Source organism: Lolium perenne, unplaced genomic scaffold (genome assembly GCF_019359855.2).
Source record: "Lolium perenne isolate Kyuss_39 unplaced genomic scaffold, Kyuss_2.0 unplaced10, whole genome shotgun sequence".
NCBI lineage: Eukaryota > Viridiplantae > Streptophyta > Magnoliopsida > Poales > Poaceae > Lolium > Lolium perenne.
Window position 1 is genome coordinate 168,610 of NW_027248968.1, and position 60,948 is coordinate 229,557.

The window sequence follows — 60,948 nt, forward strand, 5'->3', positions numbered from 1 at the left end:
CATGAGGAACTGCGATGTTCAACTACCTAGTCCTCTTCTGGTATATTTCTGTTCTTCTATATCGAATGTGCATCTCACTGTTTTTGATATGAACTGGTTAGCTACATTCCAGCTTTCTATATTCCCCGGTAAAATCCTGGCATCGTCAAGTTCTCGTGAACTTTCTAAATGATTGGATAAATGATTCTTTTTTGCTTCACAATTGAAACCATGCCTTTTCCGTTCAGCCTAAATTTTCCTTTATTGTTTCTTGTGTAATGACATCGAATCTTGTCCACATGTAACCAGATCATTTCGAAGGAACGCGCCTTAGCCACAGCTGCACACTTTCCGGATGAAAATGGGACTGTCACACTTCAGGTGCTGGGCAAGAGTGAGAAGTGGCGGCCGAGATTCTTCATAGAAAAAGGCACGTGCATGCTTGCAGGCAACTGGTTGGACTTCGTGTGTGACAACCAAGTGCAGGTGGGCGACATCTGCATCTTCGTACCGGCAAAGGGCGGGGAAAGTTCCGCATTCATGGTCCATATAATTCGTGCTGAAGTTACTCATCCTAGGGCTGTTAAAAGGGTTCGCTCAAGCCATGATTCTTCGGTTGATGGGGAGGAATGACAAACCCAGATGTCGACTCGGAATGGCAAGAGACTGATGGCTGTTAAAGGTTATAGCGACTTTGTAGAGAGCAACGCAGGGACATGTGTCTGTTTGAATTGATGGGGAGGAATCAGGAGCAAACCTACCACAGTCCAATGTTGTTTTCGTAGACCAGTTCTAGTTTGTGAAACAGAATGATGAGAATTAGGCAAGTAGCGTGTAGAAGCTATTCCTGTTGGTGCCCTGTGCGTCTTTGGCATGTTTTCTACTCTCTAATCAAGGTATGCATAAGGCTGACATATTTTGGGCTTCTAGCTCAGCTTCTAGACTTGTTAAATTCAAGTTTTTTTTCCAGTATTTTTTGCATGCATCAACGAGTATTGCCAGTTCAGGTTTGTAGTTCAACAGGGTATCAGTAACAATGTAACTTCATTTATGAAGTCAATGAACTCAGCATAAATAAGTAACAAGGCCTGGTGGCAACTATACATAAATATGTACTAATGGACAAAATACTTCACCATACATTGTCAGCAAATACACATGCTCAAGTTGTATCGCATGCAAAGGAAGAAGTGTGCATTGGCTCTAAGGTGTGTAAAGACCAGTTCGGTGCTCTACTATTACCTTGGTAATACTATGAGCTCCTCCTTAGCCTTACTAATCAGTACAGTGAGCAGGGTTGCAGATTTGTATGTACCTCCTATTTGGCCATTTATATATCTTATTACTGGAGCACAAAATCTTCAGGGACTTGCTGTACTCATCTTCAGCAATTCTGAAGGGTGGCGACAGTGCACCTTATGATACTCAGAATTTCTGGTAGCAAGAGATAGCGAACTAATTTTTCGAGAAAATAACCAGCAGACACCACTGTATTTTCTTCAGATTCCAAATAGATGAATTCCTCTAAGGTAAGCATATGTTACTGTACATCTTTTTTTTTTTTGAGGTAAGCATATCTCTTTTGTTAAAGCTGATTTAAGTTCATCTCTTGGAGCGCTGCAGCAAGTATACAAACGAAATCAACAAAGTCCTCTAAATAGTTGTTTTCGATGTGTATGACCAGTACTCCTTGACCAGCTCGTGAAAGAGAGATCCTTCAGTTTCCATGAGCTTTGCAGGTCTGTCATACTCCACTACTCTCCCTGGAAGTGTTCACATATAGCTCATTAGTATGGAAAGATCCACAATACATTTGGTTTCAACTATAATCCACATATTCCATATTAACTGATGCTGGTCAATAGTAAGGTGCCGGTAAGAGAAACATACCGTCACTCATTGCAAGTACCATATCACAGTCCATAACTGTTGGTATACGGTGAGCAACTGTAATAACAGTGCAATTTTTGAATTCTCTCCGGATCGTTTTCTGAAGGACGGCATCTGTTGCATTGTCTATAGAAGCTGTGGCCTCATCAAGAACTAAGATACGGCACCTTCTCAAAAGTACACGTCCCAGAGAGAAGAGCTGCCTTTGGCCCATGCTCCAGTTTGATCCGTCTTCCATAACTAGTATGATAAGCTCTTAATCAGTACTATGAAGGAGATAGGTACAAACACCATGCTATCGCGATGATGTAGCTAATAGGCATATGCTAAGACTACTAACTGGTTGACATATATAGGGCAAACGCATTTTGAGTTTTTGACACCTATTTTGAATTTTCGAGATAACTAGAGCATAGCTTTCTGTTCAGATCTGAAGTCTCCTACCATGTGAATCCAATCCCTGTTCTTTCTCCTGGACAACTTCAAGAAGTTGGCATTTGTCAAGAACCTGCAGCACATTGAAATCCACTTTAGTGATTCCTTTTGAAATGCAACATTATGTCTAGGTCTTTTGTTATGAAAAAACAAACATGTCATACAGGATTTGCCTAATTCAGTTTATTCACCCCATTTGATAATGTGCTGAACTTTCTGAAATCGTTAGGTCTATTATCACAGCAACTGACATGAATTACCACGGTCCTAAAGAGAAATGCCTCATGACTAACAAATACATTGGGTTCTTTTGGTGTAACGCCTTTTCATGTTAATGTTATCTGATTATTGGGTTGGGTAAGACGAGAAAAAGCAACATAGATAGCTGTGCACATTTTACCTCCCATATTTGTTGATCTGAGAATTGCCCAAGAGGATCTAGATTGTATCTTACTGTACCCTGAAAAAGTGTTGGATCTTGTGGAATGATACCCAAACGCGAACGCAGGTCATGTAAGCCTACTGTACTGATGTCCACGGAGTCTATAATTATTTTCCCTCCAGCAGGTTCAACAAATCGAAAAAGCGCACCGATTAGTGTTGTCTTGCCACTTCCTGTCCGACCAACTATACCAATCTTATCTCCAGCTTCAAACTTGCAAGTGATTCCATGCAGTACAAAGGGAGCATCTTTCCTATACCTAATCTGTTGAATGAAAGTCAATTGCATAAGTTTGTTAATAGGATGGTACCTTGTACATGTAAATATTTACCTTCAAATCTGTAAGCTCCACACTACCATCTTTGGGCCAATCTGGTGCTGGTCGATTTTCTTTGACAACTTCTGCTGCTTCACTTTTTATGTCCATGTACTGTCTCACTCGTTCCACCGAAATTATTTGATTTGCGAGCTTGCATTGGTTTTGAATAGAGAAAACAAACGACGTGTTCAGGGAAAGACCATAAGACAGTGCCATTCCCACAAAACCTGTGCAAAAGGAATTTATCATACCATTTGTAATGTTAATTTACTGAATAGTGTCAAATCATATAGTTAGTTGACTCTGGCACATACACATCAGGATTAAAACTGCATTTCATAATGTTAATTTACCAGGGCTAAAAGTTCCTTGAGGGAGAAGAACCATGAGAAAAGCAGAAAAAGAAAGAACCACGGCGCTCATTAGTTCCAGACGTTGAATCAACCATTCAGTTGCTGCAAAATTATGGAAACATGGACTGGCATTCTTGTCAACAAGATCCAAATTTTCAGTAAAGAAGCGATCTTCTTCCCCAAAGGCCCTTACTGTTATAGCCCCTGAAATTGATTCACTCAAGTGATTTGCTAGAGTAGACTTGGTAGTGCCACTGATCCGCATCAATTCCTTAGCCGTGGCTAGATAGTACCTCTGCATGAATTGGAATATGAAATCATATAACCCAAGAAACGGGGATGATCCATAGAGAAAAGAAGTCACACCAATTACCTGCAACCTAGTTGCCAAAACAACCATTGGCACGGATACAAGTAGAACTTCCCATTTAACAACAGCCAGTACCCCTAGATTGCTATATGCATTTAAGCTGGCAGCAAGGCTGAACATGAAAGCAAACGGAATATCAAGGTCAAGGATGTTCAAATCCAAAGAGACCTGCATTAGAAGAGAAAGGGAGCGAGTTAACCCCTCATGATAAACTCTCCAGGTGTAGAACAAAAGTATAATTGCTTTTACTATCTATGTCCATGTATACATGATCACTTAATCTTGTCTTAAGTCAAATGGTTTAAGTTTGACCAAGTTTTACAGAAATAAATGTCAATATGTACACAACAAAATCAGGATCTTCAGATCTATCATCAAATCAGTATGCTTTCAAACTATATTCATTGGGCATTGTAGATGTTAATATTTTTATATAAATCTGTTCAAACTTAAACATGTTTGATTAAGATAAGACTAAGTGGCCTTGTATACATGACCGAGGGAGGGAGTATATCTTCTTTAAGAATTCTTACCCGGCTAAGAACTCTTCCTATAGGAGTAGTATCAAAAAATGACATGGGTGCACGAAACAAGGAACTGAGTAACTGGGAAAATAAGAATCTTGATGTCTGAATCCCAAGAATAACGACTGATAAAGATCTTGATAGCAAGAAGAACATTGTGCAAACTCCGATAACAATGTACACATTAATTAACTTCAGTGTACTAATATGAGGATTTTGGACATTGGCGGCCATCCATGAACTCTGGGCTATCTGCCCAGCAATGAAAATCATGTGAGAAATCACAGCAAAAGAGGCATACACCAAGCCTTTATTCTGCCGCAAGTAATACATATAAGGCTTAACACCAGCATCTCCAGTTTCCTTTTCCTCTTTCTTGATCAGTTGATCTGCTGGTGATGGCTTCACATAATCTCTATATCTGCTTCCATGACTACCATCTTTTTCATTTATCGATATTTCCTTAGCTCTGCTAGGGGGTATGTTGTTATTAAGATCTGAAACACCACTAGTATCTTTATGGCCATTTCCAAGGTCCTTAAATTCTTTACAATCTGCCAACAGAGTTTGGTAAGATCCAGAACGGATAACCTCTCCATTGGACATTAACTGCCCAAAATACATCAGTAGTATCAGATGCAGATGACATTGACAAATAACCAAAATACTGCAGATAAATATAATACATAGAGGCAAAAATATCCTCATATGGTTACGTTTTTCGAGGTAGAGAGAAATACCAAAATGGAGTCAAATACGGGCAGAAAATCAACTTGGTGGGTCACCAAAAGGACAGTCTTGTCTGATAGAGCACCCATAACATATTTCTGTCAGAAAGCAAAGAGATTCATAAAACAATGAGTAAGTAAACAGAAGCACACCATTTGGGACTGATGTAACAAACAAAATTACAACTCTAGTTATTTTTCACATGACTAGAACCGTATCCCTAAGAAATAACAAGTTATTTTTTCTTTCACATAACTACCATCACCTTGGCTGCTATGATGTTGCCTGTGCCAGTAGTGTTGGGGAAGAGAAGGCGAGAATGTCAACTAAAGGTAACATTACTTGGAGTTGTGGTTTTATGTTGCATCAGCCCCAAAAGGTGTGTGTCTGTGTAATTTACTCTAACCCAGTTTCACAATAAAATGACAAAACAATTTGCACACTTCTGACATAACCTTACATTGAAGAGTCTTGTTGCTGTATGGGCATCAACAGCACTGAAAGGGTCATCTAGAAGATATATATCTGCATTTTGGTATAGTGCACGAGCAAGCTGGACGCGCTGCTTCTGACCACCACTAAGGTTTACTCCTCTCTCCCCAATTTCAGTACAATCTCCATATGGCAACATTTCAAGGTCTTTGACCAACAAGCACCGTTCAAGTGTGTCTTGGTATCTTTGCCTGTCCATCGAAGATCCAAACAGAATATTGTCTTGCACAGTTCCTGTTTGGATCCATGCATTCTGAGAAACGTATGCTATTTTCCCACATACTTGGATCTGAAATGTTTGTCCAAAGATTAGTAATTTGATATTAAGCACTTACAAAGAAAGAATTAATAAACATACTTCAAGTTGACAACTATAGTCAAGTAAGTTTAAAGTGATGGCTAGGGATCGGACTACTGATCCTAGCATCCCGTCAGACCACCCCAGCATTGTTGGATCAGACTGTCTTCGGGCTCGTTGGATTTAGTCCTCAGAACGTGCACCCTCACAGCTACAGACTAGCTATTACTTGCTCCGTTCCAAAATAATTGAAATTTCAATGTTTGTTCTAAGTTAATTGCTCTAAGTTTGACTGGTTTTGTAGGAAAAAAAATCTGCACATTTGGTTCCTTGAAGTCACCATAATACAATGGTTCATATGTGTTCATGAAAAGTCGAACCAACTCACAAATTGATACCCATGTGTTTCATGGAAAGGTGAAGATAACATACCGTGCCTTCAGTCCTGGGGACTTCTCCGAGTACAGCAGCCAAAAGTGTCGACTTTCCTGACCCTACCTCTCCACAAATTGCAACTTTTTCTCCAGCTTTGACTACCAAATTCACATTCTTTAGAGTTGGTTTTGGTGCATTCTCATCCCATGAGAGACTGCATGAATTCATCGCTATATGGTAATAATCAATGCCAGCATGGTATCTCTTCCTCACTTGCCCGTTCAGCTCGGGTGCATCAAGGAACTTTACTATCCGAGTGAAAGCAACCTTAGCTCGTATCACAACTGCAATAAGATCCGGTATTGACCTAACTGGGTCATGCACAAGACGCAGAGTTGCCACGAAGGTGAAGACATTGCTAGCATCAAGAGGGATTTCCAAAATATAGCATGTGAGGAAGGTAGCTGCTGAAGCCAAAACAGGCGACGCCCAGAAGAGGAAATTGTTGTACACCCTCCTAAGCTGGAATGCCCATAACCACTTGTACTCGACCTCCCTCAGCCCCTCGATGAACTTCTTGAAGTGGCCTTCCCATGCATATAGTTTCAAGACCTTCATATGAAGTAGTGACTGGGACATGGCCTTCAATCTCACATCCTGTGCTTCCATAAGCTTACTCTGGAATCTGTGTTGCAGCTTGGCCAACGGAGCGCTGCAGAGCACATTGATGACAATGACGACCAGCGATGAAATCATCGCGGCGCCAACCGCGCTGTACAGAATCGCCAGACCGATGCAGAGCTGAACGCTTGTTGTCCATGTCTGATGGAACCAGTACGGGAATTCCCCGATCCGGTAGGCGTCGACGGTCACATAATTGATGATTTGTCCAGAAGAGTGCTCCAGTTTCCCTTCATTTGACAGCCTCTGTTGTTTCTTATAAATAGCGGCGGACAGGAACGACCTCACCTGCAGTCCTAATCTCCGAGTGCGGAAATACCACTGCCTCTGCGACAACGATTCACAGCATTTGCACACGAACATTACCGCAGCAAGCACACATCCTTGGTATTCAAAGGTCCCTTTCCCAAGTGATACATTGATGAATGCCTTGAGAAGTATCGGTCCTGTAGTTAAGGTGAGAATCTTGAGCAATGCAAAGAAACCCGAGACCAGGATCGCATGCCTGTGGCAAGAAACAATTGTCCAGAAGATTGATGGCATGGAGTCTGACCCCAACGACTGCTTCAGCTTCTCCCTGAACATCAGGTACTGGTTGTGTGCTCGATCTGTGGCGCCTAAAAGTGGCATGTCTTTGTCCTCAATGGGCTTCTCATAGCCCATCTTCATCAAAGGATTCAACCACCAAAATGACATCTCACTGAGAAAACCAGATCGAGCAAAAGGAGTTACCACGCCATCTGTCTCCGTGTTCAGGGGCTTGAATGAACAATCTCCAATTCCTCCATAACCCTCCTCATCATGGCTTGGTCGAATGGCATAAATAAGGAGGAGAGCTGCACCTGGTAGGGACAGAAGATCTAAACAAGCCTTGACGGTGATGTTCTTGTGTGCCACAATATCAGCAACTGAAGAATAAGAGATGAACGCTGCGAAGATGCTCTGCAAGACCGACCAAGACCGAACAAATGCCGCTCCAAGGAACCGAGGCTTGATGCTTAGAGCAAAGTTGGTAAGGATCAAATTCAGTCCTTGAGATAATGCTACAAGACACCAATAAACAGAAGCGTCCCGATTGAACACAAGCATCCAGAGCCCTAGCTCAAGATAAACCAAACCCAGGCAGCCATTGAACAGCAGAGCAGCCCAATGTAGTCGTGACCTGAGCGCGGACATTCTACTCTTTAGAGTTTTGACAATCAACTGGAGAGCGAGCACGGATACAAGCAGGGCGGCGATGCCGATCGAAACCAGACGATTCATGCTGGTAGAGGAGTTGAACATTTCCTTTGAAGCACATGAGGCCACACCTAAAATGTAGTTATGGAGTATATGCATAGTGCTGGTCAACAGGTAGCTATGTATGTAACATGAGCGGAAGGGTGAGGAGAGCACTGACTTGTGAGGGAACCCAGATGTTCAGCCTCTGTTGCACACGGGGGTGAATCAGCTCCTGTTACAGGCCTGCAGAAACCATGAACGAGAAACTAGTCAGGACAAATAAAATCGAGGAGCCCCGAAGCTGGCAGTGTACGTCGTTGCACGTACAGCTAGATCAAAAGAACAAACCGCGAAAGAATGGGATCAGAAACCAAGACAATGCGCAGAAGAGAACGTGGCTATATCACCCACATATGTGAGAATATGCGAGTGATAACAGGGTCGGGCACGAGGAAATCACCTTGTGGTCACGACCGCCAGGCGCGAGCACGGTGCAGCTCCGGATCTGAGTTCCACAGCGCTGGTGTCATCGACGACACGGCCGGCGGCAGGCTTGAACCTAGCTTGGAGTCGACGGCGAAAACCCAGACTAGGCCACCTGATATGGACGCTACCGGTGCCGGGGAAGACGCCGCGTGGCTGGCTGGTATCGCTGTCACCGGCGCCGGGCAAGACAGCCACGAATGCACTGGATCTCTTGGTCACCGATGATGGCGACGACCGCCGCGGAGTTGGGAAAGAAGGCTGGCCGCGAATCATGGCTCCTCCTGGCTGCCGCCGGTTTGCCTCAGCGCTCCAAGAGGGAAAGAGAGAGACTGTGAGGTTGGAGTGACAGCGCGCGCGGGTGTACAATTTTTAAATTATTCCTCGGCTTATAAACATAGTACTCCATTTGGAGTGACAGCGCGCGAGAGAATACTGCATTTGTCAACTTCTCACGTCCATCTCTTGGCATATTTGTACTCCTGCGATGATTAGATACGGCATTTCTTAAGAGCAATTTATATTCTCTACAATTCCCTTGCACGCTATTATTATTGATAAACTTACGAGTCAACTTGGCAGTACTACTAATTTTGTTTGTTCATACAACGTCCTTAGCCTTTCACTACTATTAGTATTAAGGAATCAATCATCTAGTACCAATTTTCGAAGTTTGCGCCAAGAACCTTCAGCACATGTTGTTCCGTAAACTCCACATGATGCTCATTTCTTTTTGACTCTTACCATATGCATCAAGTTGACAATCTTAATTAATCGCGTATGTTAATATGGAGCTTAGCCACCATTCGTCACAAGGGAACCAATCATCTATCCTTTTTTTTTTTTGCATTATTCATTGACTGACTAGACCTAGTTTGTCTGCCCAGGAACACAAACGCAGGAAGTCAAGCTATTTGGGCCGGGGATGGGAAAACCAACGTGTGGTTGGATGGTTAGGAGAGCAATGATACCCTCAATCCACCAAAGTTCAAACTTCAGGTTTGACACTTTGGTATCTCATTAAAAGCTAGAATATTCTTCAGTGGAAGGCGACGTTCCCATCGATAACGAGACGGCATCTTAAGACCTGTTGTATCAGTTTCTTGGACGGTAGATATCATATTCAGTGACAAATATCCTCATTACAAATGTTTGATCTATCATGTATTAAGGTAAGTAGGTGACATATTGGCTTTTTTGTCACGTATGATCATACATGCATCACGGTATCAACTCGCGTCATGGTTAACCATCACGGATAATCCTGTTGACGAAATTGAATTCGTGATACATTAGTCCGTCATTAATGGTGGGACCCGATTGTCAATGTTAATGTACAAAACCATAAACTAGTTTAAGAAATAGGCAAAAAAAAGAGGCACATCAGAGTTTCGAACTAGGGTTGTTTGAAGTGGCTACCGTTATGCTACCATCCGTTTGCGTTGATATTTTCTTACGTGATAACTTTTATCTTTTTATTTACGGCAATATCAGGCAATGATATAATAAATGTTAAGCGAAAACCCCTTTCAGAGCCCGAGCTACACATAGGACTTTATCCAGGACGTCCATGTGCAAGAAGATCCCGGTAGCACATTTTCCCCCCTTTCTCCTCTCACGCGTGAACAATTCTCTGCGTGCTTCTCTCTGCCGACCGGGCCTCCCCGACGCCCTCTCCGCCGGAATAGCCGGCCGGAGATGGGCTAGGAGGGGCGCCGTAGTAGTTAGGTTTAGGATTAGGTTAGTTTTGGGCTGTTTGCCTGGTAGTAGGAGCTCAGCTTGGGGTCTAGATGACCAGATCCAGGGCTTCTTAGGGTTTCTCTCCCCGCGGCTAGTTCTCCGGTGGTCGGAGCTGGAGGCGGCGGAGGGGAGCAAGGTCTCCTTCAATAAAGTAGTGGTCATCTTCCGCATCCAGAGGCTCGAGATCCTTGGCGCGGAGCTCCTCTTGGCCGGCCGTGGCGGCGAGGAAGAGGAGCGGTCGGTTGAGGATCGCAGTGGGTGAAGCTTCTCCCGGACGGCCGTGGAGGCGAGGGGAGAAGCTCCGCTGGACTTCGTCTTCGGCTTCGACGATGTGGAGGTTAGCTTCCTGGTTCTTTCGCTCGCGAGCTGCGCCATTCTCTATCCTTCTGCTCGGCCATGGAGGCAAGGGGAGAAGGAAGGGCGATGTCTTGCTTCCGGCTAGGCGGCCTTCACCAGCCAAGACGGCTGTTTCTCTACCTCCATGAAGGAGGTATTTCCTGTCCCCGTTGGAGCTCGACGCTTCAGTGCGGCCAAGTGATTCGTTCCCCGGCGGTGCGGAGGTAGCCAACGGGGTTGGTTCTCGCCACAGGAAGAGTGCGAGCACCTTCTCTCCATTCCTTGGCGGCGACGCGTTGAGGAAGCCGGCGAGCGGCGACGGTGAAGCTCCAGGACCTGATTGCTTTTTTAACTTTTGTTCGGGGTGTGTTCTCAGAATTTACAGGTCTTATCTTCAAATATTAGGTTCTTTAGGGCGAGTGTTGTAAAAGGCCTGTTTGCAATTTGTACCCGTCACCTGTTACTGTAATGGAATACCACCTTCTTTGTGCAAAAAAAAAAGTGCAAGAAGATTGGTCAAACTAGTGTATTCAAGTGACGTATTTCACACGAAGGAGATCATTCTGTCTCTAGTAAATCCAACCGTGGCACATGACATACTCACTCTGATCATGCATCAATGCATCCAACAGGACACTGTGGCTCTACCCATATTTAAATTTCAGAGTTTAGACCGCACCTACAATACACCATGCACATAATAATATAAACAATGCTCAAATTAGCACTAGTTCTTATGGTTCATGATTTTTACAAGGACCAATACTGATTTGATTCCATAAGTAATAAACATTCACTAAAGTTAGCACAATAATTCCAGATTTTGATTATTAACATGTATAGATGGTGAACACATGATCTTGATGTTCATAGACTTAACTTAGCACACAATTCCTGATTTTGATCTCAGTACACATCATTGGCACAAACTGTAAACTAGATACAAGGTCTTAAAAAAATGATCACATGTTGACAATAGAAAATAAGCATATGATCATTTCATTAGCCATGTTAATACATGAGTTTGTTCTTCATCAAAAAAGATGGACACATTCACGCAACCGCACGTCAAGAATTGAGAGTCACAGCGAAAATTAGATACATCACAAGTTGCAGATGTCAAAATCAAAGAAAATGAATCGGACAATGTTGGACACGCACGGAGCCACATGAGCCCAGGCACATAGCCATCCTCCGTGCATCGCAGGAAATGGCGTCGCCGGCCACCAACAAATGGGTGCATGAATGGTCAGCAGCTGACTGTAGGGTAATCACGGTGCATTTCTCCTCTAACGACGGCGATGACAAAGTCAGATACGGTGATGACATCGACCGGAGCGGCTTCGACAACATGCAATAGATCTGGGTTTACGTTTAAATAAATTCCATTGAAATTTGAAATATATCATAAAATTTAATGAAACTCATTAAAAAAATAAACCATGTTATGCTTTTAAGGAGCTTTAAGAAGAATTCATGACAATAATAAATAAATATATATGATAATGGTAATTAATATTATCTATTAATTAAAAGGAGTGAAAAATCATTTCCATACACTTCCCTTTTCCTAGTATAGTACCTCATTTACATAATTAAAATGCTTTCCATGGTATACATATCCTTGATATATGAGGAGGAGCGTATTCTGAGTCTAATTTAGGTGCATGTTAAACACGCCATTAAGAATAAATATAACTTTTTTCCATGCATTCCTCTATAAATAAAATATATACCACCTATCTTAAGCATCTAAAACGACACAATTGCAGGGGCCGGAGAGCTGCATCCTACACTTACTGGATCCGAGGAATCCTGATTTCCCCGGAGATGATAGAAGGTAATGAGGGGGAGTGTGTGTGTCTGCTTTAACGAGCGGACAAGTGTCCGTGTCGACGCGAGGGGTATTTTTTTTAAAAAGATTTATAACATGACATAAGTTGTACTAGAAAGCTTAACCATCCTCTATTTCGCCAGGGAGGGACTATGTATCTATGGTGCACTTTTAAGGAGCTTTACAAAAAATTAATGAAAATAAAAAGTAAACATATGATAACAGTAATTAATATTATCTATCTATTAAAAGAAGGTGAAACGAATCCTTTTCAATCACTTCTCTCTTACTAGTAGTTCTCCCTCCCTCTCGAAAAGGATGTCACAAATTTATTTAGATTTAGATGCATCTATACACTATATCGTGCATAGATACGTCCAAATCTAAATACATCTGCGAAGGATGGATGAGATTTGGATGATTAAAATGCTTCCATGGTAAAAATTTATCCTTGATATAATACAACCCGAAAAAGTATTGTGACTATTAATTTGGTAAGTGTCAAACACGCCCTTATGAATGCAATTTTTTTGCATCATGTTCTCCTATAAAATGCACCACCTAGCCTAAGCATTCAACTCCCATCGATCACTTGTACCATTGAGAATTCACTTGGTGTTCCACCAAATAACGAGATGGGCAAGAAAGTTTTGTTCATGTTGGTCATCCTTCTCATCGCCTCCGGTAAGCATTGAGATTTCGTTCAAAGTTTCTATGAAGATTTTAAAATTGCCACATGGATTTAGTTCAAATCTTGTTTGGTGCATACATACAGTCGAGACAACGCATATGATGGTAAGGGGCGTGGTGCTGTGCGACGTGCCAGAGCTGAATTGCATGTTCAAGTGCTATAAAGGGTCTGGCAAGTGCCTGCGGTGTTGCCAGGACCTCGGCCTCGTCCATGGTTATTGCAGCCTCTTCCGTTGGGACCTCTGCTACTGCTGCAAAAACTACACGGACATCGCAGGTTCCACCCACCACCGACAGCAGCTGCAGACAGACGCCCCGACACCTACTCCTCACTTTCTTTATGCCTGATCATGTTCAGTTCGCATCTTCTACAAATTTACATGTTATACAGAATACTTGTTGAGTTCGATTAAGAGAATAACGAAATTGAAACCCGAAAGCATCAAATGTAGCCTGATTTTGTTTTTTCCTTTTTCAAACTTCAAAATTTCTAATTTTAAAGTTTCAAAAAAATTCGAAAAAATATGTAGACATAGAGAATGTTGAAACCTATCGGCGTGTAAAATTTTAGATTAAAATACATCATATATTGTCCTTAGTAAAAATAACAAAGTCTTACAAAATTTGACATACTCCCGAGCGCATGGTTCCACGTGCGATAAGCGCGGCTGGGCGAGGGCGGAGGTAGCGGCCTAGCGCACGGGAGCAGGCCAGCGAGGCGCTACCGTGGTCAACCGGGCAGTGGGGCCACGCGGTCAACCGGGCAGCTGCCTCGCGCGCGGAAATCGCCAACAATCCATCACACATGGAGGCATGCTATTAATTATCCGTCGCGTCACATGCCCTCTAATCCGGGCCGGCCCTCCTTCTAACCGCGCGAGTCTCGCTCGCTTAATAATCTGCGACATCTCCGCTCCACGTCACCGATCCGTGGCCTAAACCATCTCCGCCCTTCATCCCGGGCGCCGGTGCTCATCCAGCATAGATTCCATCCATCCTTTCCGTTTCCTGCTCCAAAACAGGGTCCTTCATTCATCTATAAAAGAAGCCCATGGTCGTCGCCGCGGGCGGCAGCGCGTGCCGTGACTTATGACTTTGGACTTTGGACTTTGGCGACGGGACGGAGGCGCCACCATGCCGCGCGCCGGAGTGTGTGGCCGGACGCCGGCGTACGTGATCCTTCACCGGCACCCCCTTTCCATTCCTCTCCCCATCCGTGTCTCCCTAAAGCCGTTCTTTCTCTGGCTCGTGCTCCGCATAGCGCTGACCGACGCGCTGGTAGTTCCTGCGGTGCTATCCTGCAAATGAGATAGGAAATTTCAAGATTAATTAAGCCAATTTATGATTCTCTCCGAAACTAACAACAATTCAGGCCTTGAACATCATGGCTGGCCTGTAGGTGCAAGGATAGTAATATCGTCAAACAGATGTATAGCCGTCTTATAATTCCACAAAAATTGTTCTGAATGTTGTACAATCCCAGATTTGACCCATGGAGCACCATGTGTTGCTCAAAATGCATCCTAAAACAGGCACTACTTCCACAAAAGTTTACTAGCTCCTTAAGCGCACTAAGAAAAAAAACCTTGACCGCTGATATTATATGGCACCCCCCCCCCCCCCCCCCCCCCCACACACACACACACACGAATTAAATTATGTAAATATCCCCCCTGATATGGCACTCCCCCACACCAATTATGTGTACATTCCAGATTTGGCCCATTGAGCACCCAGATTAGATTCTGAATATTCCCCTGATATGGCACTCCCCCATGAATTATGTGTGTTGCCTCTACCCCTCCTCATAATTATAGACTTTAGGAGGCTAAGATTGAGGAGTTTTCGTTCGAATTCTAAAAAAAAATTGGCACCAACTTTGCCGCCACTTTTTTCGTCTCTCTACGCTGTTGCTTATTAGATAGGAGATATGAAGAGGGAGATCATGGCTCGGATGGACATTGCCGCAGATCGCTGACCTGGTCAGTGAAAACCAAACTCTAGGCCTAGGAAAAAAAACAAATTAATGTAGGTGCGCATGCAATCCGGAGCTAATTTCTATCCATATTAACATGCTCCCGATGGACCGATTTTCCTCCACCCTCATAACTGCTTTGCACTAATTACTCCATATTTCCAGGAGCAATCTCTCCCATGTTCATGCCCAATGAAAATAGGATAACAATTGTACATATTTCACGGAAACTACCAACAAAATGATCGATTTCTATTCCATGCATGTTTCCAATGGAAATAACTACATAGCAATGCCCCCAAATCCGGGCTCATGCATGGAACCAGGCAATCACAAGAATCGCCGTTGTTCGCTGTCATGTTGTCCCGATGTTTCGGAGTGAGCAGAGCTGCCTTATGCGCCGGTTTTGGCTTTGGACGCGAGCAGCTCCCGGACGCCTATACAATATGGTATTAGTGTGTTGTGTTAGTTATCACAATTGGGCAAAAAAGGGGAGGAAGCCTTATGCGCGTTGAACAGTTACATAAGGTGATCCTTATAGTAACAAACACACGCTCCCCACAGTAGACAAAGTAGACATTATTCTTTCTTTGTTTACTTACAATAGCCATGATCTTATTTGTTTTTTGCTTCCAGAGAGGTAAATTAAAAAACTTCCCATCGGAGTAGAGAATATATGTTTAGAAAAAATTCCAATATATATTACTACATCTTCAGACAAACATAAATCAACGACATGAGGAAGATATATGCCACATACAAGGGGACTCCATTTAGTATTAAGCTACCAAAAGCTGGATCATAGATCAACAGGCAGCCAAATCATATTGGGCAACAGAGACCAGCCTATATGTTCTGGAGTCTTTTTTGTTGGAGATATGCCCAAGAGGCAATAATAAATGGTTATTATATATCTTTGTGTTTATGATAATGTTTACATACCATGTTATAATTGTATTAACCGAAACATTGATACATGTGTGTTATGTAAACAACAAAGAGTCCCTAGTATGCCTCTTAACTAGCTTGTTGATTAATGGATGATTAGTTTCATAATCATGAACATTGGATGTTATTAATAACAAGGTTATGTCATTGTATGAATGATGTAATGGACACACCCAATTAAGCGTAGCATAAGATCACGTCATTAAGTTATTTGCAATAAGCTTTCGATACATAGTTACCTAGTCCTTATGACCATGAGATCATGTAAATCACTTATACCGGAAAGGTACTTTGATTACATCAAACGCCACTGCGTAAATGGGTGGTTATAAAGGTGGGATTAAGTATCCGGAAAGTATGAGTTGAGGCATATGGATCAACAAAGGATTTGTCCATCCCGATGACGGATAGATATACTCTGGGCCCTCTCGGTGGAATGTCGTCTAATGTCTTGCAAGCATATGAATAAGTTCATAAGAGACCACATACCACGGTACGAGTAAAGAGTACTTGTCAAGAGACGAGGTTGAACAAGGTATAGAGTGATACCGATGATCAAACCACGGACAAGTAAAATATCGCGTGACAAAGGGAATTGGTATCGTATGTGAATGGTTCATTCGATCACTAAAGTCATCGTTGAATATGTGGGAGCCATTATGGATCTCCAGATCCCGCTATTGGTTATTGGTCGGAGAGAAGTCTCAACCATGTCTATTATGCAGTTCCGTAAAAGAACACCGTACACTGATAATCCAAAAACCGAGACAGAAGTAGCAGAAGATGATCTTCATATTTTCTCCAACTCAAAGGATCAAGTCTTACCAGGGCAATGTGATCTTAAAGTAGATGAGGAAAAAATAGATGAACTTGCACAGGAAATCCAACCTGAAATCCTTCGGTTTACAGAAGCAAGCATCCATCATTCCCCTTTTGCTCAAATCAAGGTAATACTGAGGAAAGTCGTATAAATTATTTTAATACTTCAAGGAGCACCATGATGATACCACAAGATTAACAGGAACTAAAAAATCCTCTAGCTGTGGAAGGGGCAGTTCTAGCCAGAATACTACAAAGGCGGCTCTGACACCCTCTTCATCTGAGAAATCAGGTTACCTTGTCAGCGTGCATGCACATATGCATCAAATCTTAATTGCTTGCGGATTTATTTATCTGTGAACTTCTGTACAGAAGAAGACAATGTTCGAGAATACAAATCTTTTGAGTCACATGCTCATCCAACACCTCCAGAAGCTGATTATGGGGTAATATTTAGGAGCTGTCTATCTGGAGCACAGATGGAGAAAGTAAACCCTCTTATCCAGAAGATTCAACCAGAAGCTATTGTATTCGTAGCTACCATGAGGAACTGCGATGTTCAACTACCTTGTCCTCTTCTGGTATATTTCTGTTCTTCTATATCGAATGTGCATTTCACTGTTTTTGATATGAACTGGTTGTAGTAGCTACATTCCAGCTTTCTATATTCCCTGGTAAAATCCTGGCATCGTTAAGTTCTCGTGAACTTTCTAAATGATTGGATAAATGATTCTTTCTTGCTTCACAATTGAAACCACGCCTTTTCCGTTCAGCCTAAATTTTCCTTTATTATTTCTTGTGCAATGACATCGAATCTTGTCCACATGTAACCAGATCATTTCGAAGGAACGCGCCTTAGCCACAGCTGCACACTTTCCGGATGAAAATGGGACTGTCACACTTCAGGTGCTGGGCAAGAGTGAGAAGTGGCGGCCGAGATTCTTCATAGAAAAAGGCACGTGCATGTTAATGTACAAAAGCATAAACTAGTTTAAGAAATAGGCAAAAAAGAGGCCCATCAGAGTTTCGAACTAGGGTTGTTTGAAGTGGCTACCGTTATGCTACCATCTGTTTGCGTTGATATTTTCTTACGTGATAACTTTTATCTATTTATTTATGGAAATATCAGGCAATGATATAATAAATGTTAAGCGAAAAACCCTTTCAGAGCCCGAGCTACACATAGGACTTTATCCAGGACGTTCATGTGCAAGAAGATTGGTCAAACTAGTGTATTCAAGTGACGTATTTCACATGAAGGAGATCATTCTGTCTCTCTAGTAAATCCAACCGTGACACATGACAGACTCACTCTGTGGCACACGGGAGTCCCAGCCGACGACTTGGCGACCAGGGCGCGCGGAGTAGAGAGGACCGTATCTGCACACGGGAAGGGCCGGGAGCAGCACCTGTCGCTCGCTCGCTCGATCCATTTCCTTGTGCACGGTCGCGGAGAAGCCAACGACTTGGTTGGTCAACGGACCCGAACGAAACACGCGCGCTACCAATCCTACTCCAGCTTGCTGCCTCGCGACCAATCCGGCCGGCCGGCCGGCAAAAATACGTACATTGCGCGCGGAAATCGTGCCGCGGCCATCACATGTAGGCAGGCCATTGATTATCCGTAGGGTCGCATGCCCTCTAATCCGTCTCACTTAATAATCCGCGACATCTCCGAGGCTCCATGTCACCGATCCGTGCCCCAAACCATCTCCGCCCTTCATCCCGGCCGGCCGGTGTCTCCTGCAGCAGAGATCCATCCATCTGTTCTGTTTCCCACTCCAAAACAGGGGCCTTATCCCTCCATCTCCATCTATAAAAGAAACCCATGGTCGCCGCCGCGGGCGGCAGCGCGTGCCGTGACTTATGACTTTGGACTTTGGCGACGGGACGGGACGGGGAGGCCACCATGCCGCACGCCGGAGAGCAAACTATACATGTGTGGCCGGACGCCGGCGTCATCCTTCCACATCATCCTCTTTCCATTTCGATCTCTCCCCCGTCCGTCTCCCTAAAGCCGTTCTTCATCTGGCTCAGCGCTCCGCATACCTGCTGCAGATAGCCGTCGGTCGGCGCTGACCGACGCATGCGGTGGTAGTTCCTACCGTGTTAGTGGGTAAATGAGATAGGTCTGTGTCGGATCTCGGTAGTTTCAAGATTAATTAAACCAATTGATTCTCGTCGAAACTAACGCAGTTCAGGGTCCGGAGTTTTCATTGCAACTTAAACATCATGGCCGGCATATAGTTGCTGGTATCGTCAAACATATATATAACCAGTTTTCTAGTTCCACTAAAAATGTTCTGAGTATTGTACAACCCAAATTTAACCCATTGAGCGCCATTTGTTGCTTCCTAAAATAGGCGCTACTTCCATACAAGTTTATTGGCTCTTTTTTCGTCTCTCTACGATGTTGCTTGTTAGATAGGAGATACGAAGAGGCAGATCGATGGCTCCGATGGACATTGCCGCGGATCGCTTACCTGGACAGTGAAAACCAAGCTCTAGGCCTAGGAAAAAAACAAATTAATGTAGGCCTGTATGCAATCCGGGGCTAATTTCTATCCATAATAACATGGTACCGATGGACCAATTCTCCTCCCACCCTCATAACTGCTTTGCACTAATTACTCCATATTTCCAGGAGCAATCTCTCACATGTTCGTGCCCACTGGAAATAGGATAACAATTGTACATATTTCACGAAAGCTACCAACAAAATGATCGAGTCTCTCCCATGCATGTTTCCAATGGAAATAACTACATAATGATGCCGCCATATCTGGGCTCATGCATGGAACCAGACAATCACAAGAAACGCTACTATTCGCTGTCATGTGGTCCCGACGTTTCCAAGCAAGCAGAGGAGCCGCCTTAGAGCATCTCCTGCCGCGTCCCCAAAGGGATTTGGGGCACGTCGGACACTTAACCTCTTCTAGTCGTACGCTCCAAAGGCCGCTTCGGTTCGGATGTGCCCCAAATATTGTCCGGCGTCCCCAGTCCATCCCCTGTGTATAGAGGCCCTATCAGGGACGCCGGATACGACTTTTACACTTGCTTTTCGTTTGGAGGGGCGCGGCTAGGAACGGGAGCCCTCCCAAATGTGGCTTCGGTCCGGACGTCCCCAAACGACCAATCCGACGTTTTTGCCAGACGTCGTTTGGGGATGCAACTGGAGATGCTCTTATGCGCCGGTATTGGCTTTGGACGCGAGTAGCTCCCGGACGCATGTACGATATGGTACTAGTGTGTTGCTTTAGTTAATTATTACAATCGGTAAAAAGGGAATCACGCCTGTATGATATGGTACTAGTGTGTTGCTTAGTTAATCACAATCGGCAAAAAGGGAATCACGCCTGTATGATATGGTACTAGTGTGTTGCTTAGTTAATCACAATCGGCAAAAAACGGAATCACGCATGTATGATATGGTATTAGTGAATCGGAAAAAAAGGGAATCACGCCTGTATGGTATGGTATTAGTGTGTTGCGTTAGTGAATCACAATCGGAAAAAAGGGGAGGAAGCCTTTATGTTGAACAGTTACATAAGGTGACCCTAACACACGCTCTTCGCACTAGACAAAGCAGACATTATTCCTTCTTTGTGTTCTTACAATAGCCATGATCTTATTTGTTTTTTTTGCTTCCAGGGAGGTAAATTAAAAACCTTTTCACATGTGTTTCCATCAGGGTAGAGAAAGTTCCAATATATATTATTACATCTTCAGACAAACACAAAGCAACGACATGAGAAGAATATATGTCACATAATTTGCTTGATCATAGATCAACGGACAGCTGAATCATATTAAATTGCTGTAAAATGAGTAACAACAGCCAATGTTGCCCATAATGTAACAACATACTCGATTTTCTCCATAGCTAAAAAATTTGCTTGGATCACACTAGATCGAGGACCTCAACTTGCATTTGGCTAAAATATTTACAAACATATGGTCGCTTTGACACACACAAATTTAAGTGCTACTGCTAGTGGCAGACCCATGATGTCCATGCCAGCGCTTAGCACCTGGTTATCCCCTCACCGCTGGCATATGGTGACGTAGGCAACACTGCCTCACGGAACAGTGACAGATCCTCACTATATATTGTGGCAGCCACCCAACAATGGATGAACCATTCGTAGTTTCCTTGAAGAGCACCTGCAGTACAACATGGAGCGGAATGCCTTGAGAGCTTCGCGCGCCTTCCAACATGACGGAACATGGTTAAACAACATCAACAATGGTTATTTTTTTATGTTTTTATTCAAGTGGCTATCAGTTTGTCTACTAGCATGCATGTGTTTATGAAAGCAAGTGCAAATTTATCTCCAGCTGGGGTGGTCGTCTCACCGACGCGTGCTTCATGTTGGGCTTTCAATCCATGTACATAGATCCTCCATGTTGTCTAGGCCCTTGAGCTGTCCTACCACCAACCTGCAAAAAAATTCAACAACAATTTGTTAGAAAATAATCACAATAACTACAAGATTGTTTTTCCTTTGTATTTTGATACCATTTTGTTGCTCAAAACTTGCAGAACAACAACTCAGAAATTTGGAGCTTGCACTGAATACCTACTATATGCTACCGCATACCATGACAAGGAAAATAAGATAAGAAACTGGTTTTCTAAGTACCATGAAGATGTAACAAGATCCTCGTTGACCACAATATGAATCAATAGTAGATTTATTTTGAAATAAATTTCGCATCCTAAGTAGAACTTACAACATGCTAACTAGTCTTAGCCACCCTGGCTCGTGGGAACGGACCAAAGACAACTTGCTAGTAGTCTGTGCATGCATACATACGATTAAAAACTAAACCGCTCCTTGCAACGCCTCGAGAACACAATAGCATTTGCAGTAGCTTATTTCTTGCATTCATCTATCGAAGAAGGCCTAAAGTACAAAGGTACCATGTATTTGATATTTTGGTTTACAAACTGTAATTCTGGTAAACCTGCAATCATTTGAGTATTTGTATCCACGAAAATATCAACCTGATCAAAATAGAGCACGCAACAACTAAACATAAAATGATAACAAGAGTTCAATGTTCGGTAAAGCTCTTCCACATGGATGGGCGCACCTGCTATGCTTGGTCCTTGCAAAAACAGTACAGACTTAAAGTGGACAAAATGATAACAAGAATTCAAGTACACCAAATGGTAGCAAATTTGTAAGCACGAAAACAGAGCACGCAACTGAAAACCAAGAAGAGTACTTCACCATTTGCTTATCAGGATAGCAAAATAGGTTCATAATAATATTAAAAAGGACCAATTCTGCAGATGCATCAATTCATGCACACCAGATGACATAAAAAACAATTCATGACTGTCTTTTTGGTCTCTCAAATCCAGTTCAGGTAATTGCTAAAAAGGCCAGTGTAATCAAGAAAAATCATGAACCACTTTATTATTTGTAATTACAAACTAGGGACGGAACCCTAACCTATTCCTCGCATTTGGCAAGAACATATAATGCACACAGATCACTATCTTCATTAGGCAAACATACCAATCAAACCACTAGGATTGGAGAGAGTACCTCGACAATGTACTTGTTGGCGATGCCAGCCGACCGTGTCCATCCTAGACACCTCGTGCTCGTGGAAGTGCAGGACAACAACGTCCTCTCCGGCCAGCAACAAGAGCAGCACACCACCACTGCGGAACTTACTGCAAATATTTAGGCTCCGGAGTGAAACATGGGTGCTCTACGAAGAAAACATAGAAAAAGTGTCGTCAAAATAACTACAGTCAACCTTTTTTGTTATAAACTAACACAAGCTAAGAAAAGGTAGCAACAATGGTGGTGACATGTATCATTTTACAGGTCATTTCAAAATAGTGGAAGTTCTAGAATTGTTCAAGAATTGAGATCCCAACAGAGCTAACTATGGTGATATCTCGCAAAGCAAAAACCTGGTAGTAAACCATGGAATGTAAGCAGACTCAAGGTGGAGTAATCTCGAATACACATTAAACCAAGTGGGGACGTGCCAAAGCCTTTATCACTTCCGCTTCTACACCTCCATTTCACGAGCCCATTAAGCCCGCTTTGTGCAACACCCGTCCGCAAGCATGCGTAAATGTGTGTGTGTGTATGCCGCTTTGGGATTTACTACTAAGAGAAACAGAACCAAGAAACAACGAAACATATCCAACAGCCAAAGCAGGCTTCAACGGGGAAGTGGGTTCAGATTTCCGTTCTCCATGCTAATCATCAGGCTAGCAGTTCAGTGCATCCCCCTCACTCAAACGTAAATGTGCCCCAGACTAGAAAAAAAGCTCAAATCAGATTGAACACAGCCCTAGCACCTAAACCAAAATACTAGCGCAAGAGCAGAGACAATGAAATGCAAGAATGTTAAAAAATGAAACCAGCATCAAATATTCCTCTAGACAAACACGTCATTCGCACCAAAGGAATATAAGAAATTCATGAATACTTCAGTAGAGAAGCCTCAACATGACCAAAAGACAGAGCTAGCACGTATGGACACCTGGTACAATTTTTAATACTTATTTGAGCCTTGGCTTCCACCATCATTGCAGGAATCTTGTTTTTCAGATTGCCAATTATGCATGGACCTTTGCACCTCTAGCACACTTGACAAACTCATTGACCTACACATGGAAATGGTGGCATTCATATTGAAACTCTGAACTTGGTAATAAGAGAATCCAGACATATGATACATGATAACTTCCAAATTTGATGCAACATTGAAATAGTGAAATCATGCTTGATGGGGCAAGTGAAATCCTTCGACTATGTTGAAACGAGCAACAAGTGAGAAAAACATGCATCGGATTTTGGGCTAACATGGGTTACCTCAACAAAATACTCCAAAGAGACACACACAAGAAGCACATATTCTTTAATTTGGAATATCTATCCCCTAGAATGGGAATTATGTGATGACTAGATCAGCACCTCATCAAAAATTGAAGAAACTTACAATATCAAAGCAAGCCATCGCTACCGCAGCATACAAAGTAGTGTAATAATTTACATGATAGATTTACGACAGTACTAGTTCATAAAGCTCAATTACTGAATTGGAAGATGGTATTACTTCTCGACATGTTTCCACAAGATTTCGAACATATTAGAGTGAGCGGAAATTAGGAGAAGAATGGAAACAATTTGAATCCAGATCCGCAGACATGAAAACATTGTATCAGGAATTAATTTGATTCCGGTACGACATAGAACACCCTGACCAGTGGGTCTTGAAGAGTACCTTTTCAAATTCATCTTATATGTTGTCGATGAGGCACCGTTGAGCCTTGGTTTTCCGCATCATTGCATGCATCTACTTTTTCAGATGGTCAATCATGTAAGCATGGATCTTTGCAGATCGTCACACATGGAAAACTCATATTTGTTGATTCATTCACTCGCTTGTCACTGATTGCAAGCATTGGTTCCGAAGTGAGTTTTGTGTTACAATAAAGAACAAGACCATCTAGTGCTAGATTCAAATCATGATCTCCTTCTGATAGAAAAAAATGAACGTTTAAGGAAGCAAAGATGCGGCTGGAAGCTAAATATTGAAAAATTGCACCTGCTACCATCATACCTAATTATTTAATTGAAATACAAAATCACATGACACGCTCAACAATAGCACAAAAAGAAAGCTAGGATCCACAAACAAAGGACCAAAAAATGCACCCAAGAATTATATCAGTTGCAATATCAACACAATCTCGCTTGATAGACAATAATAGAACCAGCATCAGATAATTTGTAAAAGGTTCTACACATACTACATTTGAACTGTATACATCTACTACCTTAAATCATCAAACACCAGAATCACTCACAAAAGTCAGCATATCAAATTAAGATCTCTGAAACTGTACATCGAGCTGGATCAATTTAAACACTTCCAGTTATAAGCACAATAGCATGATAGATAACCGGTGCATATATACCACAACCGGTGCATTGTAGAACAAGGAGATGATGGCCTATATCCATGAACATACAAATATTCATGCAACATTTTCTTTTTCACGCTCAAAGCTAATTTTAATTACAGAACACCAAACATCTTTCCGTCTCTCAAATTAAGTTGCAACTGCTAGACAGATTTGTTCATCCAAAATTAAACACAGTTGAACTGAATACACCTAACGCTGACAAACAAAGCAGCATATTCATCGAACATCAATCTATTCGAGCTTGCCTAGCTACAGCCAGTACCTTGAGATGCAGATTTCGACGACCTCCTGAACCGCAAAGGCGCCCACGGTCGAACATAATCACCCGAAGAGGCTGGTGAGCTGCGGCTGCTGGACTTGGCAGCTCAGGGTAGAGACCACAAAACAACACTGTCCCATCAACTGAGGAGATGCTCCTCGCAGGGAGCAGGCAATGGCCCTCCGTGGCTCGCGTTGCCGCCGCCGGCGCGTCCTGGTGGCCTAAACCACCCTCGCCGGCGTGGACCGAACCGCATCGGCGATGCCCGCAGCGCGTCCAGGAGAGTTAGGCAGCACGCGCGCGCCGGCGAAGAAATCGGCCGTGACGCCATTGCTCCTGGGCAGGGGTGAGAGTGGGGTACAAACTGGGGGCACATGGTAGATGGTTCCGGCAAGGTGAGGAAGTGCCGGAGATTGACGAGAATAGGCGGCCACGGAGGATATGCCGACCGGCGAGGTGAGGAGCTGCGCAGAAGTGTTGCTCGAGCATTGGAGTTGGTGGCGGCAGCAACAATTTAGGGTCGTGACTGGGCTGATGGATCTCCAGTGGACATTGGCCCAACATGCTCACAGTCTACTCTTCACGAAGAATTGTTTTTTACCAAGGTGGCAGCATTGGGAGTCTGGGACAGCCAGGTTCAGATAAAAGTTCAGTTACCTGTACATCTCACCCAGGTTACAGTCATATTTAAAATTGATGGAGCTGACATGGAGAAAAAAACTGAAATTGTGTACATATAAAAGTTGGATCATAAACGACATGCACAAATTTTGTACCGGAAGACCATGTCACAATGAGATCTAAATATGTACTGCTAATTTACATGGAGATCCCAAAAATACTTACTGCTGTACCATGTAAATTTATTCTGAAACCGAATATGATATAATTTTCATCTTATTCCTATTTATTTATTGATGCATGCATGCCTCATGAGGCTCAATTTAGGATAGAAATGGCATCTCATCTCCTATCGTACCTAGACCTCAAGATTCAATCTAGTTAACCGAAAAAAATAAGAGAGGGAAACCCAATTATAGGACATAAAAGAAATATCAGAGACCAGATCTCTCTCTAAGAAAACATAATTACTAATAAGAATTTTTTACAAGATTAGTCTTGGGATTGGAAAGAATAATAGTGCATTACTATTTACTAGTACACAAACCTGCAAGTGGTTGGTGGTGAGGACGAATCTCCAACAGCACTAAATCTCCCACTGATGCAAACTGCAAAGACTAGTACACGAACTATCAGCACCACTTTACCTACATCAGCTGCAACACCGGGCTTTAGTTACCACTACTACAATTGTACTGAAGTTAGATCAAGAAGAAATGAGTTTGAGATGTTAGCACCCACGGTTGCCACCGCCGCCCCGTCCGCATGTGTCTTGAACAGGTAGCCTCCAGATATGTACTTCCGACTTCCAAGAACAGATCCAACAATGTACCGCGGCCGACTGTACGAACACACCGACATGCCTCGCTGGCAACGTGCATGGAAGATACAAAGAAGTGCTGAGATAAAGTTCAGATATCAAAGTCTTGTTCAGTTTGCTGTACATCTCACCTAGCTGGTTACAGAGTTGCAGGGTTAAAAAAACTAGTCCATAGCATGACTGTATTTGATGAGCTTTTAAATTGATGGAGACACAGATTCTGAACGGAAGAGACATAAGTGCACAAGTGAACATATACTAATAACTACTTTATACATTTTTTTTGCGGAGAACTACTTTATACATTTACAAAGAGAGACAACCAGCAGGTTTCAGAGTTTGAAAATTCAGAGATCAAGGTTCAGTTTTCGGCTAGTTATACAATTTTCCAATTATTCCTATTTATTTACTGATGCCTCAATGCAATCTTAGCTGAACCTCAAAGTCCAATCAAGTGAGCTGTGGAAAATAAAGAGTTATGACGGAGAAACAGACATGATTGATTGTTAATACAGAAATTTTGGGAGATGATGAATGCAGGGATTGGAATCAATAAGAAGGCAAAGACATCAAACTCGTGCATCTTGCTTGGCAAGAGATCTTACCGGCACATAAATGCATCGGCTTCGATTCCACATCCAGCAGCTAGCACCATATCTCCCAGCACTACAACACAAGTATAGTGGTTTTATTACCCAAACGGAATTGTGCCGAGTTAGATTAAGAAAAGACAGTTCTTAGGGAGACCGAGATATCTCCTCACCATGCGTCATGTCCGCCGGAGACGAGCATCTCCTGACCATGCGCCATGTCCGCCGGCATGGCCGTCCTCACCATGCCTAGCAGCCACTATACATGTCCAACCCACACCAGTATGTCTTGCCGGCATCATGCACCGTGGACTAGATGGGATTTATAAACTGGTAAGATCGACACAATATTGGCTGAGGAAGAGGAGTTTGGGGATGAAGTATGAGAAGACATTAGAGGATGATGAGCACGACAATCCCCGTGGAGAATTTATAGGGAGCGAGCGCGGGCAGGTGCGAGCAGTGGGGTTGAGCGGCGAACGCGGAGAGACCATGGATGGGGGCACGATCCGCGTGAGGAGCGAGGTGAGCCGGCAGCCATCGGATGGAGAGGGAGGGATCATATAGGGGACTCTCGCCATGCATGTCGCCGCTGGGTTTCCAGATAAGGAGTTGAGAAGATAGCGGCAACAGATTTGCATTGTTTTAATTGATTTGCCTTGCTGGACTTGCTTTAATCGCGGAGGAGACACATAGTAATTAACTCACGTGGATTTCTTGCCTTTTTTCCATGACGTTCAAACCATGGCGTACGTCCTGCGTGAGAGCTTGCTACTAGGACGTGATTGACTCACAGATTTGCATTGCTTTAAAGTACGTGCATTTTATTGAGGTTGATGATGAGCGTTTTTCATTCGTTGAGAAGATTTTATTGAGCCTCTACTTTTGTGGCATGTCGGTGGCCAAGGAAATGGCTCATTCATCTTGGACAAATATGCATGGCTATTGGCTAACTATATATATATTCGGCTCATGACATTACACCGTACAAAAAAATTAATAACCATATGACTGTGTTCTTATTTTTTTTTGTTTTTGAAGGTATAGCGGTGGAGAGCTTTTCCCTGCAATCTTCACCGTGCTGACAATCGTCCAAACGATCAAAACCCCATAGCCTCCAGGTCTCCCGCCATTGGATCAAACCACTCTGAGCAATTAGATCAACTTATATGTCCAATTTTGCCGCAAATCCCACTTTTGCTTTATTGAAGCAAAAATAACCCTTTTTTTTACTTCATTGAAGCCAAAAAAGTGTTCACCTAAAACCAAAAGAAAACACTCATTGACACGGAGTTTGCCGGAGACTTCGTGGAGACTCACTTGAGACCTTGTTGCAAAAAGTATGTACTAATACCAAACCCGGCCTCGTCTGAGGAACCTTATAGCACAACAACACAACAATCATACGAAACCAATTATTCTATTGTAGTACCGGAAAGCAAATTTACGAGATCTCCAGCAAGGTCCTTGCGCCACTGTTGGTTCCTCCTTGTAGCACCCTCCCTCGCGGTGGTAGCATTGTTGTCGCATGTCGCAACATCAGCCCAAGCTGATGGTAGCAGCACCCGACGCCCTAGGAAGCACTAATCGACGCCACTCGCAACATCGTCGTGGCTTGTGGAAGCTCCATCGTATGCCACTAGTAGCATCGCCGCCCGACCCTTGTAGCATCGACTGCCTCCGTTCGAAGCAGCGTCAAATTGCTATCGCACCACATGTTGCCTAACTTAGAAGCAACAGTGCAACGTTGCATCCTTTGCGTCCATGGCCACACCAGAAGTGGGGACGGAGCACTACGGCGGCGGGGCGCCTTGATGAGTAGCGCCATCGTCCATCCGGATTTCGGAGGAGGTGCGCAGATGAGCCCTTCGATGACGAGGAAGCGGAGGTGCGGTGTGGCGGCTCCATGCAGAAGCGAGTGGGGAACCGGAGTTGTCGGATGATCCATGAGCGGCGTAGCACAGTACGACGACCTGGGAGTCTGCGTTTTGGGGGACGACGCGATGCCGTAGAACCAACACAGAGGCGCACGATGCAGGTGTAGGTGCTGGCAGGGGGCGACAATTCAGGATGTAGGGGATGAGGCAGTGTAGAGGGACCACCAGAGGGTGAGACGAGGGAGGAGGAGCAGGGGCGCCAAGGATGCTGGTAGCCGGCGAGGTGCGGGGCTAGGTCACCAGCGTGGTGGCGGCGCGACCGCGCGACGACGGGATATAAGGTAGAGGCGTCATGTTCACACCTGGAAGATGGGTGGGTTTCCCAACCTTTTCCCCCGTGATTTCATGTGAAACCCTATTCCATGGGCCCACGACATCTACCCACTAGATTCGTGTCGAAACTAGGGATTCCATGAGAATTTTCTATATGCATTATTTGAAAAGGTTATAAGAACATAAAAATGAAAAAAAGATCAAGTTCTTACAATAGTAGGGTCAATGGCCTCGAAGTGAGGTTATGCACCATTAGCCCATAACTTGTATGTATAATAGTCCTATTTGTCAATCGGGTGCTACATCAAAGTTATGTTTGTCTTCTCCGCTTTAGAAAACCCATATATACTCATACTAGGACTCCTTATAACAAGGGAAGAGTTTTCGATGGTTTTTGGTGTGATTTCATGTGTTCATCTATTTTGCAGGCCCCGTGATGTTTCCCCCTAGCTTTCCGTCTAGAGTGGTGATTCCACGTGAATTTACTCTTTTTGAGTTATAATGGGTCGCAATACCATGAAACCCGCAAAAGAGGCCAAGTTCTTACAAAAGTTGTCCTTGTGGCTTCGAAGTGAGCGTTTTGCACTATAAGTCTAGAATTTTTGTTTTGGGTAGTTATTTGTGTAAACTAGGTACCACTTTGCAAGAGTTGGGTCGGTCGCTTCGGAGCGTAGTTTTTTGCACCACAAGTCTAAAAGTGTCGTGACTTATAGTGTTTTAAGTGTGAAGGAAGTGTCACTTTAGAGTTGTGCATTGTCTTTTTACATCACCTTTCTATACCCATATCATGACCTCAATCAGAAGGGGAAGATTTTTTACCCTTCCTCGCGTATTTTAGGAGAAACCTTGTTCCTTGGGTCCCGCGAACTACCTTGTAGGTGTCCATCGAAAGTGTTGATTCCATTTGAGTTTCATATTACCCATTAGCTTCCCGTGGAAAGTGGTGATTCAATGTGGCTTTCCTCTTTTATTGTGTCATGATGGGTATAGGAACATGAAATATCCAAAAGAGGCCAAGTACTTACAAGAGATTGGCCATTGGACTCGAAGTGGGTGCTATGCACTATGAGTCCGTAAACTTCACACGAGATAGTCATGTTTGCGAAGGAAGTGCCACTTCATAGTTATGTATTGGTCTTTCTTATTTACACCACATTTAAATACCCATATCACCCCCATGAACGAGAGTAAGAGTTTTGACCATCCCACATGCTATTTTAGGGAAAACCTTGTTCCTTGGGACCCGCGATGTCTACCTTGTAATTGTCCATCGAAAGTGGTGATTCCATGTGAATTTCATATTACCTAGTATCTTTTCATCGAATGTGGTGATTCAATGTGGCTTTCCTCTTTCGTTCTGTCATAATGGGTCATAGCAACATGAAATCCCCAAAAGAGGCAAAGCGCTTACAAGAGATCGGCCGCTGGCCTCGAAAGTGCACTATGAGTCCGGAATCTTCACGTGAGATAGTCAACGAGAATAAGAGTTTTGACCATTCCTCGTGCAATTTGAATCGAAACCCTGTCCCATGGAACCCACGACGTCTAACTCCCATCTCTTCGTTGAAAGTGGTGATTTCATGTGACCTTCCTTTTTATTTGTGTTATAATAGGTCACAGGAACATGCAAGATGGGTGGGTTTCACAACCTTGCTCTCTCGATTTCATCTCGAAACCCTATTCCATGGCCCCCACAACATCTACCCATTGGATTCCCGTCGAACTTGAGATTCCATGTGAATTTTCTATATGCATTATTTCAAAATGTCATAAGAACATAAAAATGAAAAAAGATCAAGTTCTTACAATAGTAGTGTCAATGGCCTCGAATTGAGGTTATGCACCATTAGCCCATAACTTGTATGTATAATAGTCCTATTTGTGAATCGGTTGCTACATCAAAGTTATGTTTGTCTTGTTCGCTTTAGAAAACCCATATATACTCATATTAGGGCCCCATACCACAAGGGAAGAGTTTTCAATGGGTTTTGGCATGATTTCATGTGTTCCTCTGTTTTGCAGTGCCCCGTGATGTTTCCCCCTAGCTTTCCATCGAGAGTGCTAATTCCACGTAACTTTACATTTTTTGAGTTATAATGGGTCGCAATACCATGAAACCCCGCAAAAGAGGCCAAGTTCTTACAAAAGTTGTGCGAGTGGCTTCGAAGTGAGCGTTTTGCACTATCGCCTAGAATTTCCTTTCTAGGGTAGTTATTTTTGTGAACTAGGTACCCCTTTATAGGAGTTGGGTTTGTGGTCTCGGAGCGTAGTTTTTTGCACCACAAATCTAAAAGCTCCGTGACTTATAGTGTCTTTAAGTGTGAAATAAGTGTCACTTTAGAGTTGTGTATTGTCTTTTTACACCACCCTTCTATACCCATATCATGACCTCAATCAAAAGGGGAAGATTTTTTACCCTTCCTCGCGCAATTTTAGGAGAAACCTTGTTCCTTGGGTCCCGCGAACCACCTTGTAGCTGTCCATCAAAAGTGTTGATTCCATGTGAGTTTCATATCACCCATTAGCTTTCCATGGAAAGTGGCGATTCAATGTGACTTTCCTCTTTTATTGTGTCATGATGGGTATAAGAACATGAAATCCCAAAAGAGGCCAAGTACTTACAAGAGATTGGCTATTGGAGTTGAAGTGGATGCTATGCACTATGAGTCGAGAAACTTCACACGAGACAATCATGTTTACGAAGAAAGTGCCACTTCATAGTTATGTATTGGTCTTTCTTATTTACACCACACTTAAATTCCCATCACCCCCATGAACGAGAGTAAGAGTTTTGACCATTCCACACGTGATTTTAGGGGAAACCTTGTTCCTTGGGACCCGCGACGTCTACCTTGTAGTTGTCCATCGAAAGTGGTGATTCCATGTGAGTTTCATATTACCTAGTATATTTTCGTTGAATGTGGTGATTCAATGTGGCTTTCCTCTTTCGTTGTATCATAATGGGTCGATCATAGCAACATGAAATCCCTAAAAGAGGCAAAGCACTTACAAGAGACCGGCTAGTGGCCTCAAAAGTGGGGTTATGAACTATGAGTCCGAAATCTTCGCGTGAGATAGTCAACGAGAATAAGAGTTTTGACCATTCCTCGTGCAATTTGAATCGAAACCCTGTCCCCTGGGACCCGTGACGTCTAACTCCCAGCTCTTCGTTGAAAGTGGTGATTTCATGTGACCTTCCTTTTTTATTTGTGTTATAATAGGTCACAGGAACGTGAAAACTCCAAAAAATATGTCAAGTTCTTGCAAGAATTGGGGTCGATGGCGTGGAATTGGGGGTTACTACTTGGTCAAAAAAGTTTCTACGTGGACACATGGCCGGATAATTAATGCTATTACCTCTGTCCATACAAATATGCCTTAAAAAAATGTCTATAAATATATATAAAAATAGATAAATCTAAATAACATTTTATACAGGGAGGGAGTATTTCAAGAAATGAGACATATGCAATTAATTAGTGCACGCAATAAGCAATTGTTAAATCCAGCGTCTATTTCCTTTCCTTCAAACCGAACTTGGGTACTAGCCTACTACTCTAGCTAGCTTTGCCCATGACACTCCTGCTACATATGGTGATCGTAGCATAGAATTATCAATCCGTAAACTTTATTATAGTTTAGAGTGATCTTGTGATTCATGGTTTCTCGACTTAATTTACGGGTTAAAAGGAGCACGCGTTTCGTCAAACACTAGAAATTAACTCAAGCGAAACTTCCGATATGATGTAGAGATTCCAATTTTGATGATAACTAAATTCTGAGCACTAATATTAATTAATTTTTGATTCGTGGCGCTAACTAATTTTTAGCTGGTGAAAAAGCATATAATAATGTCTAAATTAATCTGCATGGAAATTAAATCTGATTTCTCAGCTGACTTTACCATTCTCAATATATCATAAAAATGTCGCCGTTCTTAATAATTTGACTGTCTAATCAAGTGCTACAAAGTTAGTCTGAGCCGAAGTGAATATCCGCTTGAAGATATACTAGTAGCTTGATTTATAGAGTTAGTGGTGTTACACCAGTAGTGTAAACTCAGTGGACTCGTGTGCGTGGATGTATGGTTGAATTCCAAGTTTGGAGCGTATATACTATGAAGCTAGCTCGATTGATTCAATTGAGCGTATACGTGAGCCAGGATGCATGCTGCTAAAAATCCTTTCAATTTTTGGACACTTGATCGATCTTATGGTAGGTGAGTAAAGTGACTCGTCTAATTGGCAGAATCCCGCGCTATCTGAAATTCCAAAATTCACATGAAAAAAAAGCCATCGAAATTATTGAGTTGGGCCAAGACGAGAGGTCCTCATCTAGGTTTTGTTTTGGGCCAAACGAAGCGCATCCTCCAACTTCCCCTCGCCGCCGCCTCAACTCCTGCCGCCGGCCGCCGCTCGCCGCCCACCCATCTCCCTCGATGCCGGACATCCCCACCCACCAAATTCCCTCCGCCCCGCTGTCCAACCCTTGCTCATCGCCTCCTGGACACGCCGTCGCCGTCGAGTAGCACCGCCCGAGGCTCAAGCCGTCGCCGTCGAGGAGCACCGCCCGAGGCTCAAGCCGGCGCTGGACCTCCTCCATGGCGTCCGCGTCTACCTCTCCCTCCTCGGTCAAGTCCCGATCTCCGTTTCCTGACCTTGATTTTATTCCTATTGCTCATGCTCTGTCCCGTGCAGAAATTTTGGAGGGGGTCATGGCCGGCCTCCCCCATCTGCTGCTCTGCTGGTGACTGTGTGCTCGCCAGCACGGCCAAGGAGACGCCGACGACCACGCACCATGAGTCGGCGACCTGGACATGATCGTCCAGGAGAACCCGACCACGGCGACGCCCACAGAATAAGGTCCTCACCTTTCCCCATCTTCCTGCCGTGCACGAACCTAGTTCTTCCCCACGATGACATTGTCAGTGTGCACCTCTCACACGTGAGCATATAGTTGTAAGAATGTCAGGCATTTCATTCTAGATGAGTGTGATAAGATGCTAGAGTCACTTGGTATGCTGCCATGCATCAGCTTTGCCATGACGTTGATTGTTGCCTAGTTCTCTCGCTGATTAGCCATGTGCTCGAGATGATATCTTTGCCCCTGATTCATGTAACTAGAGCTCGAAAATAAATTTTCCTTTTGTTTTTTGTATTTATCAGGGGAGAAGTGGAGCTGGAGCTTGTCAGGAGGTAGCGATGGCTGCCAGATCCGGCTGGAAGGATGCGGTGGCCTTCTTTTTCGACTCCGTGGGTTTAGGTGAGTCCACGGGAAGACTTGGCACTAGACTCCGTGGATTTATGATATAGATGACATAGTACATTCAAGTCTCCACAAGTCTTGTTTTTGACATGATGATCCGTGACACCATCAAGCCATGTTTGTATTGGTGTTTTACAATTCTATTGACATGTTAGACCAATTTCGAAATCTGATCCTTCTTGCTAAATCCGCCATAGCTGACCATCATGTTTTGTTCTTGTTCAAGGAAAATGAGGACTAAATGAGAGACACGTGTCGCAGCTGGAACCTGTGGCTGCAGGCCATCACTTGGAAGGAAGCTGGAAGACCCTGGGGACAAGCTTGGTCGGCTTCCTTTCTAGCGCCTTAATGAACTGGTTATGATGCATGTTATGTTGTATGCCCGGTATTGACCGGTGATGCGGAGATTTTCGTTGATTATATGTCTGTGTCACATGGGCTGTGTCGTATGCACCATTTTCTTAATTGAAGTATGATATTTGCTGTGTAGGTTTGGATGTCCAAAAAACAGGCAAGGTTTTGCCAAAATTTTGAGCACTCCCTTGCTAATTAATTTTGAACATCCTTGCTACTTAGTGGCTTAATGACTAGTTCTATTTATTAGATAAAATCACGCTGATCTTTGTAAACAAGTAGAAAGAAGTAATTGTTGACAAGTGCTAGATAGGAAGCAGAATCAATCATCGATAAGGATCTGTTGCCTTTCTTGGAAATTGTTTTAGCTTTATCAGTTCCGTGTGTAAATTAGAAGTTTGGAATTAGACCAGTTCCTGATTCCTGTAACTTGAGCTCCAAAATAATTTGGCTTTTCGTTTTTGTATTCCAGGGATAAGTGGAGCTGGCCCAGAGGGTAGCCATGGCCGGATCTCCCTTCTTCTTCGAATCCGTGGATTTAGGTGAGTACTCTGGTAGCCATGACACCAACTCTTGATTTAGTTGAGGCTGGTTTAGGACCATACCATGGCTATAAGTTGGTGTTACGAGAGTGTCACCTCTTATGTCCTTTCCATTTCTTTGAGATCATGCTATGCGTTGTTTTCAAGAGGCTGGTTGCACCTGTTTGAAGCTATCTGTTTAGATTAATGTTTGAAGCTAGAGGTAGAACCTGGAGTCACACTAAACCAAAATTTTCATATAATTTGGGCCGAACCTTGATCTTGAGTTACTATTATTAATGTGTCTGGTTACGCTTGTTTGGAGCTGATCTGCACTAAAGTGGCTAAGTTCCGATCCATATTTAGTGCCGGGATTATTATTGTTTTGCTTAGCTGATTCCTAAAATGAATTCTGTTAGGAAGCTCATTGATGCCTGTGCTGGATGTTCCTAGTTTTAATAAGAAAGAGTAACAAAACTTCCTTTTTTTCAGCATGTAAAGAAAGAAGAGCAAGAAGGCTACAAAGAAGGACCTGCCCAGATCCTTTCACTTTCTGCATGTAATCTTCTTGGTGCTGTAGTTGGGAAGCGCGAACCAGGTGTCCCGTCGTGTGTAGTGCCGCTTTTCGGTCCTTGTAATATTCGGTAGTACTCGATGTTGTAAAATCCATTTTTGTAATGCTCCAGGCTTTGGAAGTTGTAACAATTTGGTAAATGTGCACGTGTGTGATGTTTGTTCCTAGCTTGCGTTTCTTTGCGTTAGACTTGTCAGCAAGGTTGGATCGTGTGGCTGTACGAACATTTATTCTACTACTATATTGTTTGATTTGTGGTCTGAATGTTGCAAAAAAGGAAAGGTCATGGCAAAATTTTGAGTACTATGTGTCTCAAATGGACCAGGTCGATCAGATGAGAAGGTACATTGGTCTGCGGAGGATGAATTAGTATATCACTTATCTTTCATTTGTGCATACAGAGGCAGCGTTGCTACCATAGATGCATACACGCACACATAGCGGGAAATAAGGGAAAATTGAGACCCCGTAATAATTGGATCGATTGGGATTTAATTAGTTTCCAAATATAGTGCCAAAATTTTCGTTTTGGGCTGAGCGGTAATCTCCACTATTCTAGCTGAAACGTCCCCCCGAAAGAATGTACTTTGACCCAGATGAAACATCGATCCCTCCAGCGATCCACCCATACCATGCTGCCGTGAAAGTCACAAGGTACTTTGGTCTGAAGGGCAGATCCTGCATATTGATGATCAAATGTCAGCATACCAAGCACCAGACTTCACAAGGCTACAGAGTTAAAGACTGTTTGGAATATTTTAAAAACACTTGGATGGATTTCAAATCTTATTGAACTGGACGGCCGCGACGATTATTAGGTGGAGGGCAGCCATGGGCCATCAACAAACAAAGGTTTAGCAAAACATGATTGGTGATCATGGTTTAATCTGGAAACTTTGAGGTTCGTAACGATTATTAGGTTTCCTCCTCTCGCCCGCGTGTGGCGACGTGGGGAAACCCTAGATAGCTGCCGCCACCAGCCCCCCTCCTTCCTTCTCCCGCCGCTGCCATGGGGCGTGGCCGGGCTCTGCCTGGTCGTTGCCGGCGGCGGTGGGGCCTGCTTGTCCCCTGGCGGGATGGATTGACGCGGGAAGGATCCTCCCCAGTTAGGTGTGGTGCGCTCGCTGGGCACCACGGCGTGCTGGTTGCTCGATGAGTGGCGGCATGAGCGGTGCGCCCGTCGTCGTGAGCGGCGGCGCGCCTAGGACATCGGCGGCGCGGCGGACGGTGACCTAGGCGCCAGTCTGGGGCGGCGTCCTTGTGATGGTGGTGGTGGCCGTTGGCGATGGGCCATGCCGGCCCGGCGGTGGAGGTGCGAGGTGGGATGGACCAGATGGGTGCAAGCCCTAGGTCGGACTTCTCCTTTCCAGTGTGTGATCTTGGTTGTCGCCGATGGAGGGTCGACCGGTTGCAACGCGTCTCGCAGTGTTGCCTCGGCCGGCCTGGGATTGTCGGCGGCGTTGCCTCGGTCATCGGCAGCTAAAACATTTTGGCAAGTTATTACTTTAGCCACACCCCAAATTAATTATTTACCCGGATTACTTGCTATAAACTCGGCAGTTGATTGGGTAAAAACAAATACTAGTGGTAGTACTACCCCATTCCATCAATAAATTTTGTGCCCGTAATTAATTTCCAGGATGGCTCTCCCCTATAAACTAGGAAGTTGATTGGGTGGGGAAAACAACTCACCCCTAAAATCACGACACATTAATTCTAATTCTATATATATACTCCCAGATTTTGTTTTGTGTGTTGCTTCCTCCTTGATCCGTGGGATTAGCCATTGCAAAGCTGAGCAAAACTCGAGCCCACCCACCGAAACAAAATCGCTTCCTCCCTCCCACCGAACCCATTTGCGCCGCCGGCAACTCCTCTCCCCGCCGACCACCTCCCCGGAACCCCCTCTCTATCCCACCCCTTGGAGCCACCCATTGCTGGCACCCCCTCGAGAAATCTTCTGCCTTTGTGCTCCTTGGCGGGCGGCGGCGCGGCAGATGATTTTGGTGAGGCGGAGCGAAGATTGGGCGTCACCGGCGGAGGAGCAGGAAGTCCACGACGACGGTGGCGCCCCTGCAGCGGGTGGTGGTGACCGCGGCGGCTCCGCGCGGGGCAGATGCGACCCTGGCCTTCACCGACGCCTCCGATGGCAGCAGCCACGGCGGGATGCTCGTGGTGGGGGACAGAGAGGCGGTAGCAACCAGTAGGATCAGTCCTAGCTGGAAGGGAGATGTCCTATGATTTATTTGGCATCTCAAGGTCGAAATTTTTCTCTGTCTGCCTATGATTTATTTGGGTGCTGAATATTGTTACTAGTCAAGTGTTGTGCAAATCGTTGATGCATGTGGTACCGAAAAAGAATGATTAAATAGTTTTGCTCGCCTGCTCTGGGGCCACATACTGTATTTGTTCAAATACAAATAGAATGATTAAGTAGTTTTCCTTGTCTGCTTAATGCATCTGTGTGGTCACATATTGTATTTGCTGACATGCAAATTACTAAATTTGTTTTCTACATGGTAGTGCAGAAAGTAGTAGAGGCTAGAATATCTTCTCCATTTGGTGGTTCGATTGTTATACATTTGTGTTTTGCTTGCGCTGATATGAACTAAGACTTGCAGCGGATGATTTGTTAGTGCTACCTGGCTGAATCTATCGCAAAGTGCGTAGTGTTAATAATATCCATGCTTAATTCTGTAGCGAATTTGATGCATAAGGGTTCCTAGTATCTCAAGTTGGGCATCTGCTGTGTTTGATTTATGTGCATAATTTGTTCATTTTACTCCCATATTTTCTCATGCACATTGTGAGCCTGATGTAGATGATTCCATTGGTTCATGGTCTTTGATGCTCTGTATTGTACGTTTCTCTACCATGTGTGCTCCTGCTCTAGCCTCCTCGCTGTTCCGACCAAGACCTGAGAGGCGACAAAGCTGATGATCCAAGCATGCTGCTACTGCTCCTAGCCTCCACCGACAGCCCTTCTTCTGCCAAAGGGAGGAGAGCTAGTAAATCCCTCATTCATATCTATGTTTATTTTGTGTGTTGAGGTAGTAAGAGCTTGCACCTTTTTTAATCCAACACAGAATAATAATTTGAGAACATCGGATGCTTCATGAATTGCTTCATGCATGGGTTGGTGCAGTTAGGTCTGAGTGTATGCCTCCTAATTATGTTTGCTGTACATGTTTTTTACAATCTAAAATTAGAACAAAAAAGGAGAGCTTTGGAAATTATGACCGTGCTACTCAAATTGGTACATGCTATCTTTCAGGGTTTCCATTTTGCTATTTTTGTTTGCTGTAGATGTGTAGGCTTAGTAGTTGTGCTTCTTTTTTCTTTTGACTGTTTGCTGTTTGCTATGCATAGACAGTACTAAAAACTTGTTCATTTTCAGGTTCAAAGCTCATCGGAGGAGGAGGAACTGAAGAGAGCGACATTGGGAGGAGGCCTCGTAGGGGAAGCGTGAGGAGGAGGAACACCATTACAGCCTAATGATCACGACACCGGCGACAAAAAGAATGTGTTGTATGGTGATCAGCTGACAAAGCAAGCCTCAAATCGGCAAGATTTTGCATCCCAGTGAATATAGAGTACGGAAGCTGATGTTAGTAATGTGGTATCCCAGTGAAAACAGAGCAAGGGAAAAGCTCAAGAGAACAATTCATAGGCCATTTAGAGTGAGGACCAATGCCATTTTTATGATTGCATCCCATATTGCACGTTTTTGTGAAAGATTTTGCACTCAGTTGCTGACTCACTCTTTGTGCACCATGTAGGAAATACAAGTGCTGAAAGAAAACAAGACTGTGGCCAAGAAGAACAGCATGCAGTACTGAAGGATGAAAATAAAAGAGTGATGGTAAGTTGAATGACTCAAGAGTGCATGACAACAGCTTCCAGATTTGTTAATCTTTGACAATTGATGGTTACACGTTGTTCTTTTTGAATGCACTACTATGATGCAGCAAACTGGAAGATGTCCTGATGGAAGGGGACGAGATAAACTAACTTGTGGAGATAAACAGGTGATCATTTCTCTATCCAAATCAATAAGTGAAATAATGTTTAGTAGTTGTTACGTTTTCCATTTGGAGGTTAATCTGTGTTGGTCTGTTACCAAATCAAAGCTTGTATGTTTGTTAAATGTGGTCTGTTGCTAAAGTAGTAGGGGCTGAACGCAGTACATAATAGAAGCTCCAAAATTTTAAGTAATAACAAAGCTTATCTTTTTGGACTAGAGATGTTTGTTTCTTTCCTCGGCAAAGCAACTTATGCAATTATCTGAGTGAATTCAAGTAGTACTACTTTGGTGCAGAGATATGGCATTATTCAGTTATCGAAATGTTCATTTCCATTGGATGATTGTTTGATTCTTTTCATATCAGTGCTTGGTTTGGTTATCTCCCCTGAGTACTACTGGCTCTTTGGTGCTAGTTTGTATCGGGCATACCTGCGACAGCGTGTGTGCCATGGCACCTAGGTAACACAGTTTCTGTGCATGATTTGTTACTTGACAACCTGTATGCTCCAAAGGAAGAACATGTATATATATATTTTGCTTTAGTCCTGTGTTGGGAGTATTTTCTGGTTAATTTTCTTGCTGCTGCTTTTGTGGTGTACATGGAAATTTTATTCCTAAATGTGCGCATCCATACTGAGTTGCTTCTCTGATGAAGTGGTCTTGTGATCCCTACACTTGTGGGTTTTGGTGATCCCTATACTCTTGTATTTATTAAACTAGTTGTTTGGTCGAGTTGATGAATGTAAAGCTTAAACCTGGCTTGCATCGAATGTGAGCTGAATTAACCTGGAGCTTTTTGGAGCTGATCTGGACTAGTGGTTCAACAAAGTAGATAGATATTTTGTGAGTTATAAAGCCTGAATGCGTACTGTATTTGTCTCGGTTTTGTCAGTTACAATTTGTAGAAGAATGTGTTGCTGGCAATCTGTTTCACCATGTACTGTCCTTGTTGCGAAAGGGCATAATTGGTTCATTTGCCGTTTATTATGATTGGCCTTATTGCCTTTTGTTACTTTTTTGCCCTCTGCACCATTAGAAGATGTAGTGCAAAATGTACAGATTACCTCTTTTAGCATCATTTTTTTGAAGCAGTAGCTGGGTTGGGCAGTTGAGATGGTGAAATAATGGTTAGTAACTGTAACCTTTCCCGGTTGGAGGTTAATCTTTGTTGGCCGTGTTGTGGTCTTGCAGGTTCCAGTTGGCAACGGAGGAGGCTGGAGAAGCATGAGGTTGCTGTGGTGGTGGTGGAGGTCTCTAGTTGGTGTAGATACATGTTTAAGGTGAGCTTGTCTGGACGCGGCGGTGGTGTTTTGATACTATGTTTGGAATGTTAAACCTGGAGGTCGAGTTGTTTGTATTATTTCCGAGCCCTGCCGCCAAGTCGAGTTGTTTGTATTCTTTCCGTGCGAGTAAAGGAATCGGAATGGAGAGATGTGCTGCTGGCCCTGTGGTATAGAAGAAGTGTAGGTACAGTAGTACTAGCTAAATTTATCTGGGATGCAGGCTTTTTTTATTTTTGCGGGTACAGGCTTTTGTTTTTCGTCTGAATTGGTAAGTAAGGATCTATGCTGACCAAACATGAAAATATAGAATATAATCAAGTAAACATGAGTCAAATAGTTAATGCGGAAAACCCAAACCAGGAACAAAAATCACAGGTGCATGACCATGACATTTCCACTTGGCGCTTCCGCTACTTCGTCGGAGAGATCCATGGAAACAAAAAAAAGAAAAGCGGACGGCATTGTTCGCGATGTTGGCTGTGAGTGGTTAAACAAACTTTTACATTCAGTTCTAGTTAATTCACTTTTGGCCCGGATAACCTGCGGCCGCCCTGGTGGAGCGGATGATCGGCAGCATCGGAAAAGATTGGAGCTGAGCGAGAGCAAGAAGAAGACGAGACGGCGTGGGAGCTGCGGAGGCCTCCGGCGAGCTACTGCGGGTGAGACGAGGATCTGATCGCGGAGGAGCTGCTGTGCGTGAGATGAGGATCTGATCCCTGTGATGGCTCGCGGGCGGTAGTATGGGAATCGTGGTGGACGGCGGAGATGGTGGCCGGAATTTTAAATGTTGATGAAACTAGCGTAGCTAAATTTTAAATGTTTTATCCTCAAATCCCGGCTGCCGCCGGTTAGTCGGCCAGAATTCATTCGCAGCAATGGAACGTAGAGTAGAAAAAGAAAGGTCCATGTCAAGGGGAGCTAGGCACGCGCGGGTCGGTGCCAGAGGGTCTGCTGACCAGGCTGTTTCTCTTGAGGGGCTGCTGCTTCTCCGGGGTTCCGCGTGAAAAAAGAAAAAGAAAAAAACACCAACACCTTCGGTACTCCCCTTCCCTGCTCCCGTTATCCGCTTCTCACATCGATCCGGTCTCCTTCTTGGCGCTGGGCTGGGCTGACCCGCCGACTTGGGAGGGAACCCAGATGTTCAGTCTCTGTTGCACACGGGACGGGGGTGGATCAGCTCCCTCTTTACAGGCCTGCACAAACCATGAACGAGAAGCTAGCTAGTCATCAGGACAAATAAAATCGAGGAGCCCCGGAGCTGGCAGTGTACGTCGTTGCACGTACAGCTAGATCAAAAGAACAAACCGCGAAAGAATGGGATCAGAAACCAACACTATGCGCACAAGAGAACGTGGCTATATATATCACCCACATATGTGAGAAGATGCGAGTGATAACTGTGTAATAGGACGCTCCCCGAGTCAACTTGGCAGTACTACTAATTTTGTTTGTTCATACAACGTCCTTAGCCTTTCACTACTATTAAGGAATCAACCATCTAGTACCAATTTTCGAAGTTTGCGCCAAGAACCTTCAGCACATGTTGTTCCGTAAACTCCACATGATGCTCATTTCTTTTTGACTCTTACCATATGCATCAAGTTGACAATCTTAATTAATCGCGTATGTTAATATGGAGCTTGGCCGCCATTCGTCACAAGGGAACCAATCATCTATCCTTTTTTTTTTTGCATTATTCATTGACCGACTAGACCTAGTTTGTCTGCCCAGGAACACAAACGCAGGAAGTCAAGCTATTTGGGCCGGGGATGGGAAAACCAACGTGTGGTTGGATGGTTAGGAGAGCGATGATACCCTCAATCCACCAAAGTTCAAACTTCAGGTTTGACACTTTGGTATCTCATTAAAAGCTAGAATATTCTTCAGTGGAAGGCGACGTTCCCATCGACAACGAGACGGCATCTTAAGACCTGTTGTATCAGTTTCTTGGACGGTAGATATCATATTCAGTGACAAATATCCTCATTACAAATGTTTGATCTATCATGTATTAAGGTAAGTAGGTGACATATTGGCTTTTTTGTCACGTATGATCATACATGCATCACGGTATCAACTCGCGTCATGGTTAACCATCACGGATAATCCTGTTGACGAAATTGAATTCGTGATACATTAGTCCGTCATTAATGGTGGGACCCGATTGTCAATGTTAATGTACAAAAGCATAAACTAGTTTAAGAAATAGGCAAAAAAGAGGCCCATCAGAGTTTCGAACTAGGGTTGTTTGAAGTGGCTACCGTTATGCTACCATCTGTTTGCGTTGATATTTTCTTACGTGATAACTTTTATCTATTTATTTATGGAAATATCAGGCAATGATATAATAAATGTTAAGCGAAAAACCCTTTCAGAGCCCGAGCTACACATAGGACTTTATCCAGGACGTTCATGTGCAAGAAGATTGGTCAAACTAGTGTATTCAAGTGACGTATTTCACATGAAGGAGATCATTCTGTCTCTCTAGTAAATCCAACCGTGACACATGACAGACTCACTCTGTGGCACACGGGAGTCCCAGCCGACGACTTGGCGACCAGGGCGCGCGGAGTAGAGAGGACCGTATCTGCACACGGGAAGGGCCGGGAGCAGCACCTGTCGCTCGCTCGCTCGATCCATTTCCTTGTGCACGGTCGCGGAGAAGCCAACGACTTGGTTGGTCAACGGACCCGAACGAAACACGCGCGCTACCAATCCTACTCCAGCTTGCTGCCTCGCGACCAATCCGGCCGGCCGGCCGGCAAAAATACGTACATTGCGCGCGGAAATCGTGCCGCGGCCATCACATGTAGGCAGGCCATTGATTATCCGTAGGGTCGCATGCCCTCTAATCCGTCTCACTTAATAATCCGCGACATCTCCGAGGCTCCATGTCACCGATCCGTGCCCCAAACCATCTCCGCCCTTCATCCCGGCCGGCCGGTGTCTCCTGCAGCAGAGATCCATCCATCTGTTCTGTTTCCCACTCCAAAACAGGGGCCTTATCCCTCCATCTCCATCTATAAAAGAAACCCATGGTCGCCGCCGCGGGCGGCAGCGCGTGCCGTGACTTATGACTTTGGACTTTGGCGACGGGACGGGACGGGGAGGCCACCATGCCGCACGCCGGAGAGCAAACTATACATGTGTGGCCGGACGCCGGCGTCATCCTTCCACATCATCCTCTTTCCATTTCGATCTCTCCCCCGTCCGTCTCCCTAAAGCCGTTCTTCATCGGCTCAGCGCTCCGCATACCTGCTGCAGATAGCCGTCGGTCGGCGCTGACCGACGCATGCGGTGGTAGTTCCTACCGTGTTAGTGGGTAAATGAGATAGGTCTGTGTCGGATCTCGGTAGTTTCAAGATTAATTAAACCAATTGATTCTCGTCGAAACTAACGCAGTTCAGTGGTCCGGAGTTTTCATTGCAACTTAAACATCATGGCCGGCATATAGTTGCTGGTATCGTCAAACATATATATAACCAGTTTTCTAGTTCCACTAAAAATGTTCGAGTATTGTACAACCCAAATTTAACCCATTGAGCGCCATTTGTTGCTTCCTAAAATAGGCGCTACTTCCATACAAGTTTATTGGCTCTTTGTTCGTCTCTCTACGATGTTGCTTGTTAGATAGGAGATACGAAGAGGCAGATCGATGGCTCCGATGGACATTGCCGCGGATCGCTTACCTGGACAGTGAAAACCAAGCTCTAGGCCTAGGAAAAAAACAAATTAATGTAGGCCTGTATGCAATCCGGGGCTAATTTCTATCCATAATAACATGGTACCGATGGACCAATTCTCCTCCCACCCTCATAACTGCTTTGCACTAATTACTCCATATTTCCAGAGCAAGCTCTCACATGTTCGTGCCCACTGGAAATAGGATAACAATTGTACATATTTCACGAAAGCTACCAACAAAATGATCGAGTCTCTCCCATGCATGTTTCCAATGGAAATAACTACATAATGATGCCGCCATATCTGGGCTCATGCATGGAACCAGACAATCACAAGAAACGCTACTATTCGCTGTCATGTGGTCCCGACGTTTCCAAGCAAGCAGAGGAGCCGCCTTAGAGCATCTCTGCCGCGTCCCCAAAGGGATTTGGGGCACGTCGGACACTTAACCTCTTCTAGTCGTACGCTCCAAAGGCCGCTTCGGTTCGGATGTGCCCCAAATATTGTCCGGCGTCCCCAGTCCATCCCCTGTGTATAGAGGCCCTATCAGGGACGCCGGATACGACTTTTACACTTGCTTTACGTTTGGAGGGCGCGGCTAGGAACGGGAGCCCTCCCAAATGTGGCTTCGGTCCGGACGTCCCCAAACGACCAATCCGACGTTTTTGCCAGACGTCGTTTGGGGATGCAACTGGAGATGCTCTTATGCGCCGGTATTGGCTTTGGACGCGAGTAGCTCCCGGACGCATGTACGATATGGTACTAGTGTGTTGCTTTAGTTAATTATTACAATCGGTAAAAAGGGAATCACGCCTGTATGATATGGTACTAGTGTGTTGCTTAGTTAATCACAATCGGCAAAAAGGGAATCACGCCTGTATGATATGGTACTAGTGTGTTGCTTAGTTAATCACAATCGGCAAAAAACGGAATCACGCATGTATGATATGGTATTAGTGAATCGGAAAAAAAGGGAATCACGCCTGTATGGTATGGTATTAGTGTGTTGCGTTAGTGAATCACAATCGGAAAAAAGGGGAGGAAGCCTTTATGTTGAACAGTTACATAAGGTGACCCTAACACACGCTCTTCGCACTAGACAAAGCAGACATTATTCCTTCTTTGTGTTCTTACAATAGCCATGATCTTATTTGTTTTTTTTGCTTCCAGGGAGGTAAATTAAAAACCTTTTCACATGTGTTTCCATCAGGGTAGAGAAAGTTCCAATATATATTATTACATCTTCAGACAAACACAAAGCAACGACATGAGAAGAATATATGTCACATAATTTGCTTGATCATAGATCAACGGACAGCTGAATCATATTAAATTGCTGTAAAATGAGTAACAACAGCCAATGTTGCCCATAATGTAACAACATACTCGATTTTCTCCATAGCTAAAAAATTTGCTTGGATCACACTAGATCGAGGACCTCAACTTGCATTTGGCTAAAATATTTACAAACATATGGTCGCTTTGACACACACAAATTTAAGTGCTACTGCTAGTGGCAGACCCATGATGTCCATGCCAGCGCTTAGCACCTGGTTATCCCCCTCACCGCTGGCATATGGTGACGTAGGCAACACTGCCTCACGGAACAGTGACAGATCCTCACTATATATTGTGGCAGCCACCCAACAATGGATGAACCATTCGTAGTTTCCTTGAAGAGCACCTGCAGTACAACATGGAGCGGAATGCCTTGAGAGCTTCGCGCGCCTTCCAACATGACGGAACATGGTTAAACAACATCAACAATGGTTATTTTTTTATGTTTTTATTCAAGTGGCTATCAGTTTGTCTACTAGCATGCATGTGTTTATGAAAGCAAGTGCAAATTTATCTCCAGCTGGGGTGGTCGTCTCACCGACGCGTGCTTCATGTTGGGCTTTCAATCCATGTACATAGATCCTCCATGTTGTCTAGGCCCTTGAGCTGTCCTACCACCAACCTGCAAAAAAATTCAACAACAATTTGTTAGAAAATAATCACAATAACTACAAGATTGTTTTTCCTTTGTATTTTGATACCATTTTGTTGCTCAAAACTTGCAGAACAACAACTCAGAAATTTGGAGCTTGCACTGAATACCTACTATATGCTACTGCATACCATGACAAGGAAAATAAGATAAGAAACTGGTTTTCTAAGTACCATGAAGATGTAACAGTATCCTCGTTGACCACAATATGAATCAATAGTAGATTTATTTTGAAATAAATTTCGCATCCTAAGTAGAACTTACAACATGCTAACTAGTCTTAGCCACCCTGGCTCGTGGGAACGGACCAAAGACAACTTGCTAGTAGTCTGTGCATGCATACATACAGTTAAAAACTAAACCGCTCCTTGCAACGCCTCGAGAACACAATAGCATTTGCAGTAGCTTATTTCTTGCATTCATCTATCAGAAGAAGGCCTAAAGTACAAAGGTACCATGTATTTGATATTTTGGTTTACAAACTGTAATTCTGGTAAACCTGCAATCATTTGAGTATTTGTATCCACGAAAATATCAACCTGATCAAAACAGAGCACGCAACAACTAAACATAAAATGATAACAAGAGTTCAATGTTCGGTAAAGCTCTTCCACATGGATGGGCGCACCTGCTATGCTTGGTCCTTGCAAAAACAGTACAGACTTAAAGTGGACAAAATGATAACAAGAATTCAAGTACACCAAATGGTAGCAAATTTGTAAGCACGAAAACAGAGCACGCAACTGAAAACCAAGAAGAGTACTTCACCATTTGCTTATCAGGATAGCAAAATAGGTTCATAATAATATTAAAAAGGACCAATTCTGCAGATGCATCAATTCATGCACACCAGATGACATAAAAAACAATTCATGACTGTCTTTTTGGTCTCTCAAATCCAGTTCAGGTAATTGCTAAAAAGGCCAGTGTAATCAAGAAAAATCATGAACCACTTTATTATTTGTAATTACAAACTAGGGACGGAACCCCTAACCTATTCCTCGCATTTGGCAAGAACATATAATGCACACAGATCACTATCTTCATTAGGCAAACATACCAATCAAACCACTAGGATTGGAGAGAGTACCTCGACAATGTACTTGTTGGCGATGCCAGCGACCGTGTCCATCCTAGACACCTCGTGCTCGTGGAAGTGCAGGACAACAACGTCCTCTCCGGCCAGCAACAAGAGCAGCACACCACCACTGCGGAACTTACTGCAAATATTTAGGCTCCGGAGTGAAACATGGGTGCTCTACGAAGAAAACATAGAAAAAGTGTCGTCAAAATAACTACAGTCAACCTTTTTTGTTATAAACTAACACAAGCTAAGAAAAGGTAGCAACAATGGTGGTGACATGTATCATTTTACAGGTCATTTCAAAATAGTGGAAGTTCTAGAATTGTTCAAGAATTGAGATCCCAACAGAGCTAACTATGGTGATATCTGCAGCAAAAACCTGGTAGTAAACCATGGAATGTAAGCAGACTCAAGGTGGAGTAATATGGAATACACATTAAACAAAGTGGGGTCTTGCCAAAGCCTTTATAACTTCCGCTTCTACACATCCATTTCAGGAGCCCATTTAGCCAGCTTTGTGCAAAACCCGTCCGCAAGCATGCGTAAATGTGTGTGTGTGTATGCCAGTTTGGGATTTACTACTAAGAGAAACAGAACCAAGAAACAACGAAACATATCCAACAGCCAAAGCAGGCTTCAACGGGGAAGTGGGTTCAGATTTCCGTTCTCCATGCTAATCATCAGGCTAGCAGTTCAGTGCATCCCCCTCACTCAAACGTAAATGTGCCCCAGACTAGAAAAAAAGCTCAAACTGTATTGAACACAGCCCTAGCACCTAAACCAAAATACTAGCGCAAGAGCAGAGACAATGAAATGCAAGAATGTTAAAAAATGAAACCAGCATCAAATATTCCTCTAGACAAACACGTCATTCGCACCAAAGGAATATAAGAAATTCATGAATACTTCAGAGAGAAGCCTCAACATGACCAAAAGACAGAGCTAGCACAGATGGACACCTGGGTACAATTTTTAATACTTACTAGATGATACCCCGCGCGTTGCTGCGGAAATTTAATGACAAAATATAAAGCATTTTCAATACAGTATATACAAACTGGAGAAAAGGCGTTGGGTTGTGTGTCCAATACAATTGTATCTTGGCACATTTATTTAAAATCTAGTCTTCTCACACAAACGGATAAAAGCAGAATAAAATGGACATGCAAAAGAATATTATTGAAACATTGATTTTATGAGGATTTACCTATACCTCTTGAAAGTGCTCACAGCTCAAAAAGGCATAAATCAAATGCTCAGCTAACGCTCAAGTGAATGTGACATTTTGAGCATTCAACAATCTGTGCATATTGTTTTCGGTGATAGGTGGCCTGCTAGCAGGCGGCTTTCATACTTTATCATCAACCTGCATGTGAGTGGAGTTAGGGAATATAGTACATGAGAGAAAATATTTCGATTTGCCTTAGTTTATTTTTGGGCCTTCCATGGATGCAAATGCAGTGGATCAAATTCTATCTTGGTGTAGTACACAAAATGTAGTACTTGCTACACAACATATTGTAAACCATATAGCAGTATAGCAGCATAAGAATCTTGAGTAGCCCTTTAGTACAACAACTTGAGATTAGTCATGGCAGTGCAACTAATTGAAATTTCATAGAAAATAACTGTTTATATGAACCCACAATGGTTTCTCCCTTTGCTGCACAAAACGTCAACCTGAAAAAGGATGTGGTGTCATTTTGGTCATCTCACCTTTGGAGCACCTCAGTCACAACGAATGGAAGAAAATGAGAGGAAAACAGAACTGAGAAAGAACCCGTGGCATACCAAACATTATCAAGCGTGACATATAAAACTTGATAATTAAGAGAATCCTACTCATAGGCATACTTTCAGGATCTTCATTATCCATCATCTACAGGCCGCAGCAGTTTAAAGTTAGCAGTGAGGCATTCAAATATCAGAAAACGTAAATACATTCTGAACTGAAGTGATAGTTGATCTTTTCCTACCAGTAGGACCGAATTGAATCACCTTCCAATACCCAAAACCCGTGGAAAGTTCATCCATAATTAAAAGCAAATAAAATTCTTGTGAAAGCTACACAGAGATCTTATTATGACGAAACCGATTAGGTATGCTTCACTGACAAAACCGATTTGGTATGCTTCACTGTAACCTTCCTGAGCAAACCTAAGAATATCGAGCATTGAAGGCAATACACAGAATATGTACAGATTGAGCAAAAGAATCAGGAGAAGAGTGCAAGCCTAATTGAAATTGGCGGCATAGATTACCAGGAACGGATAGAGCCCATTAATCCAGAGCACGACTTGTAAATCCCTGCACAGAAACGCCCAAACCCAAAAGGAAGTGCCACATTAGAAATTGTAAGGATGAGCATACATAATTAAATCAAGGTCGTGGGATTCACTTGAGGATTAGGTTCGGTATGATATTGGGCTCCTTCGCAACATCACAATCTGAATCCTTGACATGGTCATCAATGCCTCAAGATCTCCCTTAGGGGCCTAGCCTTGCAGCGGCAATGGCAGAGCATGAGTATGGTATGGAGGCATCAACGTGAACTGGGAGGACGGGAATAGAGTGGCTGGGAAAGGTGAAAGACCAGAAGGATTTATGACCGATTAAAAGGCTGACGAATTTGTTGAGGAAGGAAGATGTGCGGGCGTGGAAGAGGAAACGATGGGTCGCCATGGAAGAAAGATTAAAATCGATCCAGATTTGGTTATAGAAAATATATAGGCCCATTCCAAGAGGAAATTTTCTAGAAAATACCTGATATATGGGTGCAGCGGCGTAGTTTGCCTGGATCATTGTGAGGGCGGAGAGCACCATCACGTGCCTTTAAAACGGCGGCGGCAGAACAAATTCTCCGAGCAGTTTCTACTGTCTTCAAGGCCGGATTTATTGTGTTGAATGCCCGTTGCCGTTGTGGCGCTGTTCGAAGACGAACGGAGCGGAGTCATGGTGGGGGAGAGATCTATGGGCGGCCGGGATCCCGTGGCGACCACGCGAGGAAGACGAAGACAGTCGTGGAGCCGGTTTCTTTTTTTTTGGCAAGCGAACGTCGGTCCAACGGTTCATGGGCTGCCTTCGGTCGGCCCATCTGGTGGACGGACGTGGTTCTGGGGACGAAGGTACCGTGGTTCCGCTCGTGCCGGGCGAGGAAGCGCTCTGGTTCGGCTCCTCGGTCCTGCCGTGTCGGTCCGGGTAGCAAAAACGTTGCGTACGCTTGGAAACAATGAGGGGAAGTGAAAATTGTTAATGAAGTGACGTGGCTCGCTGTGAGATTAGGAAAATGGGGCCATCTATTAAGAAAGAAAAGATTTGAGCCTTGGCTTCCACCATCATTGCAGGAATCTTGTTTTTCAGATTGCCAATTATGCATGGACCTTTGCACCTCTAGCACACTTGACAAACTCATTGACCTACACATGGAAATGGTGGCATTCATATTGAAACTCTGAACTTGGTAATAAGAGAATCCAGACATATGATACATGATAACTTCCAAATTTGATGCAACATTGAAATAGTGAAATCATGCTTGATGGGGCAAGTGAAATCCTTCGACTATGTTGAAACGAGCAACAAGTGAGAAAAACATGCATCGGATTTTGGGCTAACATGGGTTACCTCAACAAAATACTCCAAAGAGACACACACTGACAAGGTATTGACTTGTCAATGCCTATGGATTGTAGGCTAGGGTTTAGTTAGAAGTAGAGGGCAAGTAGATCTCGAAGGTTTCAGCCGAAAAGTACTCGACGACTATGAAAACTAGGGTTTGCAGACAATGATTCGATTGATTCTTTGTCCCTCGACTCCCCCTTATATATGAGGTGGAGCCGAGGGATCCGTGCTATACAAGTTTACATAGTCCGGGACGGTTTCTAACTCATCCCGCCAGATCACAAACAACACTTCCTATTACAACTCTATCTTTCCTTAGTAAATCTTGGGCTCCCGAATCTTCTTATTCTTCGGGTATTGGGCTTCCAGTAAACCCCGGGTACCATCTTCGGCAGGCCCATTTGGGATGCCTATGTCAGTAGCCCCCGAGATTTTGCTTGAATCGTAGAGTCAGGGAAAATCTCCATTGTTTATTTTTACTCGAAAGCTTTAACCTTTTATATTTCTTCACATAAAATTCTATATTGTACAGGGATACTGGTAATTGGGGCTAGTTCATCTGACGGATCAGGTACTAGTTAACTGCTCTAGTGGCAATCCGCAAAAACCTACTTCAAAATCACGTCCCCGGACATGATCTCGGATACTTGGTGTAAACGTCGACGAGTGCCGCTTAAGGTCTTACCATTCTGTCGAGTCCCAGTCAAATTTATCGGGTACCTAACGCGTCCGTTAGGATTTTTCTTCGTATACGTTGATACGGATAAAAGTAGCAGAGCGCAGTCTTTGGCGATGCCACGCCCAGAACGGATCTGGGGTCTTACCTTCGCAAATTTTGCGGCATTCGAAATTGATCGCAACTTCGGCGTTACGAGAATATATTGTCGAGTGCTTTTCCTACTGTTGGAATGGCACATTTTATCGAGTCATATATGACTTATATTGTTCTCCGATGGGAGTATATGTAGAGTTAATTATAACTCGAAATATACTCTCTTGTTTTTCTATTTTTGTTAATTTCATCGGGCACGCGAACAGCGTTCCCGATGGGAGTAACTTCGAGGCTACAACCAAGAACTTGTGCTTGGTTGTAGGCTCAACATTTTAGTCCACCTTGTCGCTATATTTTCATTACTTCCCAATATGATCTCTTTCTTCTTCTCTCTTTTTTTATCTCTCGGGTGCGCGAACAGCGCTCCCGATGGGAGTAGCTTGGCTACAGCCAAGGACTTGTGCTTGGTTGTAGGCTCCCGCAATTTCTATATTTGTCATACTCGAAAATTTACTTTTTTCAAGTAGCCCCGAGCAATTGGGCAAAAACGTGTATTTTATAAAAGGCTCCCGAAATATTTAATAATTCTTTATGTACTCACTTTTCTTTTATTTTTCTTGTCGACATACTTCCCTTAATCAAATTTACTTCATCCTTCTCGAATAGTCGTGAGTTCTCTGCCCTGTGGGTCCATTGCTTCGACCATGTTGACACGTCGTGCAAGTGGGGGACACACGTCCTCCGCTTTTCCTGGCGCACGTACGGTAACGCCTATCTCAATAAAAATTTTGTTTTGCCCTTGTGTCTAGAAGATCCATTCTCACCACACGATTTCTTCATCCAACGGCACACTGCTTCACCCGATTCTTATATAAACCCTTCTTCAACCTCCGTTCATCCCCTTGCTTGCGCCGCTTACCTGTTCCTCTTCGCAAAACTTCCCCTGCGCCCAACTCTCTCCAATCTTCCGTTCGCACATACATTGTTCTGCCCACTACCGTTGATGCCACCGCGCACGCGTCTGACTCGCCACAGCACGCCGGAATCCAAGATGGCCGCCGAGGATCTTGAGTGGGAGAGATCCAAAATCTCCAATCAAGACATCAACACGCTGAAGAGGCTCGGCCTCATGACGAAGGAGGACGCCATCCGCTTTCCTAGCGAAGAAAGCTACCCCAAGCCTCCAATGGAGTATCGGGTTAGTTTTGTTGATCACCTGATCCGCGGCCTTTCAACCCCAATCCATGATTTCCTCCGCGGCCTTCTTTTCGTTTATGGGATTCAACTGCACCAATTGACTCCCAATTCCATCCTTCACATTTCTATTTTTATCACACTTTGCGAATGCTTCCTCGGAATCCCTCCCAATTGGGCTCTGTGGAAGCGCATTTTCTGCCTCCGCCGTAATGGCTCCCACAACGTCACTTATAACATAGGTGGCGTTGTTATCTGTGTTCGGACTGATGTCGATTATTTCGACGTCAAGTTTCCTGATTCTGTCCAAGGATGGCGCAAAAAGTGGCTCTACATCCACGAAGAAAACGCCAATTCTGTGGAGCACAACATAGTTCCTTTTGACGGAAGTGCCAGGATTCAGCGTCGCCGTTCCTGGGATGCCGAAGCTTCTGAAGAAGAGAAAAAGGCGACAGAGGCGCTCATGGCTCGTATCCGTCATCTTCAAAACACTCGAGGCAAAGAGCTATCTGGTGTTCAAATTATCGCCTACTTCCTTAGGATTAGAGTGCAGCCTCTTCAGGCTCGCAAAAATCCCCTTTGGACGTATTCTGGTGAAAATGACGCCAACAGAATCTCCGGTGATCTTTCTGTAAAGGACTTGGAAAAATTGGTTCGAAGAATTTCTCGATTAGGCAAGAAGGATCCTATTCCCTCCTCCTGTCGAGTGGAACCATACAGTGCTTCCAATCCTCTTCCCGAGGTATTTTCTCTTCTCGAAGTTCTATCTTGTTCTGAACTGTTCCTCGTATCTTATTGCAGTGGTATCTCACTTATTCTCTTTTGTCACTATTTTCCTTGTAGAATCATCCTACTATGGCTTCCCTTCCTCCTCTTCCTGAGGATGGAGAGGTCGAAGAAAGAGCCGTTGTCGATGATGTCAACCAGGAGACCCCCTCTTTTGTGAATGAACCCGCAGATTCTCGAAAATCTGCGGGATCTACTGAGAAGGATGCTGCCTCTGAAGATACAACATCAGCGCAATCTCCTCCTCCTGCTGTTTCTCCGAAGAGCAAAAGGAAAAGGAGCAATGCCGAAGATTCCGGGACCTCGAAACCCGAAGAAAGCTGCTCCCGCACCTCGAAAAGCAGCTTATGATCCATACATCGAGAGTATCATCAGCTCGTAGGTTCCTTGCTCTTTTCCTTTTTTATTTGAAGAATTTTATCTTGCCTTGCTTTTATGCTGCCGCTATTTTGTCACAAGATGATGAAGAAACACCAACTTTAGATGTGGCTGCTCGAACGAGCACGTCACATACTTTAGTTATTTCAGAAAAACCAGTTGAAGGGGAGGAATCGTCGCCTCCTCAACAAAATGTTGATACATCTACTCCTTCGAGCCCCCGTGCCCCTTCACCAAAAAGGGCACGGGTTGAAAAGATTGTTGATCCTGCCCCTCAGTTGGGCAATTCGTCGCCCCCGCTCCTAGATGATGTAAGTTTGTCGACATCTATATTTTCTTTATTTTGTTTCTTCACATCTTTTTTTTTTTTTTTTTTTTATGCCGATGTTTCTCTTACTGTGTTCACGTTGAACAGCCTATGATCAAGGATCTTCTCCGCATCGGTTCCCAATTTATTGGGTACCGTGAATATGCTAATAGAGCCGAAGGTAACGACTTTCATACTTGTCGTTTTTCCTTAATTTGTCACTCCTGTTACTTGCCGCGATTTTTTGATCTTTCTTCTCTCTTTTTTCCATATCTCGACAGAGAAACTTGCAGAGGCTAACGAACGCGCCGACGCACTGGCTCAAAAACTTGAGCAAAGTGAGGCGGCTCGCAAGAAAGCCGAACTCGCTGCTAGCAAAGCCAAGGTCGAAGCTGATGAAGCTAAGGCAAAAGCTGCTGGTGTCGAAGAACTGCAGAAGAAACTTGAGGATGCGACAGCTGCCTTGGATGAGCACAAAGCTGCACAAGCTTCTCGTGACGAAGGAATCCTCAAGCGTTTGAAGTCGCAAAGTCGACGTACTCTGAGTAATATTATCAATCCCTTTTATTTTCTTGCACTTCCTGTTTCTTGGTTGTTGACCGATGTCTTGTCTCGTGTGGCAGCCCAAACAAACCAGGATTTTGATCTGGATAATCCTGTCAACGATCCTCTCCTTGACGCACTTTCTCTTACGGAGTTTCACGGGCGCGAAATTCGTGAAGGCGTGGCAAATGCTAATGCAGGATTGTCAGCGTTGTTCCCTTATTTCTTCCCGAAGAAAGAAGAACCCGCAACTTTCCTTAACCTCGCCAAGATGTTTAATGCTTCGGAAGACCTGGGATTGAAGATGCGTCAGGAGAATATGAAGGTTCTTTGTCGAGAGTATCTTGTTGCCCTGGTTGCTGACAGCCAACAGACGCTTGATTGGATGGAGGTTGGCGACACCAGTTAGATAGAGCAGTCAAGATGGAGGTCGCTGATCAAGGCGGCCAAGCCCAACACGAAGAAGATCTTGGCGTATCTGGGGATCAAGCCAGCTTCAACTCCTAGCTCCTCGAGGCCGGAGGTCTAGTTGCATGCCTCTGTTTTTCTTTCTGTTTCTTTTGCTTCTGTCGCCAAAGTAGTCATTTGGCGACACGTACTTTCTTAACTCCACTGTAATGCCCTTGTAATTATTCCAAGAGATTAATGAAGACTTCTATCTTTGCTTGTTATTTGATGTTGTCTTGTTTATTTTTCAGTTGATATTTGATAACTATACTCCATCTTCTGCTCCTTCCAATGTTTCGCCTTCTTCTTCCCGCGCGAGGAAAGCTTTTGGTGATACCGCTCCTGTCGACGATACCTTGTCGCAAGAACTGGATGAACTTCGGCAACAACTTCAGTATGCGAAGAAGCAAACACTTGTGATGATGGAGCAATCTCGTAAGTCATCTGAAGCCGAAAGAATTGCTCTTCAACAAGCTCGCGAGGCTGTAGCTGCTAAGGAAATTGCTGCTTCCGAGGCTGAAAAGGCGACTATTCGAGAAAATTTCATGCTCGAATTAATGAATGAAGCAATGCGTATATGTCGGGTATGCTGTTTCATCTGCCGATATCCTTTATCTGCATACTATTGTTTCTTTGAAGGTTTCCGTTTTTTTTTTGTTTTGATAGGTGCCTTTGCGATGCCGCTGCCGAGGAAGAGAGGGTGAATGCTAGGACAACCCTCCTTGTTAATCTCTCCTTGGACCATGGTTCTTTGTTTTGGGCTACCCCGGAAAGGACCCGCCAAATTGTCGATTTCAAGATCGCGCCTCTCAAACTCGTGATTTCCTCGACTTACGTACCAAGACCTTGTCCATGGTTTACAACTCCATGTTTCCTCGGAACGTCCAACCAAAAACTCTTCCTGAATTGATGGAAAGGTTCAAGGATGCTCGCAGTATCCATGATTTTGTCAAAGCTCAACTAGTAGCTGGCGCGGATTTGCTCTTATCATGCTCCAAATCTGCCACTCGAAGCTTGACCTTACCCAGGTTGTCGAGAAGGTTCACCAAAAAGTAAAACGTCGGAGAGTTGGTGTTGACAGGATTAACACGAAGGTTACGCCTATAGCCGAAGAAATGATTGAGGACCTACTTCGGATGGATGCCGACTTTTTTGCCGATGGCCATTATGCCGATTTTCTTGGTGCTGCTCCAGAGGAAAACAGGGTTACTCTTGATGACATATTGAATCAAGACTAGTTAGTTTCTTCTTGTAGATATTTTTTCTTTGTAATCCACGACTATATTGTAAAGCAATCATTATATTTCTCTGTTTGTTTAGCCCCCGAGTGTTTCGGTGACTCTTTACTATATTTGTATACTTGCGAGGTTTTGAACCAAGGCATTTATATATTTAAGGCGAATATGAGCCCCCAAGCTTTTTATTGAGTACTATTTTGTATTTTTGTTGACTCACGAGGTATTTGAATACCAAGGCAAGTTTTTCCTTTTGTTGATGAACTATATTGAAATTCGTCGAACGAAGACTTTGGTCATGTCGATAAAGAAGAAAAGTTATATTGTCACTATCTTTATTATATTGCAGCACCGCGAGCCCGCCTCATTAAAAACCTTCTCCGGCCCCACTCGGTGCCCCGAAAAAGGAAAAGAGTGCGTCTGAAAACTCGCGGGCGTTTCGGTACATTGAAGCTTTACAAAGACTATATTTTGACTCTAGGCGTAAAACGCCTAAGTTGCGCCACGTTCCGGGGGTTTGGCTCCCCCACCTGTCTTCTTGTCCTTTATTCTGTATGCTCCTCCTCCAATTACTTCCGTGACAATGTAAGGGCCAAGCCATGGTGACTCGAGTTTTTCATGACTTTTTTGCGTGAGCCGAAGAACTAGGTCTCCCACCTGAAAAGATCTTGGCCGCAAACGTCGACTGTGGTAATTCTTCAAATCCTGTTGATATTTGGTTACCCGAGATAATACTTCATCTCGAGCTTCATCAAGTGCGTCGACGTCGTCTTCTAGCACTCTTCTCGACGTTTCTTCATCATATTCAGCGACACGTGGAGAGTTGTGCTCTATCTCGATTGGTAGTACTGCTTCGCTCCATGAACCAGGGAAAAACGGAGTTTCTGCGTTCTTTGTGTTTGGTGTTGTTCGGATGCTCCACAACACGCTTGGTAGTTCTTCCGGCCATGTATGTCGAGCTTTTTCCGGTGGTCCTAATAAGCGCTTCTTGATACCATTGCGAGATGATGCCATTGGCTTTCTCGACTTGCCCATTGGTTTGAGGATGTGCAACCGACGCAAAGTTCAGCTTAATACCCACCTCTTCGCAATAATCTTTGAATTCATGGGATGTGAAGTTGCTGCCGTTGTACGTGACGATGCTTTGTGGGGCACTCCAAATCTGAAGACGAGGCCTTTTACGAATTTTCTGCGGATGCTCCATCTCGGTGAATTTATCGGCTTCGCTTCTATCCACTTTGTAAACTTATCGACGCCTACTAGCATGTACTCCTTTCCTCCTGGCCAGGATTTGTGTAACTTACCCACCATATCAAGTCCCCATTGAGCAAAGGGCCAAGACAATGGTATTGGTGCTAACTCTGCTTTGGAGAGTGAGGTTTTGCGGCGAACCTTTGACATGCGTCGCAAGTTCTTACTATGTCCTTGGCGTCCTCGATTGCTCTCCACCAGGAGAATCCTGCCCGAAAAACCATGGCTGCGAGAGCTCGACTACTTGCATGGTGGCCACATATTCCGTCGTGTACATCCTTCAGGATTATTCTTCCTTCTTCGGGTGTAACGCACCTTTGCAAAACGCCTGAAATACTTCGCTTATACAATACTCCCTTGACCACCGTAAAAGCTTTGGAGCGTCGAATTACTCGCCTTGCTTCAACCGGATCATCGGGTATTTCTTTCCTCATGATGTATGATATGTACGGCTGCATCCACGGTATCGTATCACCATGACCAAGTCCTGATCCTCTTCTTCGTCCTCTTGCTTTTCCTTGGCAGCCCCCGAGGGTTTCTTCTCCTTCTTTTTGACTTTGTTGGCTTAGTGGATCTCTCTGTTATCTCTTCCCAGAATACACTGGCGGGATTGGAAGGCACCGTGACCCGATGTTTGCAAGAACGTCGGCTTCGTCGTTGCTCAACCTGCTAATATGATTTACTTCGCATCCAGCGAATAACTTTTCAAGCTCGTTGTACACCTCCTTGTATGCCATCTTGCTATCATTGATTGCATCACATTGGTTCATAACTTGCCGAGCCACCAACCGTGAGTCGCCAAAGATTTTTAATCGAGTTGCTCCGCAGCTTTCGCCATCTTCATCCCGTGTATGAGAGCCTCATATTCTCGCTTCATTGTTAGATGCGTTAAGGAACGTCATCCGGAGGATGTACTTCAATTTGTCGCCTTCGGGTGATATGAGTACTACTCTGCGCCAGCTCCTTCTAGTCTCTTGGACCCATCAAAGTTCATGGTCCAAGTTCTCGATAAATCTGGTGGTCCCGTATTTTGCAACTCCATCCATTCTGCGATGAAGTCCGGCGTATTTGCGACTTTATTGCTTTTCTTTTTCATACGTGATGTCCCGAGGGGAAAGTTCTATTCCCCAAAGGGAGACACGACCCGTAGCTTCTGGGTTATTCAAGATATTTGACAAGGGAGCTTCATTGACCACTATGATCGGGTGTGCCGAAAAATAGTGGCGCAATTTTCGTCTTTGTCGTGAACACTCCATATGCTAGCTTTTGGTACCTGAGGGTACCTTTGTTTTGAAGGTGACAAGACTTCGCTCACGAAGTATACCGTCGCTGCACTCCATGGATTTTCCCTTCTTCCTCTCTTTCGACAACTAATACCGTGCTAACCACTTGGGGCGTGGCTGCAATATACGAGCAGAGAGGTTCCTTTTCCTTTGGAGCCACCAGGATTGGTGGTGTCGAGATTTTTCGCTTCAGATCCTCGAAAGCTCGTCGGCCTCTTCGTTCCACCGGAATTTATCTCCTTGTTTTATCGGCGCATAAAATGGTAACGCTTTTTCTCCTAACTCGGCGACGAACTTTGCTCAAAGCTGCGACTTCGCCCGATTAGCTGTTCGTATTTCTTTCAACTTTGTTGGCTTTCTCATTGTTACTATGGCTTGTATTTTGTCGGGATTTGCTTCAATCCCTCTTGCCGAAACTAGAAACCCCAGAAGTTCTCCTGCTGGGACGCCAAAAGAACACTTCGTCGGGTTCAGTTTGAGGCAGTATTTGTCGAGGTTGTCAAAAGTTTCTTTGAGATCCTCGATCAATGTTGTCCCCTTTTTTGATGTTATGACGACATCATCGATGTATACTTGCACGTTTTTCCCGATCTGTGTTGCTAAACACTTCGCATCATCCTACGATATGTTGCTCCCGCATTTTTTAGACCAAAGGGCATTGTTTTGTAGCAAAACACGCCGTAAGGTGTAATAAACGCTGTCTTGGCTTCATCATCTTCTTTTAATCTGATCTGGTTATAACCGTAGTATGCATCCAAGAAGGAAAGACGTTCGCAACCTGCCGTGGAGTCGATAATTTGATCGATCCTTGGGAGGGGAAAGTGATCCTTAGGACAATGTTTATTGAGGCACGTAAAGTCGACGCACATGCGAAGGACTGTCGTGTTTTTCTTCGGCACCATCACCGGGTTAGCTACCCATGTGGCTTCAGAGATATTTCTCTCGATAAAACC

At 44.0% G+C, this 60,948-nt stretch overlaps 2 protein-coding genes and 3 long non-coding RNA genes across 11 annotated transcripts in view; 4 read left to right on the top strand and 1 right to left on the bottom strand.

Moving 5' to 3' along the window:
- Positions 1–951, top strand: part of LOC127328866 (uncharacterized) — a 3,873-nt gene extending 2,922 nt beyond the window's left edge. The window contains exons 7-8 of the mRNA XM_071824757.1: positions 1–40; positions 289–951. The exon at positions 1–40 is cut by the window's left edge and continues 169 nt beyond it. Coding sequence (XP_071680858.1) covers positions 1–40; positions 289–612 — 364 coding nt within the window. The 3' untranslated portion in view covers positions 613–951. The remainder of the gene's footprint in view (positions 41–288) is intronic.
- A 2,450-nt stretch (positions 952–3,401) lies between these two features.
- On the bottom strand, positions 3,402–8,867 carry LOC127328877 (ABC transporter C family member 10). The gene is made up of 8 exons (XM_071824756.1): positions 8,569–8,867; positions 8,287–8,351; positions 6,264–8,197; positions 5,502–5,786; positions 5,053–5,139; positions 4,322–4,921; positions 3,792–3,956; positions 3,402–3,713 (listed from the first exon to the last, which is right to left on the bottom strand). Exons 1-8 carry the CDS (start codon positions 8,865–8,867, stop codon positions 3,402–3,404), a joined length of 3,747 nt encoding a protein of 1,248 aa, XP_071680857.1.
- An 8,224-nt stretch (positions 8,868–17,091) lies between these two features.
- On the top strand, positions 17,092–17,893 carry LOC139834265 (uncharacterized). Its single transcript, XR_011750019.1, has 3 exons — positions 17,092–17,225; positions 17,306–17,514; positions 17,768–17,893. It is a non-coding gene; the product is annotated as an uncharacterized lncRNA (long non-coding RNA).
- A 15,831-nt stretch (positions 17,894–33,724) lies between these two features.
- Positions 33,725–36,377, top strand: LOC139834260 (uncharacterized). 4 transcript variants are annotated; one of them, XR_011750010.1, is made up of 7 exons: positions 33,725–33,938; positions 33,974–34,029; positions 34,097–34,261; positions 34,565–34,661; positions 34,891–34,988; positions 35,491–35,560; positions 36,032–36,377. It is a non-coding gene; the product is annotated as an uncharacterized lncRNA (long non-coding RNA). The 4 variants fall into 4 exon arrangements; XR_011750008.1 differs by having other exon boundaries at positions 33,974–34,261; XR_011750009.1 differs by having other exon boundaries at positions 33,727–34,029.
- A 1,719-nt stretch (positions 36,378–38,096) lies between these two features.
- Positions 38,097–41,818, top strand: LOC139834263 (uncharacterized). 4 transcript variants are annotated; one of them, XR_011750017.1, is made up of 6 exons: positions 38,097–39,121; positions 39,511–39,793; positions 39,893–39,975; positions 40,082–40,141; positions 40,502–40,596; positions 41,329–41,818. It is a non-coding gene; the product is annotated as an uncharacterized lncRNA (long non-coding RNA). The 4 variants fall into 4 exon arrangements; XR_011750016.1 differs by lacking the exon at positions 40,502–40,596 and having other exon boundaries at positions 38,097–38,372; positions 39,007–39,121; XR_011750015.1 differs by lacking the exon at positions 40,502–40,596.
- The last annotated feature ends 19,130 nt before the right edge of the window (positions 41,819–60,948 follow it).

Coding starts and splice junctions, on each gene's coding strand:
- LOC127328877 (XM_071824756.1), bottom strand. CDS start 8,867: ATGATTCGCGGCCAGCCTTCTTTCCCAACTCCGCGGCGGTCGTCGCCA. Junction 5,787..6,263: donor TCCCCAGGACTGAAGGCACG/GTATGTTATCTT, acceptor TACGTTTCTCAG/AATGCATGGATCCAAACAGG. Junction 4,922..5,052: donor CCGTATTTGACTCCATTTTG/GTATTTCTCTCT, acceptor TATTTTGGGCAG/TTAATGTCCAATGGAGAGGT.